Source organism: Cotesia glomerata, linkage group LG8 (genome assembly GCF_020080835.1).
Source record: "Cotesia glomerata isolate CgM1 linkage group LG8, MPM_Cglom_v2.3, whole genome shotgun sequence".
Lineage (NCBI taxonomy): Eukaryota > Metazoa > Arthropoda > Insecta > Hymenoptera > Braconidae > Cotesia > Cotesia glomerata.
This window is the reverse complement of record NC_058165.1, coordinates 11,153,297-11,225,191: the sequence shown is the minus strand read 5'-3', so window position 1 is coordinate 11,225,191 and position 71,895 is coordinate 11,153,297. Positions and strand designations below refer to the sequence as shown.

Here is a 71,895-nt window from a genome sequence, read left to right as displayed (position 1 = left end):
TTTAACCCATCGAGGACACATGGGGTCCAGTGGACCCCAGGCGAACTTTGAGGCAATTTTAAATTTAGAAGGAAATTTATAAATGAGTCTTAGTGTGCAATCTGTTATCGGTTGAAATTTACGCAATAAGTTGTGATACGTCACAAAGGTCTCCATGCTGTTAGCCTCATTTTAAGCGACTGACCGAAATTCGTAACTTTAAACTTCAGAATAAATATATTTCTTTCAAACTTCATCAAATGTTAATTTTTTTCTTCAAAATATATTGTTTTCCGAATAAAATGGCGTCGGTTTTTTTTTTCGATATCGTAAAAAGTTTAGTTTTTTTTTCTAAACGATTTTTTAGTATTTTTAAATTATTAGAAATTAAAAATAGCTAGTAGATATTTAGAGGGAATGTTATATTAAAGTTTGGTGCCAATTATAAGTCAATACATTACATAGGAAATGAATTAGAACTGATTTGCTGAGTGGGGTCTACTGGACCCCGTGTGTCCTCAACGTAATTTTTTCGATGTGTGTCCTTAACGGGTTAAAAACTGTTTCAAAATCATATTGTATACGTTTTTTGTTTCATAAAGTATTCTTATATCCATTCAAATCTCCGTGTCTCTATGAATTTCAGTTCATTTTCAAAAGGGTTGCGCTTGTTGATAATTTTCTTACTAGGTGACGCTATTGATGTTTTCTTTTTACTGGCAGTTTCCTTTTGCCGACATATATAGTTTGTTGATTCGTATCATAACCTCAGTAATTTCATCTATAACTGGAACCTCGATTCATAGTTAGTTGTGTGTGTTTATTTAGATTGAATAAAAATTATTTAAGTATGGCATCTAAATCAGGACTTTTTAAATACTGCAATCAATTAAACTTGGAAAATTATATTGCAAAAAAAGGATTAAGCTTGCTTCTGAGAGGCTTTGTGACAGTGATATGGATGCAAGTAATTACAATGCCGAAGATAACGAAGATAACAATAGTGTCACTACCGAAAATGATATTGTTGACGATAACAATATTGTGGCAGGTAATTCCGACACTAGAATTTAGAGCTGTCTGCCATCTGTGTATTCACTCATTATTCTCCTTCTTTAGGTTTGATTTTTTTCATGGAAGTTTTTGACCACTAATCTTAAACATACTAATCAGTTTTTTTAAGGTTTAAAGTTACTTTCAGGTAAAGAAATCACTCGTACCTTATCAGAGTTGAGTATCGATACTCAATTATCCGTAATCAATCAAGCTTTGCTTTTATTAAATATAACGCCGTTCCATCAATACGCAGTAATCGATTCATCTTATTTAAGTAGCAAATATAATAAAATTTTCGCTACTTTTGCGAAACTATTAAGTCTAGATAATGGATTTAACCACTAAGAGAATTCACTTAAGTATCAGAAAATTCTTGAAAATCTGAAAACTAAATTTGACGATAAAGCCACTACTCGAACTGAAAAATTACAAATTTTGACACTTTTACCTTTTGATTATAGCATCCAAATTATTTGTGATGTAATGGGTGCTACAAAACATATGGCAATTGTTTAAATCTCCCTCGCTTCCTCTCAGCCGTTGCATCGATTGCTCGCACAGCAGATCACTACAACATCGATCTTACCAACTAAAACCGCTTGAGGTTTTTTTGCCGCACCACGTGAAGGCAGGTCAGGCGCTGCAGCAGAGCTACAGATGCCCTCTGGCCAATATTTGGCGCGCTTTATTATTATTATTCTTACTCGCAGTATAACCTACACATCGCATCTTATTATCTATCTTATCTAATCTCATCCTAATTAATTAATCGTGCTCTAAATTATTCTAATAATAATTTAATCTGTTTCAGTTATTCTTTTAATTTATTTTTCAGTTATCAGTTTCAATATTCTGCGCTTTTTAGCTTGGTTGCAACAATTTCGGGATCTTGGCTTCTCGACCGCATGGCTTGCGCGTTCTTAATCAAGCTTTATTAAATTTCGACCGCGCTTTTGCTCATTAATTGTGATTCTAACCTCGAATAAATAAACTTAACTGACAAGGGGAGGATACGACCTTGGGGAAACGGATTTGGATAATCTTTGACGCAGTGATAGTACACCATGTGGGTATACTACCTCTGAAATACTAAAGTGCAATACTCAAAAATGGCTGAGAAAAACGCACTCAAAGTTTACTCAGCACTCTAATATATTAATAGGTAAATAATTGATACATTAAATTATTCTTTAATAAAATATTTTTTTATTTTCAACGACATTTGTATAAATTGTCTAAGGTGTATATCATGAGATATTTGTAATTCATGAATAATTCTTATAACTCTCATATTCATTATAAGTTTAACTGAAAAATATATACCTGCGCCAGACAATAAGAAGGGTCGAATATGGTATGAGGGTACAATAATTCTTGTCCTCGAGTTATTGTAAACTGTACAACGATTCGAGCTCTGTTGGCCCACCGGAAGAATAGTCATGTTGTTGTCCTTGAACCTATGTTAGTCCCACCACTTTTTCAGAAGCTTGACTATAGCAGTTAGTTTCTGAATTTCGACACGAACAGACGTATTTGTGCAGTGAAATTTACTTTAAAAATTGTTTTATAATTTATAAAATGTCATCAAGTGAAGCCAGTTCTTCTCATGGAGATGAAAACACTCCTGATACATCCTTACATAGTGATTTATCGAAGCAACAGCTAAAAGATGGAGTAGTGTATTATGAAGGTTTACTTTTTGAAAGTGATTTAATTGCAAAAACATCTTCTGACACTCTATCTGAAGATGCTATGTTGATTGGTAGAGAATTATATGATAATAATAATACGTTAGATATGTTAAATAAAAAGAAGTTCGTAAGCGATCAAGAATTGATTCATGCTCAAGAAGAATGCCCAGACGGAAATTTTAAAGCAGTAGAAGATAATTCAGTTGATGACTATGTTCCAGATGAAAAAAAAAAAAAAAACAAAAAATGATGGATTATATTCCTCTGGAATATAAAATTAAAGTTTTAAACATAGCAAAAGCACACCCTTCATGGAAACTAGAGACATTACAAAAAAATGGATGTAGTCATTTGAAGAGAATGGATCATTTGAAAGTATGGGAAAAAGATGTTGAACATGGTGGAACTAAATTTGATAAATATCATGTGATTGATTCTTGGACGTATGACCGCTTCGTCGAGGCAAGACAAAATTATCAACAAGTGACTACACGAAATTTGCAGCAATGGGCTTTAGCTGCAGCCAGCCAGTTTCCTAATCTTCAATTTACAGCGTCCGACCCATGGGTAAAAAATTTAAACAAAGACACAACATTCGTCAACGCAAAATTACAAAATTTGTAACAGACAAAGAAGTTCACACCATGCCAGAAATTATCGCCTCTGCAGAAATGTTTCGCATTCAAACAAAACAATTGATATCTAACTTCGATAGTGACTTCGTTATTAATACAGATCAAACAGGTATATAAATTTTCTAACGGTAAACTAATTATTTTTTATTCCATTATTAAATTTAATCGAAGTTAATCATTAGATTTTTAAAATTCATATTTTCAGGATGTCAATACCAATCAATGTTTAATAGGACACTGACGGAAAAAGGAAGCAAAACAGTGTTTGCAAAAGTACAAGACATGACCAAGGTGTCACACCCATATACTGCACAATATAGCATAACATTATCTGGAAAATTACTACCACATGTTTTTATTTGTTTGCAAGAGCCTACAGGTGATTTTGGGCCAAGAATAAAGAAAAACGTAGAAGAATATTTAAAAAAATACAAAAATGTTATTGTCACATCATCAAAATCAGGAAAACTGACAACTACTCTCTATAAAAATTTTCTAGAGAAATGTTTAATGCCATATGTTCAAAAAAATAAATTTCTTTTAATTATTGACTCGTGGACAGGACAAGTGAAGCCAGAATTATATGATGAAATATTTCAGGATGATAAAAAATGCCTACATGCACATTTAAAGTTATACCTCCAAAATGTACTCCGTTAGTTCAACCATGTGATGTCTATTTCTATAGACAAGTGAAAAATTTTATCAAACGATTGCAAAGTACCGCTGAACTTCTAGACAAGAATTATGAAATTCATTCCCGAGAGGATTGCATAAAAATTCATTCGATTATTCATCACCAATTGTCAGCGCCAATATTTCGAGACATGATGGAATATGCCTGGTTCGCCAGCGGGCTTTGTGACACAAGAAATTTTTTTACTAATGTCAATGATGGGTGTTTCTCATTAGACCGTTTAAAAATACCGTGTCACTGTAAAAAAGCAGCATTTATTTGTTGTTCTTGGTATAGAAAAACTTTTTGTTTTGAATGTTTTTATCATAAGTATCACTCAGGATCATGTAATAATATCTCATAATACGTAATTATAAAATATTGCTTTAATTAATTAAAAAAATGTATAATTTTCCATTTAATTTTATCGACTTATTATTCGTTTGTACCACCGCAGATAATTTATAGAAATGAAGTTTAAAATTGAAAAATTTCTTATTAAAGAATAATTTAATGTATCAATTATTTACCTATTAATATATTATAGTGCTGGGTAAACTTTGAGTGCGTTTTTCTCAGCCATTTTTGAGTATTGCACTTTAGTATTTCAGAGGTAGTATACCCACATAGTGTACTACCACTACGTCAAAGATTATCAAAATCGGTTTCCCCAAGGTCGTATCCTCCCCTTGTGAGATAAATAATTATGTGAATTTAAAGTTAATGATTTTTACAATTGTTAATGAATATAAATAATAACAACGAAGTTATTAAATAATTTGAACTCCAGAAACTATCCAAGTCCCCGCATTTTTATCGTTTTCAGCATCAAATTTTAAATAGCAATAGTATCAAAACCACTAAGGGAAAATGAAGAAATTTTGTCGATGCCCGAGAGAATAAAAGATAAAGTATTTAAGTATTCCATCACATCATATTTTTTCTGTCTATCATTAAATTGCGTTTAAAATACTTTGTGTTTCTTTTAGGACAACCCTTATCGAACGAAATCATGGCCAAGGTTATAGAATTTTATCAAAGTGACGATATCAGTGTAAATTGACATGGCAAGAAAGATTTTGTATCTGTTAGAAGAGATTAAGGTGAAAGAGAGCATGTACAGAAAAAACTTATCTTATGTAATTTAAAAAAATTTTATCAAACTTTCAAAGAACAATATCCAAATGAACTGATAGAATTTTCTAGTTTTACATCATTAAGACCTATGCATTGTGTTCTTGCCAGATCTGGTGGTACCCATACTGTTTGCGTATGTGCTATCCATCAAAATGTCAAACTCATGATGTTATGTAAACATAACTGAAATTATACTTTCAAATTCTGCGATTTATAGTATATTACACTATTAGGGCAGAAAGTTTGAGATTTCCGCACTGCGCACCATGATGTCCGAGGCGTAGCCGAAGGCATCACGGTGCGCAGTTCAGAGCTCTCAAACTTCTGCCCGTGTAGTGTATACTATTTTTCTTTATAGCCGGTCGAAAGTACGTAAAATATTTAATGCACTGCATCGAAAAAAAATTGATGCCTGCCCCCCACATTTGCGGCACGAGCAAAGCGAGTGCTGCTGTTCGGGGGACAGGCATCAAATAAAAATAAATTAATGTAAAATCAAATAAAAAATAATTAACAAATATTTTTTTTGAAAAATTTCTAGATTAAATAAAACTGAAATTCCTTGAATTCAACAAACATCATAAAGGTTATTCTCGGTTAAAAATAAAAAAAAAAATGAGCATATTATCTGAAAATTAACAATAATTAATAAAAATCGAATTGAATAGTTGTTACTGCGTACATTTTTCTAAATAATTCATTAATTAAATGAAGTTGATCCATTTTACACACGTCACTGTCAAACTGAATCTTAGTACAGTACGACCTGGTTATAAGTTACATCGGATGATTTACTCACTCTTACGGCAGTTATATCTTTATCTATATCTCCATTTATACATAAAATATTTCATGTAAGTAGAAGAAATAAAGAAATATAACCAAGTTGTATAGTACCATCAATCGTAAATGATCAGCGTAAACAAAACATAGTTAGTAACAAATGACTAATGTCAGTCGCGGTAACAAAAGCATTTTATGCTCCCGCTGTTATAGAGAGTGAATGTGTAGCTTTACCAATGCATGAATCTTTAACTTTCTGCATCGAAATAGGTGCAGAAGATGCGTAATTTCGACCGAGGTATAAAGAAAAATGATTGATTATTATTTCTTAAGTTGAAAATAATATTACGTTAATTATTAACAAATCTATACTAATAAATGTATAGCCTGTTTTTTTGTCCGGTTATACTGCGAAAACTACTGAACCGATCGGAATAATACTTATGCCATAAGATGCAGTAAATTGCATCTTAAAGCTCTTTAAATAAGCTTCAATATAAGTATCATATCATATGTGTCTTGAAATTATGTCCCATTGCGCTATGCCAATTATAAAATTTTTAGTAGATTTCATAGAAATCTAACTATTGCATTGGTTCTCATGACGGAACTTTTAAAAAATATTGCTACATTTCGACTATACGCGTCGAGCTGAGTTGGAAAATGCATATGGTTTAAAAGTTTATACATGTATGTATATATATATATATATATATATATATATATATATGCTGCTATATATATATATATATATATATATATATATATATATATATTAGGGTGTGCCAAAAAAAGACGATATTTTTTTTTTTTTCACTCTTAGCCCAAAATATGATAGGATATGTCTAAACAAAAATTCTGTCAAAAGGCCATCTCTTAATTTCAATTTTAAGAGCTCCTTCATCGAACTTTAAGTTTTCCCATATAAATAACATGGAAAGTACGGTCTTAAACAGTATTTTACCCTGCAAGCTGTGAAGAAAATTTTTTTGATAAAATGAATGATTGGACCTTTTAAGCATTAAATTTCTGAGAAAAAATTTCATTGAGTCATAAATCAATCGTCATCATTATTTAAGTTTTACGGATCTTTGAAATTTGAATTTTTGAAAATTTTACTTTTTTTGCATTTAACAGCCAAACTATTGGAGATAGAAAAAAAAAAAAAATTAAATGGCAATTTTGTAGTTCGTTTGATGCTCTATAACAAAGTTCTTAACAATTTTTGTATAATCAATAACAAAAAGCTACAGACCTACAAAGTTTTGTTTTTATTATTTTTCACTTTTTTCAATTGAACTATCGATGATATAGAACAAAAAATTTAGTATAAATTTTTTAGTATATCAAATTTGCAACAAAATTGTATAGGTGAGATTTTTCGTATTATTGATGGTTAAAAGTTACAGGCTCAACAAATTCTATTTTATGATTTTTCATCTATATCATGTAGTATATCAATAATATATATAAAAATTAATAATAAATATAAAGTACATTCAATTTTTTACAAATTTATGCTTGGTAAACTTTATATACTGTCTGCAGTTCAATATCGTTACAATATTATTGTTACTTCAGTAATGTTTTGCGTTAAAGAAATATTCAATGAATACAAATTGAGTGATTATCGAGACAAATGGTTAATTTTTTTAATCAGCAAGATTGAGATTCCTAGATCAAAAATTGTTTACTAAATTCCAGTAAGAATCAGAAAAACTACAATAAGAATTTGTGAAATAGAACCCTCCTTCAAGTTGATTACTATGACTAGATTATTATAATTTTGGTTCATGATACAATTTACACGATTAGATTAAATAATGATGATAATAAATTTATAATCACTTAATAAAAATAACAGACAAAAACGATTATCATAGTTTCAATCGTGTAGTTAAATTTTTTTTTATTTCTTTGAATAAGTAGCTACAATTTTATTTTTGGTAACGTAAGGAAATTTTTTTCTGTGTTCTTCGACAACTTGCAATAAATATTGTTTTTGTTCTTCATTTCTCGTTAAGCAGTTGTTGTAGTCCTGGATTAATGCAACACCTCTTTCAGCGAGATCGTTGACAACTTTAAGTCTGAAAACACAGATTTGCAATGTAGATAATCTTGATCAAATGCCCAGAGCTCTGGATCCTTGTCCATAAATTGATACGGTAATTGATACTGCTCAAACAAAAATAGAGATTGCTTGCTAGCAAAATCTTCGATGTTTTTCGATAATAATAAGCTTACGTCTTTGACGATAAATTTTTTTGAATTCGAAGCATTACTTTCTCGCGTTTTTATTGCAGTTACGGTTTGTCTCTTAGCATGTAAGGAAACTCTGTCATCAAACAAAAGCTAACCCGACCAACTCTTCTGACAAGTACCATAAGTGTCTTGAAAATGTCACCGTTGCTGCTTCAGACATTTTTTTATGGACAGAACGGAATTCATAAAGATTTTTGATCAGATTCAAATCTTGATAGGATGACTTTTTCGCAGAAGGTGCATTAAACCATGAAACCGTGTAGAAATTAACTAGAAATAAGCAGACATATCTCAGTCCATTTACTTCAGTTGCATTGACTTTAAACTGTTTTTTAAAAATGAAGATTTTTAAAGCATATAGAGCCTTAGCCATCCATCTTGCATGATGATTTGGTCCTGGAGCTCTAAATTTGATCCCGTTTTTCGGAGTACCACCTAAGAATATTAACACTAATTCCAAAAAGCTCTTTATAATCATCTCTGTCATGCTTTTTCTGGAATATAAAAATGTTCATTAAGTTTTAGAAAATTATTTCAAAAATTACGATCAAATTATACATTACAACGAATAGTCATTTGTTATCGGAAAAACCACTATGATCTAGTATTAAATCTCATGTCAGTTTTCAGTATTAGTTAAATTCGACTACTAGTCAAAAGTCTAAAGGAGCAAATGAATTTTTTTAATTTTTTAGTGATATTTGAAAGGCGGTACTTTCATCAATAACTGCTTGAACGAGAGACAAAAAATAGTATTTTGAAATGTTGAGTTTTTAAACGGAGATTCTAAAATTTTTTAGGAGGAAAAACGATCGGGAAATTCATTAATAATGGTCTGAGCTGCATTCTGACCGAAAAATATCATTTTTAGTTTTATTTCGATCCGCACGACGTTTGGTGGTCAAATCGTTGATAATTAAATTAAAATCAATACACTGATAAGAAAATTGACTTGAATCGAGAATAAAATCTTGAACTATTAAAACTATTTTGAAGAAAATGATTTTTTTTGATTCAAGAGAAAAAATTATTGACCAAAGAAAATTTCTTGGCTTAAGAATTTTTTCTCTAGACTCAAGAAAATCAGTTTTTTCAAAATAGTTTTCATGGTTCAAGATTTTTTCTATTGAGTCAAAAGTTCACTTTTTTATCAGTATAGTTTTGTATTCTATTACAAGTATCTTAACAATAAATTATTGAGAAAAAAAATTAAAAGTTAAAAATATCCGTATGAGGAACTGGAAACTTGAAAATACCTTATTGATTCTTATGGGTAAAACTATTTTTTATTTAAATATACTCGTTCAAATTCAATTGAAATATTCAAAAAATTCATATATTTCTTAAATTTTCTTATTTGTATAGTGCTCTCAAACTATGACTTAAGAGTATACTTTTTAAAGTAAATTTGCGAACATTAATTAATAGAAATGATCATTATAATTTAAATTAACTACCTGCAGTTCAGTTACGATGAAACTAATTATTTCGTCTTTTTTACCGTGAACTTCTTTATTTATAATGGAATCTTGAATACCAGTCTCATACTTTGTTTGGTCTATGTTCTTCCAAGAGTTTTGGAACCGTACAAAAATCGGTACATTAGGAGAATTTGATCCTGGCCAAACAACTTCAACAACGCTTCTCAAAATCAACTCATATATGTGATGTCGACATGCCGAATATAGTAATGGCTTTTTTAGCATTTGTTCTAAGCGACTGCATGTTCCTTTATCAGATCCTACAATAAAAATGATTCGAAAATTAAATAAAATTCGATACCAATTGATACTTTCGAGAATATCAAAAAAATTTAAGAATTTCGTACACTAAAGTATTGAAAATAAGTCATACACCGTGTACGTGAAAGACATGGACCGGAAAATTTTTTCTTAGTATAATAAATAGGGTGTGCCAAAATTCAATCCCCATGAGAAACCTTTTAAAATTGGAATTTTGAGTTCTGCTTTTAACAGGAGCTGTGTTTGGGCATTTCCTAAGATATTCTGGATTGAGACAATTTACATGATTTTCATAGAACTTTTAACAGGAGCTTTGTTTGCTCATTTCCGCTGAAATTTCCGCATTTGAGCCGGAAATGCCCAAACAAAGCTCCTGTTAAGAATTCTATGAAATTCAAATAAATTGTCTCAACTCAAAATATCTCAGAAAATTCCCAAACTCAACTCCTGTTAAAAGCAGAACTCAAAATTGAATTTGAAAGGTTTCTCACAGAAATTGAACTTTGGCACACCCTAATAATAAAGTAATAAACTAATTAATTCAATTTCTAGTTTTAATCAAAGTGTATAGAGTAGAAAATCATCGAAAAAAAATTTTCCAAATATTTGCTGATCTTTGAGACGGTCTATAGACTTCAATCATTTTTTTTAAAACGTCATCATAAGACTCTTCTAGAGAATTTCTTTCTCGTCTTTTTGACTTTATTTAAAACTCTGTTCGATTATTTGGTGCTAAGTTATCGTCGGTGAGAGTAAAAAAGTCTTTTTTGAGTTTAACAATCGATTTCTCAGAAAATAATGATCTCCGTAAGAGTAAAAAGAGGGTCTTGAAAACTACAAAATATTCTGTACAAGCGGTCAACGGATGTTAATAAAAGAATTTTTTCGAAATCAAAATTTCGTCTAAAAAAAATTTGGATGCGTATGTATATTCAGATTACTTAGTATCAATTAAGATGTAATGAATAATTGGAGGATATTTTCTGTAGTGTTATGTCCTAGACATTTTTTTAATTTTCATTATTTTTTATATTTTCTTGTTTTATTTTTATCTCTCAGTTATTTCCGTTTAAATATTATTACAGTAAAATTTATTTTCCTTATGACTCAACATGAGTATTTAGGTAGTTCAAAACGTGTTTGAAACTACGGTCGGCGCAATGCAAACAATGATTTTAGACAACAGTCGCCTGCATGAGCCACGTTGAATGGAATTATAAAGAATTTTTGAGTATCACATAAAATAATTTTAGAGAATATCAACTAGAAATATTAATAGTACAACGAATAATTTAAGAAATATTTAATACGACTGTTTAATTCAGAATAATTGAAAGTCTTTAAAAATATGAGAGTTAACAATAAACTCAACAAATATAGTTATTAAATACTGAAGGTAAAATAAAGTAATAAGGGAGATTTAAGATATATTATATAAGAATAAAAGGATTTAAGCTAAAAGATGAATTATTTTTTTTTTTTATAAAGTGAAGATGTTTGAAAAATCAACGTACTGAATAAATTTAGGAAATAATGTAACAAAATAGTTTCAAATAGAACATAAAATATTGTGCGCATAAGAATAAATGTGTTTGTGTGTGTATTGATGTGCCTATACATGGACAGATGTATATACCACTAACTTTAGGAATATACCTATACCCTTGTAAGAGATAACACACAAGATAGTCGATGCACAGCTAGTTTCCCGGAACATTTAGAGAGAGGGTGGAAGTCCCAAACTAGAGAGCTAATTGGATACATTGTCCCCCTACTGTTTCAATTATCGGACCCACCTAAACTCTCAGCCCCGGAAAACTGTCGTCGTATCGCTCTCTCGTGTCTAGGACATCCTAGTGTTAACATCGTCCTAAGAATATTCAAATTAAATACAAAAAAAATAAAATCAATAATTACACCAATCTATAAATATTAAAATCGTAAATCAAGAATAAAGTGTTATTTAAAATCAGTTGTAGTGAAAATTATAAAATTAATTGAAAGCGACAAACCAGGTATAATTTTAAAACATTACTTATTGTGTTAAACGGATTCAAAACTAAACATTGTATATAAACTGTAATTTTTAAGCGATAATTTGATTCTTAAACAATATATGTATTAAATTTAAACTACAAATCTAATCATTAAAACAAAACCTATCTTTCTCAATAAATTAAGTCTCAAGAGTTCCCGGTCTATAGGTCTTAATCGACTTGGGCCGAATACTAAATTATTTACAAAAAAAAAGTCCAAATTCCGGACGTAACAGTAGTTTTTGAATTTTAAAATGCCCTAAAAAAACTCTGAACGTTTTAAAGCGCTGGGATTTTTTCTCATAAGTACCCGTCAAAAATCAATTAGATCTTTTTAAATTATAAAGATATCTTTCTCAATTTGTATGCTCTTTTGAAGATTAAGTTATCCTTACGAAGCAACATTTTCTCTTTCAACAAATGTCAATTGTTGTAGAGAACACAAAAGGTACAAATTTTTCGAAAAAGAAAACTTGAGAAAAGAAATTTTCTTTAATTTTAACAGAATATGAGCAAATTCTTGGAAGTTTTTTTTGTCATTTTCTTATGATTTATATTACCTCAACACTGTTCACGCTCAAAAATTTTAAAGTTCAGATTTAAAAACAATACTGTATGATTATTTTCCTTCAAATTAGAGGCTTTTTAAAATCACCAAAAAATTTTAAATTTTTGTTTATTTACCTTAATTTTTGTAATAAGTATATTTACCTGTGTTTGTAGGACAAGTATCAAAACACATTGCTTTAATACGATCCAAGATGTTCACGTAATAATTACCGTAACTCCTATTCTTTCCCGCTTCACAGCATTATTTATATTTGTAAAAATGCTTACCGTAAGATGGACGGTGTGGCTTAATGTATATAGAATAAGCGAAAGGAAATTTAGTATAGACCGGATAGCTCAAATGGTAGAGTAGCCGACATGTCTTCGGAAGGTTCTGGGTTCGAATCCCAGTCCGAGCTATCTAATAATTTTTTCTCGCATATTCTATAAACTCACATTAAGATGATCCTCTTCACATTCCTTTCTCAATCCTTTCCTACCAATATCCTGTTACGTGAATGTGGAACGCTTCACGTAATAATTACCGTAACTCCTATTCTTTCCCGCTTCACAGCATTATTTATATTTGTCCATTCATTTATAATTTCCTTGATAGCGATAGCTTGATTTAACCCAGTCCCACGATCAAGCTTAGGTACTCCTAATAATTGCTGAGTATTAACACCTGATAAGATTATTGGAAGTCTTTCAACTTTGTCCCGGCCAGTTATATCAGGCAGTAACTTCCCATCCCAATGGATAACAACGCATTGAGCAATTCTCAAGTCAGTTTTAAATCTTTGGCAATTTCCTTTCTTAATTCTATCCGATTTCGATGAACCGTACGGTGACTTATAGAGACATCATTTAAATTATGTCCCAAAGCCGATGCAATAGCGAAAATAAGATGTGTCGCTTGTCTACTGGTAACGTTAGCTCTATCCATTGCTGAAACAACTTCCGGTGTCATTAATTTGATTTTTTTTAGTTTTGGTTCTAGAGGTAGTTCATTAGAAAAGTCAGAAGTAGTAGAACTATTTGATTGAGTTGATGCAGTAGAAGCAGTAGAATGTTGTGAAAGAGGCAACATAGAGTCTATAAATGGAAATTTTTAAGAGTACAAATTAAGGAAAATTGAGAAAAGAGTTCAATTTCATCAGCTCATGAAAGAGATCACTAAGAAAAAAAAATTGATTCTGAAAGGAATAGGCATTGTTGTGACAAAAATAGACTTATTGAAAATTTTCATAACTTTATTTCTTAGCTGAAGAAATCCCAATTATTATCATAGCAACTTTCTCGTTGAAATTAATTTTATTTGATTCGGAAAAAAAAAACAATCTTAGAAAGACAACTTGCGAATTCACATCCAAAATTGTTTTTTCCCAAATCTAGAAAACTTTTTTGAACAAGAAAGTTACTGTTAATAAAATTTTAATTTCTTCAGCTAAGAAATGAAATTGATGAAAAGTTTTATCAAATTAACTTTTTATTGCAACATTAATATCGTAAAACAATAAATGCTTAGAGGGCGTTAAATGCGAATTCCTTAGGATAATTTGAATTTAAATTTGAATATTGGCAGCAATAACAACTTCATTTTTATAGAAAACACATAGTTCAATGCAAATATTAATATTTATAGAAACATAAACATAAAATATTGAGAATTTATTTTTGTGTAATAATTTTTCTGGGTTAAATTGCGATTAATTGATATTGAAAAGGAAACATATTTCTTTAGAGTCTAAATATATAATCAAAACTATAAAAAACTTTTTTATCTGTTTTATTTGCAAAGTAATTATAAATTTATTATCATCATTATTTAATCTAATCGTGTATATTTCATCATAAACTATAATTATAATAATCTAGTCATAGTAAACAACTTGAAGGAGGGTTCTATTTCACAAATTCTTATTGTAGTTCTTCTGATTCTTACTGGATTTTAGTAAACAATTTTTGATCTAGGAACTGCAGACAGTATATAAAGTTTACCAAGCATAAATTTGTAAAAAATTGAATGTACTTTATATTTATTATTAATTTTTTATATATATTATTGATATACTACATGATATAGATGAAAAATCATAAAAATAGAATTTGTTGAGCGTGTAACTTTTAACCATCAATAATACGAAAAATCTCACCTATACAATTTTGTTGCAAATTTGATATACTAAAAAATTTACACTAAATTTTTTGTTCTATATCATCGATAGTTCAATTGAAAAAAGTGAAAAATAATAAAAACAAAACTTTGTAGGTCTGTAGCTTTTTTGTTATTGATTATACAAAAAAATTGTTAAGAACTTCAAACGAACTACAAAATTGCCATTTAATTTTTTTTTCTATCTCCAATAGTTTGGCTGTTAAATGCAAAAAACGTAAAATTTTCAAAAAATTCAAATTTCAAAGATCCGTAAAAACTTAAATAATGACGATTGATTTATGACTCAATGAAATTTTTTCTCAGAAATTTAATGCTTAAAAAGGTCCAATCATTCATTTTATCAAAAAAAATTTTCTTCACAGCTTGCAGGGTAAAATACTGTTTAAAACCGTACTTTCCATGTTATTTATATGGGAAAACTTAAAGTTCGATGAAGGAGCTCTTAAAATTGAAATTAAGAGCTGGCCTTTTGACATAATTTTTGTTTAGACATATCCTATCATATTTTGGGCTAAGAGTGAAAAAAAAAAATATCGTCTTTTTTTGGCACACCCTAATATATATATATATACGTAAGATGGACGGTGTGGCTTAATGTATATAGAATAAGCGAAAGGAAATTTAGTATAGACCGGATAGCTCAAATGGTAGAGTAGCCGACATGTCTTCGGAAGGTTCTGGGTTCGAATTCCAGTCCAAGCTATCTAATAATTGTTTCTCGCATATTCTATAAACTCACATTAAGATGATCCTCTCCACATTCCTTTCTCAATCCTTTCCTACCAATATCCTGTTACGTGAATGTGGAACACTTCACGTAATAATTACCGTAACTCCTATTCTTTCCCGCTTCACAGCATTATTTATATTTGTATAGAAATATCGGAGGACACCCTGGGGCTAAATTAGTGATCAGACTCACCTTGCGACAGCAGTGAACCCCTCGGGTCGGTACTCGTCCAGATAGCTGACTCTCAACGAAGTTGGCGGGATAGCAGGCGGAATAGCGTCAATGTCTCGGCGATGGCGTCTCCCACGTGCACGTAATAATACTAATGAATCAGCACTCGGCAATAATCCACACAGTGGTCGTGAATAATAGCTTCGACAAGGTACAATCGTAAAATAAATCTTAACAATGTGCATTATTTAACTCAATAATGTTTGTTAATTGCGTTGTAAAATATTTTAATGCTTATAGCGGAATTTGTGCGACTAACAGGCACGGCGTCCAGATCAGAATCAATTTATTTATGGCTGCCTCCTCGGCAACATGTGTTCTCTAGTTTTCCGTTAGTTCAAAAAACTCGCATCCAATCAGCTCACGGCTTCTTCTAGCCAGCCGTTGTATTACGGGGTGCGTCCAGTACTCCGTTGCGATCGATGATTGGTCGATATGTCGCTCGGTTCGGCTTACGGCATCCAGATGGTGCCTCGCTCGACTTAAGTTGCTCAAACGCCGTCGTCATTCGTCGGTTTCAAATTTTGCTTCGCTCCCGCCGTGGTCCTCCTCCAGATGTCACGCTGGTCGTTGATGGCTCTGTGTAAATTTGCGGGTTCGTCTGATTGCTTAAACTTAATTTCGCTCTCACTCTCACATACGATCCACAATAGTCACACTCATTCCTGCATACTTTTCAAATTCAGCGCGGTTTCGGGTATGAGCCTTACCTCGAGCTTCACACTCTGATCAGGAGGCCGCTTGGGGCGATACAGTCGCATCGAATCTCCGCATTCCTTCAGCTGAGCCAAAATAATTAATAATGATAACGAAAATTAAAATAAAACAACTAGCCAAACTAGTGTTTTGACATAAGAAATTTTCCCTATGTCACAATATATATATATATATATTGTAACAGGGTAATTTACCCTGTATCGGTAAAACCGATCACGCATGATAATTATTCGACGCAGCACTGGCGCGTCTCGGTCTTCGGGACCCATTAGCGTTAAGTGGGGGTAAGTCTGAGGTTTCTTGGCTGATCGCGTAGCTGCGGTGAGTTAGAAGTAGTGCAGTGCTCAGTTCAACAACATCAGCAGCCAAAAAGTCCAAGAAGGAAGCCAGTTTTGAACAAAGAGTTTCCTCAGCACAAATTTAACCAGGTATTGAGACTTTCACATTTTTGATGAGCCAAGGGGGTCGTATACCCGGCTCATCAATTTTACTACTTCTCATTATTAATTAAATTTTGATAATTCAATTGTTTATAATGATTTGCTCAATAATAATTAATTATTTTAATTGATTTGATTCGTTAGCATTGTGAGCATTCCTCTTGGGGGATTTTATACCCGAGGAATGTTCTAGACCTCTTGGGTTTATGAGTCGTGAGAAATTAAATTATTGATTCGGCCGATTAATAATTATTAACATCCTAGATTGGCTTAAATAAATTCATTTTTATTAATAAAATATTAATTAATTTCTGAACACCGAGAATAATTCCAATCAGCAGCTCACAATCGGGCAAGCGCCGCTCGTATACCCGAGGTCAAAGCTTGCTACGCAGTAACGTACACCGGCGTCCATTTTGAGCGCGCAAATTCCTTTGTGAATTACACTACGCAGTAAATTGTAAAATTAACAACTGGACCATTATTATAAATTATAACAATTGAATTATCATTATTTATTGATTTATAATGTTGTTTATTGGGAATTTATTTTATTTATTGAGAAATCGCGACGCAATTCCAGATTGAAATACCCATGGATAATTTTTCGGAATTTAATTTTACATTGAGGTAATTTATAATTGTTCATTAATTATCTAGTCGAAAATTTCACGCGGTTAATTATTATATTGAAATTAAGGCCTGGGAAATAAATATATAAATTTTAATCTGTAAAATCCGGAAAATTTATTTAATGTTGAGTATTAAACTCGTGGATAATTTGGAATAAATTCAAGCATCGGTTTTTAGTGTAGATTTTTTTGAGAATTAACTTATTAGTTGTGAAAATGGTTTACGATTTATTTGCGAGCTAATGACTGAAAATTTTAGTAAAAATTAATGTTGTAATTTTTGGAGTTTAATTTTATAAGTCAAAAATAAAACTTAAGTAGAGCCAGTGTGTGTGTGTGTGAGTGGATTATGTGTGTGAAGATCGTGCGGGATATGTGTGTGTGAGTGTGTACATTCTCTACTTGTTGATGTTTTGCCGAGTAGAGTAGTTCGTACAGTCTAAGAGCGTGAGGGTCCGGTGGACAGCGCGACTTAGTTAGAAACTGCGGTATAGACGCTCCATAAGAGGGTACCGTCAGGATTAAGAATTTTGATAGAGCGTGAGGGTCTGGTGGACAGCGCGACGTAGCTAGAAACTGCAGTAAAGCGCTCCTTATGAGGGTACTGTAGGATTAAGAATTTTTGTTAGTTATAACGAATTTACACATCGCCCTCGTATACGATAGCCTCTGTACGAGGTGCTTTGCTGGCTAGTAATAAGTCGTAGTGTTAAGTCAGTCTTAAGTGAGTCAGTGTACGTGCGAGTGAACAAGTTGTTATTTTATTTTGTAGTTAATAAATTTTTGGTACCGTTGTTAAGTAAAAATTTATTCATTTCAGATCACCTTCCTCCACTCTCTCTCCCTGTAGTTAAGCTCAGCTCTGGCTCCGGTTCCAGGAACCGCGATTAAAAATCCTTGTGGCGCCCTTTTATTAATTAATTTAGATTCATTTGTTGGTTTTATTATTACAATTAATTTAATTTAAGGTGCCAATTGAGCGAAATAAACACCCGTTACATTGGCGCCCAACCTTGAAAAACCCCAGAGAGAGAAGGAAGAGTGGAAATAATAATTTTTTAGTTAATAAAATTTTAATTAAAAATTCAGTCACTAGCAATTGATTTTTTTTTTTTAATTTTTTTACTTTGGTAAATTTTAGTCGAGTGTAGAAAATACGTGAAATTAATTTTACTAAAATTTTAATTTAAGTAAAATTTTAATTAATTAAAAAAATTTTTCTTATATAATATAAAGTTTGAGAAATTAAAATAATATTATTAAACCGGAAGTGATAGCATACCCAATAGCTTGTAGTAGATTTTTCTACGAGTCACAGCTATTCAGGGGATTAAAAATAATCATAAGAATAAACAGCATACCCAGTAGCTTGTGGTAGAATTTTTCTACGAGTCACAGCTACTCAGGGGATTACAGATAATAATCATAATTACCAAATAAAACTCGGTGACACTAAACACCTTGTAATAGATAATTTTCTACGCAGTAAATTCGAGAATTTACTCGAACAAAATTTTACACAAGGCTACCGAGGCTAGTGACGCACTCTCCTTTGTCTAGTTCGGAGAAATTTTTTTTTGGCATTGTTTTCGCGCGCTTGGTAACAACGGGTTAGTGAAGCATTCTTTACTTATTATAAAATTTAATCCGCTTACTAAAATTTTTCTTTCTTTTAAAATAAAATAATACAATAATTTTCCTTATTTTAATCTTTTGAGTATTTCGGTGAATTAAAATTAAATTTTCTAGTTATTATCTAAATACAATTGCAATAGTTTAATTTGATTATTGAAATAATTATTTATAATTATTATTAACTTAAATTTCTCCTGGATAACATTCATTTCTTTTTTTCTCGAGATTTATCTTTAGAAATTTTTATTTTGAAATTTAATTCCAAAATTGTTCGAAATTTAATTAGAAAATTATTTTTGAAGATTTCTTTTTGGGATTTATTTTTTCCTAAATTAGTTTTTTTAGAAAATTATTTTTCAAAATTTTATTTTAACAAATTAAAAATTTAAATGCTTTTAGGATTCCATTTTGAATTTTTTTTGATAGATTATATTTTTCAAATTTTATATTTTTTTTCAATAATTATTATTCAAAAAGATTTCAGAGTTTTTTCAGAAGTTTTGCTTTCGAAATTTAATTACAAATTCTATTTTGAAAATTATTTGGAATATTATTTAGATTTTAATTTTTTCCTGAAAATTTAATCTTGAAATTAAATTGATAAATTATTTTCAATATTATGTAGAAATTTAATTTTTGTAATTTTTTTTTTGAAATTCATTTGAATTTTTTTTGTAGATTTGAATTAAAAATTTTTTTTGTAAATTCTATTTTACAGAAATCTTATTCGATAATTTACAAATTCTAAAAAATTTTTTTTACTTAATGTAGTTATTCTTGGACAATTTATTTTCGAAATTTAATTGGAAATTTAATTTTTTTTTTAATTTTATTTTTTTTTGAAATTTATTTAGTAACTTAAATTGCTTCAAAATTTATTTTGGATATTTACTTTTTTGAAATTAAATTAAAGAAATAGAATATTTTGTAATTTATTTATTTTTCGGAATTTAATTTAGAAATCTATAATTGAAATTTATTAGAAATTTAATTTTTTGAAATTTATTTTTGAAACCTGTTTAAAAATTTAATTTATTTTAAGAAAATTGTATTTGAAATTTATTCAGGAATTTTTTGAAATTTATTTTTCTGAAATCTATTATATTGATTAATTTTGGATTTATTTTGAAATTCTTTTGGAATTTAGTTTAGATTATATTTTGGAACTTTTACCGAACTATTATTTCGATAAATCAATTACCAGGTACTCAAATTAAAATTTGTTTTTTTTTTTTTCTCTTTTAAAAATTATTTTTATTTTAAAATCTGTTTTATTCAGCAAATTTATTTTTCTTAAAATTTACTATTTTCAAATTCAAATAACTTATTGACAATTTACATATTTTTTTGGGAGATTATTTTCAATTCTTTTTTTGCTTAATTAAATTATATTACCAAGTTTAAAAAAACTTTTTACGGACGAAACAAATAATATTTTACAATGTTACCTCCAAGTGGACCGAGAACTAGGTCTCAAAGACTCGTTGAAGAGCCAGAAAGTGACTCTCGTCGAGTTTCTTTAGGAAGAGGCCGAGGTAGAATATCACCATCTACCACAGTGAACCCCGGAACCAATGTTGGACAAAGACCCTTGGGGGAGCGAACTCAAATACCCAGGTCAAGCGTAATGCCTGCACCTATGGGGGAGTCAACACAGTTAAACCCGGGTCTCAATCAACAAAGATCCGCGGGAAACAGACAACAGGTCCGTAACAACCGACGAGTATCCGTCGGCACAACTCCTGGTAGTAGTGGTACGGCATCTGCTCCTGTTAATACTCGCACAGCTAGGTTCAGTGATATATTCACGAGGAACACACTTACACCAACTCCAGCTGGTTCCTCGGATTCTTCGTTGCATTTTGGAGAATTCGCAGACCAAATGAACGGTATCATAGAAGATATGGACCAAAATCTGTCTTAGCTACAACATAGACTTCGAGGAGACCCTGAAGCAACTCAGAGGCCTCCTGCAGAACTCATCGGTGTCGAGGAAGCAATAAGACAAAGAGAAGCACGGGAACAAGAGCTACGTGACCAGCTGCGACGTGAACAAACTCAACGAGAACGTCTTGAACGAGTACAACAACAACAGGAGCAGGAAATACGCCAACTGCGTGAACGTGAACAACTAGCACGTGAGGTTTATACAGGAACAGGCTACACTGGAATTAATTCCAGTTCACCAATTTTCCAAGACGGAATTAATCAGTATACTCGTCCAGTAGACACAACAACACGTCCACTAACCAATACAAACATCAACCAAAGAAATGATTTCCAAGATATTGACCAACAAGATCGTTACCGGGGATTTATATCCAGTAACACTTACATAAATATACCACAGGCCAATTGTCCAGGTAATTTTCCCGATAATTATCAATCAAGAGAGCCTGGAGGGGTCTATACGAGAATGAACACCATAAATCGTTCAAGCCAAGTTGCCTACAACCGTTGGAGGGAAATTAAGGACAGTATCCAGACGTCAGGCATCTGTTTCCCTCAACCAGGAGTCACTGCTAACGACTTTGTAAATTCGTTGGAAGCAAGAGCCAGACGAGAACAATGAAACGAGGCAGAGCTTTTGAAGGTGATCACTCTCACATTAAAAGGGACACCAGCTCGTTGGGTTGATGCAAATTACAGTAGATGGGTAAATTTCGCCCAGTTCAAGAGGGAATTTCTAAAAACTTTTGGAAGTGCTACGACTGACCATCAAATGATTCTGGATATTAGTCAGATGAGGATGAAACCTGAGGATAGTCCCACAGAATTCGTACTCAATGTCCAGCAGAAGTATCGAGCAATGGAAATCCCTCCACTAATCCAAGAGCAGGTGAATTGCATTAGAAACAACCTAACAGATGAGCTGAGAATCATGGTATTTGCGAGACAAGTCTCAACGTATGAGGACCTTCTAAATGTGCTACAAGAGGCAGCCAGGTGTACAAAGAATACGAGCAGCAAAACACAGGCTGTGAATCAACCTAAGAACCCGGAGAAACCTCGCTTGGGGGCGATTCAACAGCCAAATGAAGAGATGGAAATTTTGGAAGAATATATCGAACTTCCTGAATTTAATGCCATGCAATTAAACTCAGGGGAGTACGATAATCGCTATGGAGTATTCAGACGTGCTAACAACCAGTTTCCAACGAATAGACAATATGTCCGTAGAGGGTTTTATCCGAGACAACAGCTTGCTGCTCAACTTGGTACCCAACAAACACCTGCATAAAATACACAACCTGGAACTTCTAATACTATACCACCAGGATAATTTGCTGCTCCTCAGCAGCATCAAAAAACAGCAGCACATCCTTTGAATGTACCAATACAGAATGTGGGCCAATTTTACAGCTTGAGCTATTTACGTGGACCTAGACCATGTTTCAACTGTGGCGTAATTGGTCATACATTTGATGTTTGTCCAGGTCCTAGGAGAGAAGTTTGCAATGTGTCCTACAAGATAGGACATACTAGAAAAAATTGTCCTCTGTTTGTCCCGGTAAATAATCAACCTACATCAGGACCAGTTATTACTGAAATCCTGGATGAAGATGTAGATCAACAAATTCAAAAAAACGCGTAGAGGTAGCGCGGAAGTTTCCCACGTGCTCACCAGAACATGTTGATAGTCAGGAAAACAAATTTCACAAATCTGAAAATGATACCCGTCTGGATTCATCCCCTAGAAGAGATGAGAGGTTTATACCAGTCTCTTCTTGTGGGCCAGAAAGGGCCAAAACAAATAATACGTTTGTTTCTGGCTCTGAAGACTCAAGGTGTGTGAGCAGGTTATGGGTGTGAAGATCGTGCGGGATATGTGTGTGTGAGTGTGTACATTCTCTACTTGTTGATGTTTTGCCGAGTAGAGTAGTTCGTACAGTCTAAGAGCGTGAGGGTCCGGTGGACAGCGCGACTTAGTTAGAAACTGCGGTATAGACGCTCCATAAGAGGGTACCGTCAGGATTAAGAATTTTGATAGAGCGTGAGGGTCCGGTGGACAGCGCGACGTAGCTAGAAACTGCAGTAAAGCGCTCCTTGTGAGGGTACTGAAGGATTAAGAATTTTTGTAACGATCTCTACTTGTTGATGTTTTGCCGAGTAGAGTAATTAACATACCTTAGAAGCCGTTGTATAGATGCCAAGTTGGGGTACAGCGGTAGTAAACTAGAAACTGCAGTAAAGTGCTTCTCATCAGGGTACTGTAGAATTAAGAATTTTTGTTAGTTATAAGGAATTTACACATAGCCCTCGTATACGATAGCCTCTGTACGAGGTGCTTTGCTGGCTGCTTAGGTTAAGTTGAGGCGTCGGTTTTAGCCCAGAATTCTCGGTAGTAATAAGTCGTAGTGTTAAGTCAGTCTTAAGTGAGTCAGTGTACGTGCGAGTGAACAAGTTGTTATTTTATTTTGTTGTTAATAAATTTTTGGTACCGTTGTTAAATAAAAATTTATTCATTTCAGATCACCTTCCTCCACTCTCTCTCCCTGTAGATAAGCTCAGCTTTGGCTCCGGTTCCAGGAACCGCGATTAAAAATTCTGGTGGCGCCCTTTTATTAATTAATTTAGATTCATTTGTTGGTTTTATTATTTCAATTAATTAATTTAAGGCGCCAATTGAACGGAATAAAACACCCGTTACAATATATATATATATATATATGTATATATATATATATATATATATATATATATATATATATATATATATATATATTGTGACATAGGGAAAATTTCCCATGTCAAAAGACTAAGACTAGTTTGGCTAGTTGTTTATTTGATTTTTCTTTATCATTATTAATTATTTTGGATAAGCTGAAGAAATGCGGAGATTCGACGCGTCTTTGTCACCCCAAGCGGCCTCCTGATCAGAGTGTGAAGATCGAGGTAAGACTTATAACAGAAAACGCGCCGATTTGCAAAGTATGCATGAATGAGTGTGAATATTGTAGAGAGTATGTTAGAGTGAGAGCGAAAATAAGTTTAAGCGATCAGACGAACCTGCGAATCTTCACGGAGCCATCAACGACCAGCGTGACATCTGGAGGAGAACTACGGCGAGAACGAGGCAAATTTAAAACCGACGAATGACGACGGCGTTTGAGCAACTTAAGTCGAGCGAGACACCATCTGGATGCCGTAAGCCAAACCGAGCGACATATCGACCAATCATCGATCGCAACAGAGTACTGGACGCATCCCGTAATACAACGGCCGGCTAGAAGAAGCCGTGAGCTGATTGGATGCGAGGTTTTTGAACTAACGAAAAATTAGAAACACATGGTGCCGAGGAAGCGGCCATTGTTATATTGATTCTGATCTGGACGCCGTACCTGTTGGTTCACCGAATTTCGATACGCGCATAAAATAATTTTGAAACGCAATTACGATCCGTTACTGGGTTAAATTTTACCATTCGTTAATTTGTTGTCTTGTTGGAGATATTTTGACGATCTTTTATTGAAAAATCGCCGAGTGACGATTAACTTTCATTATTACGTGCACGTGGGAGACGCCATCGCCGATACATCGACGCTATCCCGCCTGCTATCCCGCCAACTTCGTTGAAAGTCAGCTACCTGGACGAGTACCGACCCGAGGGGTTCACTGCTGCCGCAGGGTGAGTCTGATCGCTAATCTAGCCCCAGGGTGTCCTCACCGCGATATCGCGATCAATTTTGGTAAATTTCACCAGTTTGATTTTTGGTGTAATTTTTTTTATCATGAATTTTTTTACGAAAGTAATTATTGAATTCCTTTCGGATTATTGAGACGTGTGTGACGACACTCAGAGGCACGGTACCATCGGGGTGTATTTGTGTGTGTGTTCGTACATTAAAACGTAGATTCAAAGTCGAGCGTTCGATTCTTATTATTCATTTTGTTTATTATTTTTTTTTGTGTTCGAGACGCGGTCATTGAACCAACTGTTTGACATTATTATTACTATTGTTAATGGTCTTATTGGTTGGGACATTAATATATGCCGACAATTGAACGTGATTTTTTTTTGTTGTTGTTATTAAACGTAACGCCCGAGAAATTTGAAGCTGTGTAAGACAGCTAGCCCGACCGACTCGCCATCTCCGAGCGTGAGTTCAAACATCTCGAGCTTCAACTACCCAGCAAGCTTAGTCGATTTACCGACCGTAATTAGTTATCCGCCGCGAGCCCGCCAAATTGTTGAATTTTTGAATTATTCGAATTATTATTTTGCGAATCATCGTCGCATTAAAGCTACATGGTGTTTAATTTGCTATTGCAAATTAATTAGGGAATTTGCGGGCCACCGACGGACCGAATTTAATTTTTTTTATTTATTTTTTTTATTTAATTAATTTATGAGATAAATTAATTGTTCATTTCATCGTATGATTAATTATAAATTAATTTGGAATTTGTGCGAGCCGTTGACGGACTGAATTTAGTTCTTTATTTGATTATTAATTAATTTTAGAACAATTAATTGTTTATTACATTGTATTATTAATTATAAATTAATTTGGGAATTTTGCGAGCCATTGACGGACCGACATTAAGATTTTATTTAATTATTAATTAATTTGAGAAAAATTAATTTTTTATTAATTGTATTATTAATTATAAGTTAAATTGGGAATTTTGCGCGCCATTGACGGACCTAATTTAATTTTTGATTATGATTAATTAATTTGAAGATCAATTAATTGCTTACGTCATCGTAGTATTAATTATAAGTTATTTAAATTATTATCTGCGAGCCACCGACGTATCAATGTTATGTTTGTTTCTTTTGGTTATTATTGTTCATTCAATCGGCAAAGAATTAACTGTTATTATAGTAATTTTTGGAAAATTATTAATAATTCTGACGACTGTTAAAGTAAATTGTTGACTGGACATCCGGCGATTACTGTTTTTGTTTTTTTTTCTTTTCCCGAGCTTACGTGGATTTAAGCATTTTACGTTTCGCCGTTCATTCGAATTTTAAATCTCTTCGTCATCGACCCATCGCTTGACGACAAACGACAATGACTTCGAATCGTGGAACGGTAAGTTCCTGGCACCCAACTACCTTCGAAACCCAAGTAAGCCATTTTAGGTGGTGCTCTCCGGCCCTGTCGACGCCAATGCCGGTGAAAAAAACCATTATAATATATATATATATATATATATATATATATATATATTAAGATAGCAGACCCGGTCACGCGTTGCTGTGGCTAAAGTCATTGTTATATTACATTGTAGTATACAATTTAAGAGGAACGGTAGGAGAACATCAGTCATGGGGACCACCATGCTTTATACATAGATGGTATTTGTAAAAAAATATGGTGACCTCCATGACAGATTTTCTACGACTATAACCCTTTAGTACAATGAAATTATTTACGAACCAAGACGGAAATGTTGAAGTTGGTACACAAATTCACGGAATTGGGATTTAAAGGGGAAGGACGTTGAACACGATTGATTAAAAATTTTTTACAGTTTATATTAAGCAGAAATCAATACAAAAGAATTAATTTTTAAATTTATTATTTACATTTAATTTTGTAACGAATGAACATATTACAAAGTTGTTAGTGAATAACATATGACATTGAAACTTATGAATGAGGTAGATAAGGCAGATAGTCTTAAATCTTTAACAGTAATATTTATTATTTTAAATTATAAATACTTTCAATTTCAATTTAATTTAGCACTAATCGGTGCACAATATTTTTGGTTAACCTGTCTTTAGCTAATACAAATAGATTCGACGGTTTCCCAACATGTGAACATGCAACATATAGTTGCCCATGAGAAAAACACGGATTTTCCAAATCTAAACCACAAATGGACATTGTTTGGCCTCGAGACTTATTTATTGACATGGCAAAAGCTAAACGAATTGGAAACTGTAGCCGTTTGAAAGTTATGGTAGAATCTGACGGTATCATTGGAATACGTGGCAACAGGACCACTTTTCCTTTAAACTTCCTAGTTAAAATGGTTACTTCAAGAATGTTTCCGGTGATCTTTTTGATGATTTAACGTGTACCGTTGCATAATTGAGGTGGATTCAAATTACGTAGGAGAATAATCGGGGAACCAATCTTTAATTGATGATTGTGGGGTGGCATTCCAGGTATATCTAGTGAATTCAAAAATTCAGTTGGAAAATTTACACTTTAATTTTCATCAACAACAGTATCGATTGATTTAAAAGACATCAGATCGCCTGGTAACAACTGTTGTATCTGGAAGTTAATTTCGTCAACATCAACATTTTTGGCTGCCAAAATCACCCGATGACTCAGCCTGTTATGATTCAAGTAATTATTCTGTATATCCGGAAAAATACTCTGAATCAATTCATTTTTATCTTGAAGAACAGTACAAAAATTGTCTGGCAGTTTGATGCACTGCGTATTTGGTTGCAGTTCTATTTTACCGTTCCCAATATCTAGTAATTGCTCGGAAAATATTTGTGCTGATGGATCATTTTGCAACTGTACCCGCATGTTTATGGTCAATCGAAGTGTTTCAACACTTCGCCATAAGAATGATGGCATTCAAACATGCATTAATCTCATCCGCGAAAGTTGAGCGAGGTATAACCGGTAAGGTCTGACGGAAATCACCAGACAAAAGTAAGATAGTACCACCAAAAAGTTTATTATTGCTGTTTAAATCCTGCATAGTTCTATGCAATGCTTCAAGTGAATATTTGTGCACCATTGTGCACTCATCCCAAATTGTTATAGAACTATTCCGCAACACTGCAGCTATTCCATTATTCTTTTTGATGTAACACATTGCATCTGGTTTATGATGAATATCCAATGGCACCTTGAATAATGAATGTGCCGTTCGCCCACCATCCAGTAAAGTAGCCGCAATGCCTGACGATGCAACTACCAATGTGATTTTCTGTTGCGATCGTATTTTGGCAAGAATCAGCGATATTAAAAATGTCTTACCGGTTCCACCTGGTGCGTCCAAGAAAAAAATACCGCCTTGTTCAGCAGCAACAGCCAGCATAATCCGATCAGAAATAATTTTTTGTTCTGCTGTTAGTAATGGCTCACTGTTCGTGATAATCGTGGCTAAATTTCCATGGTCATATTGTTGTTCTCGTTGTAAATCGGTATTGACTAAGTCAGAAGCTGGGCGATTAGGTGATGGCATACAATAATGATTAAGTGGTAAATTTGAAATTAGAACACAATGCTTCATTATACATCTCTGGCGTATAATCTATGTTTTGGCATTGATCTGTTTGTCTAATTCGGTGCAATATGTCTTCTGTCATGCAATTTTTATATTTTTTCCACAAAGTTTGTGCTTGCGATGGATAACACGTCGTCAAAATAATTGCAAACAGCTGACGAACGTTATTGGGCATTGATGTCAACGCAGCATCAGCAAGCGCTAAGTCCCAATGGTTATCGTCTTCTAGCAATTGCAGTTCACGACATGCATCTTGGTTTGTATTGAAAACTCGACCATTAACTGTTCGCAGAAATTCAAAAGACGTTGGTCCAGGCACATTCACCAATAACAAACGTAAATAGAAGCACTCACGTTGCTTTGGATGTACTGTGTAAAGTCGCCCCAATGTCTTAGCTTTGAATATACCTGGAATGGAAGGATGTCGTTTTCCTTGTTTTCGTGGTTCCCATTTTTTACTGGATTTGCTCCATGTGAAATAACGCGGAACATCACCATATAGCAATGTCTTTGCGAATCGGCCAAAAATATCAAATCTTTGACACAATGTAAAAAATTTAGTTAGTGTCGTTTTTGGGGCCTCGAACGCTCTTTGGAGAAGATCTTCTTCAGTGAAGTATACACGTTGACCGTTTTCAAGATGTATTGCTAGATGCTGGACAGAAGGATCTCTTTCGTGTATGGGAAAGCTGAGAATATGCCAAATAGCTTCGTTGCTGCTAATGTATCTACCCATTTGGTATCGTGCTATTTCGTCATTTTTATTTGTATTTTGTACTTCAAATATGGCCAAATCACTGCCTTTGTTTACATATTCACAAATGTACTTAATTGATTTTACAGAACTGCAAAGCTCAACGTTGATATGAGCTTTATAAGTTTTTGAAAGTAATGGTGAATATGGTACCACCCACTGATTATCAAATTCTGCTTGATTTGGATAATTCGGCAGTCGCATTGTAAATGTGTGGCCACCATTCTTAGTATTTCTGCGGGGATATATAGGATAACCATCAATATCCATGATAGTGTCATTCGTATGCGGCTTTGGGAAATTTTTCTTACATTTTCCATTTTCCATGCATGGTGACGTGATGTTAAAAGCACTGCATGGCCCATGGATCATGTGTTTAGTGACAACATCAAATAATTCTGGATCAATTAATGGGTCTGGAATTTCAGCTGAAATTATTTGATCAATTTCTTCTGGACGGATTTTATCTTCAATCCAAATCAAAATGTGGACATGAGGCAAACCTCGCGTTTGCCACTCATTCGTATACAGCCAACAACGTGTGATACCGAAAATTGAATATTTAACAATAAAATCAATTAAGGATTTCAATTTTTGTTTAAACACGCGTGCAGTTATATCATGACGATGAATTGCTTGTTGTCCTGATAATAATAAAGTTTGTATCTCTTCCCAATTCGGATTACATGTAAATGTAATAAACAAATCCGGTCGGCCGTAATGACGTACGTAAGTCATCGCGTCTTGCATGTATTCCTGCATGTTCCGTGGACTGCCGATGTAGCTTGAAGGTAAAATGAAAGCATTACCGATGTCATTAGGATTTAAATTTCCGTCGATGTTTCCAGCAACAGCATCTCGTAAGTGAATATATTCTTCCGATCGTAATTTAGCCTGGTTGAATCGAATGAATCGCAAGCGTTCGCTTTCAACCTTAGCATACATATCAACAATGTATTGATGGAATAGCTGACGATATCGAAGGATATAGTTGTCCTGATTTAGTCTAATCATTATTCGGTGTGCGTAGTAGTTCATTGAGCTCACTTTTTTATTTCCATAATCACCTAAAAAAAATAAAAAATAAAATACAATACGAAATTAACATTTATACATACAGTAAGAAAATAAATAGGTAATTGTCAAATTTACCGGTATTAGGATCACACTGTTTGATGTTAAGGTGATATTCATCCTGTCTTTGCCAAAATATCAATAGATATTGTAGTGCATCATATGAACGGTGTAGATCCGAAATCGTACTGATAGTGTTGTCACGCCGTGTAATTTTTATAGATATTTTGTCAACTGGATGACCAACCATGATAACAGCAACCTCATCAACAGTTGGAGTGTTGAATCTACCGGCATGTTTACCTAATGGTACTTTATCGGCTTTTATGACGATTTGATAGTTGTCATTTTGCAATCGTGGCGAAACTCTTTTGATTAATTGAAGTAGTTGATTCTGATCTTCTAAAAAATTTTCCAGTAATATCACAATTGCTCTTTCCTCTGCTTGTTCAATGAAATTATACTGGCACCGAGTAGTTACGCGCTCTTCACAATTGCCCATAAAATAAATTTGAAGAAATTTCGGATTATCATCAAGCATTGGCATCAATGATCCAATTTTGTGGTACACCTGGCCTTGTATTTTGAATGTAGTTTCAAAATTACGTCCATCGGATGCAAGATCGCAAATTTTAGTTGCCCCAAATGACGTCATTTGGAAGCAAGAATTAAATTTGCGTATCTTACGCAAAAATAATTTTGAATCATCTGAATTCCCAGCAAGAAGGGATAATAAAGGTTCTGGCGGAGCGGGTAGAGGTGACAGCACGACTTTTCCTGCTGCGCAGCACATACCGGCAGCTTCATTTCGAAATTTCAACGCCTGACAATATTGAAATACTTTATCCATTCCACCGATAGCAATTGTTGAATGCGCAGAGTAGTTAATATCTGGTGCATATTCAAAAGCAAGACGAACGAATGATGTACGTATTAATGAGCGGCTGATCCGTTGCCTTTTTCGTTCTTGTGCTCGTACTGTAGCTATGTTACGTTCTCGTGCCGCTCTTGTTTTCGTAATATTCTGTTGCAGACGTTCGCTACACTGTTCTTGAGATTCTTGTGCACGACCTTCTGCTGTCCTAATTCTTTGAGCTGTATTTCTTGTATCGACTTGTTCTGGCAACTGATGAGCTCTTTCAACACGTTTGCGTCGTGCCTCTCTGCTGCTCACGTTGTTGAGATTAGATTTTTTCGGTGGCATTTTACTGAAAATAATAATTTAATCGTTTAAATATTGGAAAAAAAAACTAAAAAACATGCTATTATAGCACATTGAAATTGAAATAATAAGTGCAAAATAATTTTTAATAGAGGTTAAATAAAAACAATAAAAGAAAAATCATTATACAATTATTGAAAAAGTGTGGGGAGCTTTGAATCATTTTTTCATTGTTATATTAATTAACTTGTATAACTATGTGATAATACTTACATGTATATATTGAAATTGTCCTTCCTGTACTCGTACTGTAACTATGTTTTGTTCTTGTGCCGCTCTTGTTCCCGTAATATTTTGTTGCAGACGTGTATCAGGCTGTTCTTGTGCACGACCTTCTGCTGTCTTGATTCTTTGAGCTGTATTTCCTGTTTCGATTTGTTCTGCTAACTGATGAGCTCTTTAAACACGTTTGCGTCGTGCCTCTCTGGTGCTTGCGTTGTTGAGGTTAGATTTTTTCGGTGGCATTTGACTGAAAATATTAATTTAATCGTTTAAATATTAGAAAAAAAAACTGAAAAGCATGTTATTAAAGCACATTGAAATAATAAATGCAAAATAATTTTTAATAGAGGTTAAATAAAAACAATAAAAAAAAAAATATTTGTAAAATTATTGAAAAAGTGTGGGGAGCTTTGTACCATTTTCTCATTAATATATTAATTAATTATTATAATTATGTGATAATACTTACATGTATATATTTTATAATTATAGAATTTTGAATAATGAAGCACAAATAAGTAAAAAGCAGGAATAATTTCACTGTATTATCGTCACTATAATTTGAACTTGATTTACACCGGTCTAAGTAACACGTGGTTGGCTATGCTAACACCAAAAATTAAAAAAGTAGAAATAATTGAATTTCACGGTATTTCGTTTACTACAAAATAAATTTAATTTATACTTTAGCCTCAATAGCACGTGGTAATCATGATATTGAATTGTAGCTTATATGACACGTTTGTCGGTTTACCATAGCAGTGCCATCTATTGATTACTTATTCAATCCAGTCGAAAAGTATCGACATCCGTTAGAATCTTTTGGAGTTAACAGATAATTGTGACTGTCAATTAATTATAGACAAATAATTTGCAATGAAATAAAATTGCGACTATAATTAAAGATATAAGCTATCCTATCTCTTAAGTTGGACCAGACTGCTCACGGTGTGCCAATTTAATTCAAAATCGGTTGAGTAGTTTAGGAGTCCATCGTGGACAAACATCGTGACAGGAGATCTATATATATTAAGATATATATATATGTATGTACAAATTTTTTTTTTTTTCAGTTATGCAGTTTGAGATCCTGTGTCTGACTCGATGTCTGAAAGCTCTATGTCGGAAAAATCGTTGGTTTTGGATCTTCCTGAATCTAAGCCGAGTGACATGTCACAGTCGATGTCAAATTCTGCTTTAATCTTATTTCTTAGTTTAGTAAATTTTGATTTCATCCCTCGTGAGTTAAGGAGAGGGTAAAGAGAGGTCAACATATTTATTGCTAGTATTGGCTCGATTCTGAATTCCTCAAAAATGTTTTTGATTATTTTCTGGTTTTTGGTTCTGTCATAAAGATTTTGGAGTTGGTTAAAATTGCATAGATATTTGGTTAGATTTGTGTTCATTTCACGCTGTACTGACTCTGGTAATTTTAAGGGGTCAATAATTTTTTCTTCAACATCTTCTTTTTTCTTTTTGAGGGCCATTTTGTCTATGTGAACCGCTGCCAATTTGCTAGAGTCGGTTGTGACTGAAACTGTGGAAGGCAGAGAGTGGTCATGTTGTCTTTTGAAACTAGGGATCGTTGGAAATAAAAATTGTTTATCTACAAGGTTACGCGCATTAGGAGGTTGGGTGCTGCTATTGGGTTGTTGTGCTTGGGTAGCTAGGTTTGACTGTTTGTCTGTTTCGAAGTTTTCTATGGGGTTAATTGTTTTGTTTGTGGGACAATCTTTAGCCAAATGACCTTCTGTATGGCATATAAAGCAGGCTGGTGCGGTACACCTGTCTGCGGAAGCTCATGATGTGTGCAAAGCCCGGTTCATTGAGTCTAACACATAGAAAAGAGAAAGAGGACGTAGTTTCAATATTGAGTTTGTGTAATTCATCAAGAATGTAACTATGGGGGATTATCGGTGGTACATTTGAAAGTATGATACGTTTGTGTTGGTTTACGACTGGTCTGATATTTAATGTATTTAATCCGATCTGTACGGTTTTGTGTACAACAAATTCTTTGACTAGGTCTATCGTGGCAAAGTAGATACAAACTCGATTATTTGAAATTTTTGATGCAAACCTGATGTTTTCTGGAGCAGTTTTTTGTGCAATGGCCTTGATGTAGTCCTTGACTGAATAATCGGAGATTGATTCGATCAGGATGGCGTTTTCCTTAGTGGGGAAAATCTCGCTTTTCATAGCTTGAGAGTAACCGGTAGGTTGGTATCCCATTTTTGGACGCTCTCTGTAGTCAGAGAGAGCAGCTTCCAGGTGGCAAGAATTGGTTCCTGACGATGAAGACACCACCAGTGGATTTTCACTGTTTTATTATCTTATAATTATTATTTTTTTTTTTTTTATTTAACCCCGCTTTACAGACTTCTGTTTCGATGGGGGTCCGGCCGAGGCCGGAGGGGGACTCCAGGCTGATCGGTAAATTAAGTTTGGCAGAATAAGTTTGGCGGTATTACATACTTTTTCAGCCTGGAGAGTAATGCGGCGATGGACCGACTTTGGGGAAACTGCACGCATTTGCCTGTGTCCCACCGGTAGCACAGGGCTTGGGAAAACTATCGAAAAACCCAAACCTGTACAGCACGGCGTAAGTTACGAGCACCGATGTTCACTGAAATTAAATTTCAGCTCACACCGGGATTCAAACCCACGCCTCACCAGTCCCAAGCAAGCATGACAAGCGTTGTACCGCTTAGCAATGGGACTGGCTTATCTTATAATTATGTTATAACTAAATAAGTAATTAGATTGATTACACTTGCACTGTATACATACTCGACTATACTCGTAACCGAAGCATGCCACCTGTACGACATCTAGACTACGACTGTGAATATAAATATTAATGATTTGAAACCATAAGAATATTATTTGCCAAATCCATTCAACTTTGATTGTAATTTAAATATAATTTGAAATATAGCCTATGATAACAAGTATTTAGAACGTAGACTGATGCAGATATACAAAATATTCTTGTAAACACAACATTATGCTATGCGACCTATGTGTTTCAAACGCTTTCACCGTAAACTATATTGTTTTATACTAAATAAAAAATGAACTATGATTGGTATTCAACTTAAAGTTCCATAAGAAATCACCAATCAAAAATTATTCTGCTGCTTAGGGAGCGTCCATAAACTACGTGGTCATATTTTAGCCCTTCTCAGACCCCTCCCACCCCTCATGTAGCCTAACGTAGCTTTTCTCGTGACCCCCCCCCCTCCCCGCCCCGATGGAACGTGGTTTTTTTACACAATATTTTCTGAACGAAAAAAAAAAATATTATTAAAATGACTATCCAACGTATCCTCAAATGACGTATCCTTAAAATAACGATCCGGTTTTCTAATTTAAGGATTTATTTGTTTCAATTAAGCGTACAGAGAATAGCTCTTGTAAATATATGTAGTTTCGTCAAAACAGGCAACTGTTTTGTCAACATGAGGATCTGTATAGTTGAATCAACTTAATTGAAGGCCTAAAATGATGATACGGATCGTCAATTTAATGATCCGCTGTATAGCTGAATTGGCTTTACAACGTATCTCTAAAAAAAATTAGAAAAACGGTTGACCCTGAAGGACATCCCTGCAACTTCCTGCTAATTCCATACCTAGGCGCTTAAAATTGCACTTATGACGTTTTCAAGCTCAAAAGTATTATCAAAATTCAATGAAACACGATTTTTCTAATTTTCAAACTGCTGTAACTTTTTAATAACTCAACGAGAGGTTTACACACACACACACATACACACACACACACACACATACACACACACACACACACACACACACACACACACACACGCACGCACGCACACACGCCCACACACACACAGACGTACGGACATCATTGTGAAAATAGTCAGGAAAGCTTCCTAGGACCTCGAAACGTTGAGATCCGATGAAAACTCGATTTTCGAAAAACGGGGTAAAACCAATAACTTCCCGATTTTTGAAAATTTTCGATTTTTTTAGCGGGAAGTTAAAAATGACTATACGGTGCATAGTCAGAATAACGATACGTATCCTGATTCTAACGATATTTTTCTCTCCATGTGCTTTCTACTTTACATTGATTAAAAAAAAGTTTATTGTGAAGGAATTAATAATAATTTTTGCTTAATGTATTAGGCTTTTTTTTTGCTTAGTATATTAAGCCATCCAGCCACGTCCAAGGCACCCAAGTTAATGCAATATCATAAAAAAATTGCGTTAATATATAAAATTTTCCGAAAATTAAAAATAAATAAATGCATTGATCAAATAATTTATTAATATTTTATACAACTTTATTAAGCCTTTTTGATGAATGATTGTTTAAAATATCATAGGATTTAATAACATTTAATAAATGATTTATTAAATACAATTTATGAACGTTTAATGAATAGTTGTTAACTATTTCTAGAGATCATTTAGCTGTTAATAAATGTACTTATCTTAAAAAAATGATTTTATTAACAGTTCATTCTTTTTGCAAACATTTTATTCATAATTCCTTAGAAAAAATTAGCATCCATATTTCAAATAAAATTATTAAACAGTTATAAATTTATTTCACAAAATAGTTCTCATTTGAAAAAAACTACGTAGCTTTGCTTTTACCTCCCCCCCCTCCCCGTTACGTTGCTCAGCGTAGTATTTAAACTTATCCCCCCTCTCGACAAGGCTACGTGGTTTATGGACGCTCCCTTAATTGCTTGTTGGTAATGACAGCAGTGGCAGTCAAGAAAGAACTAGTGAGTATACTAGCGTGAATTTTGAGGAACGATCGGATACGTATCCAAAAAAAGTCCTAGTTCATGAAACTATGCAGATCCGGAACTACTCACCTCTAATTTTCACACTCAAGTCATCTGACTCTCAGCACTTATCCCCTTCTCCCACTTTTCGTACTTACTCTAACATCTCTCAAAAATCATACCTACGTACCTTCGTACATACTCTCGCTCTTACTTTTTCTCTCTTGCACTTATACACTCCAGACATCGCATCTTACAGCTAGACTTAAATACTACCTGATGACCTACGCTTTTGGCGTATACGCTTTTTATTTTCGATATTACACTGTTATAAGTTATAAGTTATAAGCGATTCACATACTTACACACATACATACATACAGACATAGTGACAACATCGCGGGGGTAGTCAGGGAAGCTTCCTGTGACCTTAAAACGTCGAGATCTGATGAAAACTCGATTTTTGCAAAACGGGGTGAAAACAATGATTTCCCGATTTTTGAAAATCTCCAATTTTCTTAGCGGGAAGTTAAAAATTCTGTGTTAAGAAATAAATATACATTTTTAATTAATTGAATAATTACCCATTTTGTAAGATATTTTATACAAAATAAATCAATTCAAATTAAATTATTTTATTATGAATACTTTATGACAGAAATATAAACCAATGAAACTTTTTTAGAAAAATAATTATTTTTTATTAAAAAAAAAAAAAAAAAAAAAAAAAAAAAAAAAATTAATAGCTTACCTTTTCCATGGAAATTTATTTCATTGATTTATTTTAACATAATTTACAATATCTATTATTAAAATAAAAATTGGATATTTAAATTATAATTACCTCCTTTTGTTCACCAATCACAGTATACATTCTACCAATCACATCATAATTCCACAGGGTGCGTTCCACTAAGAACACATAACAATCATACTCACGTTTATTTAGAATGATGAAGCGGTGTGTTCCGCTCTCTTGGTCACCCCTAATATTTATTTAGGGCGCCACTGGATTTTTCACAGCGTATCCAGAAACTGGATCAGAACATGGAGTGATGACACAGGGTCGTGAGAGATTATTAGGAAGGATACAGAAATTATTCAAAGAAATTCATTTTCATAATTTATTTTATTTAACCAACCCTTAATACACAAATAAAACCCCTTACAAAATAATCAAATAGGCTTATTCCCGACGATACCCTCTTATGGAGTGTCTATATCGCGGTTTCTATCATAGTTCCTATTCTTGACAGTACCCTCATATGGTGCGTCTATACCGCGGTTTCTAGCTTACTACCGTTGTACCCCAAATTCGGCGTCTATAAAACGGTTTCTAAGTGCGCCCAGGAAGCAGAGGAGGATACCATGAATCCCTAGGCAACACTGTAATGTTTATTCTACCCACCCACACTATTAACTAAATTTCCAAACATACTAAAGATTTCCCCAGATTTTACAGATTAAAATTTATAAATTTAATTTCCAAAATTACTATTCCATTCATACCAGCTTAATTATAAATCCTAATCCAAATTCCAGTTTCGATTTAAAATTCTCAACTAATTTATTGCCGTGGTCTTAATAATACAACAAATAAATATTTAATTGCAAGAGGTCTTTGTATCTTGTATTAATAGATTAAAATCTATTGACAGAGGTCTTAATAATCTGCCAACAATGTATTTGTTACTTCCGAGATTTTACAAATTTATTATTACTGAATTCACTTAATTTATTTTATAAATTGATTCGTTAAATTAATTTACTTTGTCTAATTTATTTTATCAAAATTTATTAAGTATTTCATTCGATTGTTGTTAATTTAGTCCGAATTATTTTATCAGAATTTATGAGTTATTTTATTTAATTAATAACTTAATTTTTATTAACTAAGGATCCGTCAGTTGATTTTGTTCCATTTATTTTTACTAAACTATTTTACTTGTCCTTGAATAACCAAGTTTTATTTTACCCTAATTATTTCATTTTACTTTCTATTGTGTTTGCTTGAAAAACTTAGCATTTATTTTATTTTAACAGAGGATTATATTCTGCCTAGCAACGCAGTAAGATTTTAGTCTCGACCTTGCGTGTCCTTTACTCAGCGTTTTCGCGCGGGACAAGATGGCTGACTCTCTCGCTCGGTCTTGGGTCTCTATCGCACAACTCGCTAAGTTAATTTTTTGAACGAAATTTACAGATGTTTTATTTTCGATTTTCAATTAAATAATTTACATAAACAATTTTAGTAATTTTGACTGATTCTAATTTTATTACAAACAACCTTATTTTAAGCAATTAAACTTTTATTATAAATGATTTTGCTGACTTTAATTAATTTTACTTCAAATGATTTTACTAAAACTTTACCCCAAATATTTTACTGATTTTACTTTACGCACTTAATTAAATAAATTCACTCAACTCAATTACCAAAGACAATTTGTTTTACATGGCACCGAAGTCGTGAATTGACCAACTGAAACAATTCCTACTAGAATCAATCCAAACTCTGCCTACGTAATTAATTAATAAACCAAAATAATTCCTGGTTTTATTAATTAAATATTTAGTACTTTTAATCCTGACTTGTTCTAAAATTCATCCTTAATTTTAGTCTGATTTTTATTCTGGACTTTTCTCGATTGTTCTTAAATTTATTCCGAACATTATTTTAAATAAATTCTTAAACATTTTCTGAATAACATTCTAAATATTTCTGATAAATAAATTCTCTATAATGTTTTAAGTAAATTCTACGACTAAATTATTAAACTAGTGATTGTGACCGATCGCGAAATGGCGATGACCTTCAGCCGACTTGAGTGCCTGGCTGACGCCGCACCACCGAGAGATTATTTAGACATGATATTTGTACCTGGAGTTTTTATAATTTTAATGTGCACTCACTCGATGAGCCGCAAACTCCTCGTCTCGATGCTGGTACAAAAATCTCTCCTCGGCGAGGTACTTGATTTGGCGGTAAAGACGTTGGTCACCGCGTCGCGTCACGTACTCCCCGGCAAATATTTTACCTGTAACTGCAAATCGGCATTAGTACTTATTACAAATTAAATTAACTAACGCAAGTTGACAGAAAGGCCTAGCAAGCAATAATTAATAAAGTTTTTATCACTTCGTTCCACAGAGGTCGAGCGAAATAAAATAATTACCTTGGATGGATCTTAAGTGAATTTTGCGTGTTACACAGCTAGGCTGTTCGGTCACAATCAGCGGGTTGCCACTCAATGTTAATAGATAGAACCCTTATTCGACATACTTATACCACAATATTACCAACTGAATTGAGTAGAAAATAATAAAATATTTAATCTAGGGACATGATCCTCTAAAAGCGCGACCTACCGGCAAAAATAACTTACAAATAATTTCACCAGAGTTTATAAGTAAAATAAACACACAATTCTTCGTATATGCCTTATTGGTAAGTAGGATAAGTGTTATGACTCGCGATTGGTTTACCGCAAGTATATAAATTTTACGTATAAAATTAAAGCTTATATTTTATACCAAGTAAATGAGTTACTCAAATAAATTGTGAATAAAACGTTTAGTTCACAATTAATAAATGCAAGACTAATAATAGATGTTGCACTAAGTAAAAACCATGAGGTTGAGTTTAACTTTAATTTATTTAAAGTAAAGAAATGCGACTGTGCGCTACAAAGTATGTAAGAATAACTGACTTAGAGAAAATACAAAAATTATTACAAGGAGAGTAAAAACTAGGCGTTACAATTACAAGTAGAATAAATGAGGAGTAGGAATATTTGGCAACGAATAGTTGACCAGGAAATAATTTGGAGGCGGGATAATTGCCAGCTATGCAGTTTGGAAAAATAAGCAGGAAAGGGAATACGGATGCTAAGATTTTTACCTGGATGGGCGATACGTTTACAAAAATATTTCTAAACTTAGTTAGCAATAAAAAGATTAAAAATACGAAATTTACCAAAAGTAAAAACCCAAAGTAATATAACGCAGGTATCAATTTTATGACCATAAGCAGATTAAAAACTATTTAAGAAAATATCCCAAAAAATTATCATTAAAAATTCATTTTCTATTCTAAGGGTAGAAATAGCTTAAACATAAAAAGTAAAAATTGTCTAGACTGCTAATGCAATACATAGGCTGGGAATTTTATAGTCATAAATAATATCGAACAAATACATGAACCTTTTTCTAGGTACTATAAAGTAAAGTATTTTAGAACTATGGATTTAAATTCTACATTTAAAACTAAAATAATATTTTTCAAACATCGTAGCAACTTTCGCCTATGATAAAAAAATATAAAATTGTTTAAATTAATTTAGAATGTTATACTAGAAATATACTAGAAATATAAGTATACGACTGAACATGCCGCCCCCCTTGAACGATTCAGTTCAAGCTGAATTTAAGTGAAGTCGTTCCCTTCATCTATTGGGAGCAAGCAGAGTTTTTTCACGCAGCGATCGTATTGACCGGTTTTGGTTTTAAGGGTTACAACTCTAACTACGTTGTCCTTTCCGGGATGAACTGCAATGATTCTTCCTACTGCCCATTTGAGAGGAGGTAAATTCTCGTCTGAGATAAGCACTAAGTCGCCAATCTTGAGAGACGTTGATTGCCGTTGAGTTCCAGAGAATTTTATCAGCTGATGCAGGTACTCCTTGTGTCAACGCTTCCAGAAATGCTGTTTGAGCTGTTGAGCATGTTGCCATGCTGACAACCGATTCACTTGTGTATCTGTGAAGTCTACCTGTGGAAATGACGTCAATGGGCTGCCTATAAGGAAATGGGCAGGAGTTAAGGGTAGTAGGTCGTGGGGATCAGAGGACATCGGAGAAATAGGTCGGGAGTTTAATATTGCCTCTATTTCAATTATGCATGTTTCTAATTGTTCGAAAGTGAGTAACGTGTCACCCACTGTCCGAACCAAATGATGTTTAAAGGATTTAACTGCGGCCTCCCAAATCCCTCCAAAGTGAGGAGACCTGGGTGGGATAAAATACCATTCAATCCTCTCCTCATTATAAAAATTAGCTATCGCTGCTTGGTGTGATTTAGAGTTAAATAATTCGTATAACTCACTAAGCTCATTTTTAGCACCAACAAAATTTGTACCATTATCGGAATGGATTTCAACTGCCTTTCCCCTTCTTGAAAAGAGGCGTTTCAAACTAGCCAGGAAGGCTTCAGTGGTAAGGTCGCTGACAAGCTCTAAATGAATAGCCTTTGTGCACATGCATATATATACTGCGACATATGTCTTTATACGAGCGCGATTATGATGACGTTTTTCTTTTATATAAAAAGGGCCACAGTAATCCACTCCAACGTGCAAAAATGAGCGCGAAGATGTCACACGCTGTTTTGGAAGAATTCCCATTTGGTGATCAGCAAGGCGCGGCTTGGCACGAAAGCAAGGTATACACTTGCTAATAAGATTACGCGTAATGTTGCGACCGTTAATGGGCCAGTATACCTGACGAATCGAGTACAAGGTAGCTTGTGGACCAGCATGCTTTAGCCTGAGGTGCTCAGATAGGATAATTATCCTTGTCAAGAAGTGCTGAGCAGGTAGCAAAATTGGATGACGTTGGTCTTCAGCAATAGAAGCACAGGCAAGTCTACCTCCTACGCGCAAGATTCCGAATTCATCCAAGATTGGATTTAACGGAATCAATTTACTACTGGGAGGAAGTGGTTCTCCATTTTTAATCAGCTCAATCTCTGTTTTGAATGCTGATAACTGAACTATCCGAATTATCAAATGATGCGAGCGCTTTAACTCAGTAGCCTGTAAAGGGCCAAACGCACGCTTGGTTTTGGATAATTTGCAATTGCAAATGAAACGCAATATATATGCGATAATTCGCTGAAGTTTATTGAAAGAACTGTATTTTTCGAGGAGATTGAATTCTTTGATTTCAATTTTCATACAAAATGTGTTTGGAATTATAGGTTTCAATTCGGGAATAACTATTGGAGTCAGAACTCCTTTGGGCCATAAAGAAATATCCTTGGCTAACCATAAGGGTCCATCAAACCAAATGGAAGCTTCAACAAATTCTGATGGAAGCTGACCACGCGATATAAGATCGGCGGGATTGTCTTGAGACGAAACATGCCGCCAATGACAAGATGATGTCAGGGTCTGTATCTCTGATATACGGTTTGACACAAAAGTTTTTAGGCGATGAGCTGGAGTATCTATCCAGTGCAGCACGATAGTAGAATCTGACCATAAATATGACTCATGTGCATCCGAGAGAATAGCTGGTTTCACTGCACAATAGAGTCGAGCAAGTAATAATGCAGCGCAGAGTTCTAGTCGCGGCAGTGTGAGAGGCTTGACTGGGGCAACGCGTGATTTGGAGGATATCAAACGAATACACACCTGCCCCTTAGAGTCAAGTGAGCGCAAATATAGACACGCACCATAAGCATTTTCACTAGCATCACAAAATCCATGCAACTGTGATTTTGTTACGTTCGGTAACGTAATTCCACGAGGAAAGTGCAATTTTTCTATGAGTGGAAGCTGGCCTCGGAAATCAGACCAAGAAGAATGAATTTCGATGGGAACAGATTCATCCCATGCAGCACCAATCTTCCACAAAAGTTGCATGATAATTTTAGCGTGTACAATAATGGGACCTAGGAGTCCAATAGGATCGAAAAGCTTTGCAATTTGAGACAAGATGGTTCTTTTAGTAATATTACTCTGATTAGAAATATTTACGACATAGAAGAAATAATCGTCACGAGCATGCCATCGAATGCCTAACGTTTTCGTGGCTGAATCAGGATCTAACGACATGTGCGAGCTTTCCGGATGCTCTTGATCCTTGATAAGTAGCGCAGGGTGATTAGATGCCCATTTTCTTAAATTGAATCCACCCTTTTTTAGCATAGTAATGAGCTGATCGCGCAGAGTGATTGCCTCAGCAACAGTTTTTGCCCCTGACAGACAATCATCCACATAAAAATCTCTGCGTAATATTTTAGCTGCTAACGGAAGGTGTTCCTCCTCGTCATCAGCTAATTGAAATAATGTTTTGATAGCTAAATAAGAAGCTGGGGCTGTGCCATAAGTAGCTGTATTAAGTACATAAGTACGAATAGGCTCGGAAGTTTTTCGACGAAAAAGTATTTTTTGATATTGAGCATCTTCCGAGTTGACAATAACCTATCGATACATTTTTTCAGCATCTGCCGTAAAAACAATGATATGAAATCGAAAACGTATGAGAATAATAAATAAATCATCCTGTAATTTAGGACCAACCATAAGGGAGTCATTTAAGGATATTCCAGAGGAAGTTTTCGCTGAACCATCAAAAACGACACGTGTTTTTGTTGTTATGCTATCTTCTTTCAATACAGTATGATGGGGCAAAAAATAACCTGTGACTCTGGCATCCTGGTTGTCTGCAAGGGACATGTGGCCTAATGACAAATATTCATCTAAAAATTCAATATAATCACGCTGGATTTCAGGCCTTTGTTGAAATTTACGCTCCAAAGCATAAAAGCGTTTCAATGCTGTTGAATATGATTCACCTAATGCGGATTTTTTGCTATTAAATGGCAATCTAACTTCATATTTTCCGTCTGGATGTCTTCTCGTATGAAGAGCGTAATGCTCCTCACAAGCCTTCTCTTCCGAGGATAGCGTTGGACCAGAGGGAAGCTCCTCTATTTCCCAAAAACGGGTTAAATTTATATCAGGAGGATCAGAATGTATAGATACATGACAAGATACTCTGGAAGGTTGAGAAGACAGACTAACTTCGCCAGCCACTATCCAGCCTAGTTGAGTTTTTTGTAAAATAGCATTAGAATGATTTTTCAAAGAAATTTGTCCAATGCTAAGCAATTTGTAAAATAATTTAACACCAATTAGAGCATCAACCTTCGAAGGCTTGAAAAACTCTGGATCTGCTAATTTGATGTTCTTAGGTATGCCAAGCTCTATATGATTAATTACAATAGTTGGCATTGCATGACTAATCTGAGGAACGATTAGGAATCCAGCAGATTTTTCATATTTGCTAGCTCTGGATCGCAATATCGCTTGAGTAGAAAATTTAACATTAGTCGATGTATTGTCGATTCCAGTAACATATATGTTAGCTGGTTTTTTAATGAGATTTAAGAAGCTAGCAATCTCTTCAGTTATGAAATGTGCTTGCGAACCTGCATCTAAAAATATACGACAGGTTCTACTTTTGCCTTGATGGTTAACAATGTCAACTAAGGCAGTGGCTAATAAGGCTTGAGAAGATGTTTGAGCTTGCATATTAGTGCAATTTGCTGCAAAATGCGATGAAACCTGAGTTTTGGGTGTTTCAGAAGCAAAATTATTTGATTTGTCGAAATGTAACAAGGTATGATGCTTTTGTTTGCAGTTGCAGCATGCTTGAGAGGTACATTTCGAAGAACGATATCCTTTTTTCAGGCAATTAGTACACCAGCCACCATTCCTTGATGCTTCGAAACGAGCATAAGGCGTTAAGGCTGCAAATTGATTGCAGCTATAAACTTGATGACCAGTTTCATTACAAAATACACAAGAGGCTTCATAGGTCGAAGCTGCAAACGCTTGTTGCGAATGCTTATTGAATCTTGAAGTATGTTTTTCCTGAGCAGGCTTAGAAGCTGAAAACTGAGCTCTACTGCCCTCTACCTGAGTGCGTCTTTTGAGAAAATCAATGAAATTTTTTATAGTAGGCCGAACTACGCCACTACTGCAATCTTCCCACCTCTCACGAGCAGATGAGTTAAGTTTTTCTCGAAGCAATACAATTAATATGGAATCCCATGATTCAGTGGGTTCTTCCAACGCGGCAAGAGCACGCAAGTGCAATCTAGAAAGGCTCGGAATGAAAACTTTTTAGAAATATTTGGGATATCAACAATAGCTTTTATATGACAATCACGTATGTACTTACGATCATCATATCTTTCTTTCAAAAGTTCCCAAGCTACTTTATAATTACCATCGGAAGAGCCGATGGCCGAGATAACTTCAGATGCTTCACCTTTCAGACAACTTTTTAAATAGAATAATTTTCTAATCGGCGGAATTTTATCATCATTATGAACAAAAGAACGAAATAAGTCGTGAAAACCTAACCAATCATCAAAGTTCCCGCTAAAAGTTGGCAAGGAAATAGTTGGTAAGCTCGAAGAATGCAAATTATCAAATGCGTTTTGCGATAGCTGAGACAATAATAATTGCTGGTTTACAGCATCTAAACTTTGCTGATTCATAGCTATTGGCTGCGTAGTATTTGGAAAAGTAAATTGATCAGGAGATTGCGAAGCAGTAGACATTGTATCAGATTGCTGATTAGTTGGAGGAATTAAATTACTAGTACCAGAAGTAGGACCAGTTTGACCAATATTGGGCGTTTGCACCGTTATAGCAGGCGCCAAGGCATAATTTTTAGAAAATTTAGATAAAAGATTTTCGGCATTAGTAATAGCATCAAAATAAGCATCGTCAAAATTGACGCGATAGTCAAGAAGTTCATCAGACTCTTCCAGCAACCCTTCAAGCTCATCTTGATATGCTATGAATTTTTTACGCACTTCCTGGATATCATGAAACCGCTTTTCAAGATTAGGAACATCAGACTCAGAATTAAATTTGGACAAAAAATTAATAAATGCAGTCAAGGATTTCTTGGTACCCGCACGTTTAGTAATTAAAGCTTTTACCTGAGCTTCAGCCATGATAAATAGTGTAAACTGAATGAATTAAATGTATCAAAACAAATAATACAAAAATACAGGCAATTTATATCGGTAAAGAATTAATTATGTCAGAAGTATAGACAGTTATTGACAATATTACCAACTGGAAGACTACCACGAATCCTGATGACGAATACTGGATGCTGGGATGCTCAGGAATACTGCATACAGTTTTTCTTGCTGGGCAATGATGATTGATCGTGAACAGATGATGAAAATTCTTCGCTGGGTAACATACACGGGAAATGAGCCAACGTGAACAGTGTGACAATAACGTTTCAAAAATTTACTTAATTCTCACTGAGTACGCACTGACTCAAAATTGATAATTCTTCCGCAATTACAAGAAAAATAACTATAATGCTAGATGCTATGTATTCTTAAGCAATCCGGCTCGAGGGACCAATGTTTTGACTCGCGATTGGTTTACCGCAAGTATATAAATTTTACGTATAAAATTAAAGCTTATATTTTATACCAAGTAAATGAGTTACTCAAATAAATTGTGAATAAAACGTTTAGTTCACAATTAATAAATGCAAGACTAATAATAGATGTTGCACTAAGTAAAAACCATGAGGTTGAGTTTAACTTTAATTTATTTAAAGTAAAGAAATGCGACTGTGCGCTACAAAGTATGTAAGAATAACTGACTTAGAGAAAATACAAAAATTATTACAAGGAGAGTAAAAACTAGGCGTTACAATTACAAGTAGAATAAATGAGGAGTAGGAATATTTGGCAACGAATAGTTGACCAGGAAATAATTTGGAGGCGGGATAATTGCCAGCTATGCAGTTTGGAAAAATAAGCAGGAAAGGGAATACGGATGCTAAGATTTTTACCTGGATGGGCGATACGTTTACAAAAATATTTCTAAACTTAGTTAGCAATAAAAAGATTAAAAATACGAAATTTACCAAAAGTAAAAACCCAAAGTAATATAACGCAGGTATCAATTTTATGACCATAAGCAGATTAAAAACTATTTAAGAAAATATCCCAAAAAATTATCATTAAAAATTCATTTTCTATTCTAAGGGTAGAAATAGCTTAAACATAAAAAGTAAAAATTGTCTAGACTGCTAATGCAATACATAGGCTGGGAATTTTATAGTCATAAATAATATCGAACAAATACATGAACCTTTTTCTAGGTACTACAAAGTAAAGTATTTTAGAACTATGGATTTAAATTCTACATTTAAAACTAAAATAATATTTTTCAAACATCGTAGCAACTTTCGCCTATGATAAAAAAATATAAAATTGTTTAAATTAATTTAGAATGTTATACTAGAAATATACTAGAAATATAAGTATACGACTGAACAATAAGTTATGAACTCGTACGCAAAATATTTAGGTTCAAATCATGCCGACAGCTAAATTTTTTTTTTTTTCTTGAACAATGAAGGTAATTATTATTTATATTGATAAACATAAAAAAAGAGGAGATAATTTATCACCAACAAATGCGCATAATAATAGATTAGCAATATCTAAAATTTTTTTTAATAACTCATTTAAAAGATTGTTTAGTCATTTATAAAATCGACTAGAATGATTATTTTTGTATCTCTAATAGTTTAAAAGTTATGTTAGTTTTTTATTAGTCAAACGAAGCAGCCGCTGTAACTTTTGTAGCACATGTTTTTTAAAAGTACAATAAAAAATTGAAAAAAAATTTTTTCTATACTTTGTTATATATGGTTATTTTTGTTAATTTTAGAAGTTTTAGAAAAAAAAATATAAAAATGTTAAAAATTTGTTTATAACAAATCCGTAAGTTAATAAACAATAGAATTGTTAATAAAAAAAATTTTTTTTGTTACTTTATAGAGGACTGTCAATTATGATTTTTAGAAAAAAAATAATTACTTAACTAAATATTTAAACAATAGAAATATAAAAAAAACGATTATAAACAATTAAAAATTGTTATTAAGAAAAAATTTTTTTTTTTAAATCATAATATTTGTAATATAATAGTTGTGAAAAAAAATTGTTTTTTTTGCTCAACGGGCAGAAAGCGTCAACTTTCGGCCCACTGCGCTAAGCGAAGTTGCCGCTTCCTGCCTTCGTCGAGCAAAAAAATAGTTTAATTTAGCGTAGCGGGCGCAAAATTGACGCTTTCCACCCGGAGGGAAGAAAAATAAATTTTTCCCGCCATTTGTTGATAAATTTTTTATAAACAAATTGATTATTTCAATATTTAATAGTATATTACACTCCACGGGAAGTAAATAAGAAAGCCTCAGATCACATGTTTGTTGACCACGGCTTTGCCTCGGCCAACAATTACATGTAATCTGAGACATTTCTTATTTTCCTGCTCTAGGTAAGAAATATACTATTGCAAATCAATTAATATCTTGTATTAATAAAAAAACGATAATATGATGATTAAGAAAAAAAAAATTTTTTAACAACATTACTTGGATTTTTTAGTTTTTGTTCAAGTAAAAAAATTATTATAAACAAAGTATAAATATTTTTTAACTTTTATGGCGCGATCTTGTTAACTATGTATGTAAGAAAGGCTCTACGAAGCGAAAATTTTTTACAATTATTTAAACATTTTTTTTCACTTACAATTAAAACGGAAGTTCAAGAAAATTTTGTTAGTTAACAATTGTTTAACTTGTTGAAAAATTAACTTTAAGTAAAATTTCCAACAGGAATAATTACACCGGCACACAAAAAAAAAAGTTGTTATAGTACTTTTGACAGGATCCATGTATCCTTATGTATTTCGACCCGCTAAATCCGAATTTGAGGTCAGTTTGACCCGTACACCATCAAATTTTCGAGAAAACTTTAAAAAACCGTAAAAAATGACGAAAATCGGTAGTTTAGGCGATTTTAAATGATTTAAAAATTTTTTTTGACCTAAACTAAGCATGATTTTTATGTACTTTGACCCGCTTACCCGAGAAAAAATGATCAGATCTGATCAGATATGAACAGGCATGAGTCTTCAGGTCTGATCAGATATGAAAAATGACCGGGTCTGATCAGACCTGGCCAGGCATGTTCATGTCTGATCAGACCTGTTCATGTCTGACTCGATCAAGTCGATAAAAAAAAAAAAAATTGGTGCCGACGGGGATTCGAACCATGTACGTTGCGCTCCAGACTGATACTTTACCTGTTGAACTAATGACTCATCTTATCTCTAATGTACCTTTCAAACTACTTTAAGTAATTTAAATTTTATACATGACTTATCCTTATAGTTAACGGAGTTCTATACTTAATTTATTAATTATTAATAATTAATTATACACAGTAAAAAATTTCGCGTCATTGCGTCAAAAAATTTCGTGATAAAAATTTTTATGTTGAATATTTAACACTTTTTTGTGTTAATTTAACAAAATAAATGTTAAATTTAAACATAAAAGTGTTAAATATTTAACACAAAAATTTTTAACACAAAATTTTTTGACGCAATGACGCAAAATTTTTTACTGTGTATATTAGAGTGATTTATTTGGGACGGCTATGTATTTTTTTCGATCCATTAACATATGGTTCTCTGTAAAGTAAAAAAAAAATTTCTTCAAGGTTTATTCCGCAATTATAATTTTATTGTTTTCTTTTAAAATTGAAGTTTTTTTTAATTAAAACGTATAGAAAATGAAAAATTATTTGTGTGTTCTACAATTTAGCAGCTTTTGACACTACTGCAATGGACCAAGGCGGTAGCTTAAAATAATAACAGACACCTTGAAAGGACTTATCGCCTATCGATATCAACTGATATATTTTGGTATTTTCACGCTATCAAACTCAAACTTTTAATAAATAATCTTATTTTTCGCGTATTCAATAGAACACAGTAAAAAATTTTATGTCACTGCGTCAAAATTCATCGTTAAAAATCATCGTTTTGGCATGGAAAATTAAAAAGTTCATGCTTATATAAGCCGAAATTTAAGATGAAAGTTGTACATTTAAAATTTATAAGGGGATAGAAACTGATACGTCACATGGAACAAATTAATTTTAAAAATAGAACTGCAGTCTATAGTTCGATAAAATTTTTCTTCCAGACTTAAAATATCATTTCAGAGGGCAAATCATGCATGAACAGTTCTTGTCAGCTGATATATGGAGTTTTAATCCTTATCTATTTCAGGCTAGATCAGACATGATTAGACATGGACAGGTCTGATCAGGTCTGAGCGTATTTAACGCTTTAGACATGAACAGGCATGGACAGGTCTGATCAGGTCTGAGCATATTTAATACTTCAGACATGAACAGGCTTTATCAGATCTGATAAGGTCTGAGCGTATTTAATGCTTCAGACATGAACAGGCATGAACAGACATGAGCAGGCATGAACAGGCTTGATCAGGTCTGATCAGGTCTGAGCGTATTTAACACTCCAGACATGAACAGGCATGGACAGGTCTGATCAGATCTGATCAGGTCTGAGCGTATTAAATGCTTCAGACATGAACAGGCATGAACAGACATAAGCAGGCATGATCGGGTCTGATCAGGTCTGAGCGTATTTAACATTTCAGACATGAACAGGCATGGACAGGTCTGATCAGGTCTGAGCATATTTAACGGTTCAGACATGAACAGGCACGGACAGGTCTGATCAGGCCTAATTTCAGGCCTGATCATACATGAACAGGCCTGATCAGGTCGGATTTCAGGCCTGATCAGATATGAACAGGTCTGATCAGTCCTGATCATTTTTTCCCGGGTAGTACTTATCTGAAGTTTATTTAGACCATAAGCCATTAAAAGTTTAAGTAAATTCCAAAAAACCCTGAAAAATTGCAGAAAAAGCAAAAAATAGCACAAAAAAGCAAAAAATTCCAGATATTGTGTTAAAAAAAATTTTTTTAAATTAGATCAATCATGATTCTCATGTATTTCGATCCGCCGAATATAAATCTCGAATTTATATGGCTCAGACATCTCTAAAAATCTAAATAAATGGCAAAAAACTACTGAAAATTAAAATAAATCAAGTCCGTTATGATAAAAATCAATTTTTAAATAAAAATAAAAAATCTTTAACATATTATCCGATCTGTGGAATATAAATTTTAAATTTTTTGACCTAAATCCTTAAAAAATTTTAGTTCATTCTACTTTTTTTGATATCGTTTTTATTACACTGGTGTCTTTGTGGAATCCTCCGCCTTACTCGTCACTGTAATCGTCAAGATTTTCAGGAAAGTGCAGCAAGTAAGAATGTAAAATGTGCAATTCAAGATTTATCAAGCAACCCTAAGTTGTAATTGAAATAAAGTTCGAATTTGAGGTTCTGTTCGGGGACCAAAAATTCCTTCTTCTTATTTGGCATCGTTAACATAGTGATTTGTTCGATCTCAACTATCCCACAAACATAAATAGCAGAATATTTTGTGAACCCTGATTGTTGGTCGAACAGTGCTGTTGCAAATTTTATATCACCACAAACTTTCCATTGATGTTCCGAATACTTTATTTGATCTAATACGATTTGCAAATTGTAAATCAGTGCCAATATGTTTCCATTATGAAGAAGCACAGAATTCAAACTTATCTTAGATGAACCAATACAACCTTTCACATCTGGTCAGTACACTGATGAATTTTCGGAACTCCTTCTTTTCATCGAAATTTTAATCATTCCTGATTTCTTGATTGAATGCTTATGCCTGTAACCAGGGCACCTCCACATGGTGACGGCGGACAACAGAACCGTCTGGCAGAGTCCCTGGGTTAACGGCTTGCATGCCGTCATGGCAGATACTTTATTTTTATTTAAAAATTGATTTTTATCATAACGGACTTGATTTATTTTGATTTTTAGTGGTTTTTTGCCATTTATTTTGATTTTTAGAGATGTCTGAGCCATATAAATTCGAGATTTATATTCGGCGAATCGAAATACATGAGAATCATGATTGATCTAATTTTATAAAATTTTTTTTAACACAATATCTGGAATTTTTTGCTTTTCTTTTCTTTTTTTTGCTATTTTTTGCTTTTGTTGCAATTTTTTAGGGTTTTTTTTTTTGGAATTTACTTAAACTTTTAGCGGCTTATGGCCTAAATAAACTTCAGATAAGTATTAAGCGGGTCGTAATTCATATAAATCATGCTTAGTTTAGGTCAAAAAAAATTTTTAAATCATTTTAAATCGCCTAAACTGCCGATTTTCGTCATTATTTTCAGTTTTTCAAAGTTTTCTCGAAAATTTGACGGTGTACGGGTCAAACTGACCTCAAATTCGGATTCAGTGGGTCGAAATACATAAAGATATATGGGTCCCGTCAAAAGTACTGACAACTTTTTTCTTTTCGTGTGCCGGTGTTATTTATAGTGTTCAGAACAAATGTCGCGCGCAGACCTATTTTCAGCGTTAAATTAAAATTGGATGTGGCTAAAGGTACGGAAAAAGATAGATACGGCTCCGTACACATACGGCTCCGTATGCGTACGGAGCGCCACAGGCCGCCGGGAAATTCAAATTTTATTTAAAAATCGTCGCACGTATACGGAGCCGTGTACATGCGGAGTCGTACGCATACGGATCCGTAAACTTACGGTCTTAAATGAAAGTAGCGGGGAATTCATATTTTGAATTTGAAAAAGGCGCACGTTTGCGGAGCTGCACATGTACAGAGTCGTACACATACTGAGCCGTATATATACGACTAAATAAATTTTTTAAGGCTTTGAAGAGGGATAATCGATAAGCACTTCTTACTTGCTAAGGTAATTATTGTATTATTTATTATTCCAATAACTTTAATTTTAAATAATTCATCTCTTCATTATAGCAATAATTTAGCAATAATTTATCATCCTATTTTAAATATTGACCATACTAATGATACTATTTGTAAAACTTAATCGCACTAATCTTCTTATCTAGAATTATTTGTTTGTACCTTTTTCTTATAAGTGAAGTATATTGATTATTTTTAGAATATATATTAGTAGTAACTGAATAAATACTCATGATTCTGTTTCGTTTCTTTAGTAACTTCTATTATTTCTAAATTTCATTATAAAAAAAATTTTAAAAACGTTTATATAAATATATATTAATTATTTAAGTAGATGGAAAAAAATCATATAAAATATCAATACTATTCACTATTAAGTACTATCAATAAGTTAAGTTAGATAAGATTGAAGCAGTTTATCGTCGCACAGGGTGGTTTTAAGTCTTTTGTCTCCATGGAGTGGAACAAAATGTGGGCGGTAAACAAGAACGTAATCGATCCGATTGCGCATCGTTTCACAGCTTTGGAGTCCGATGACCTGGTACAATTTAACGTTCTTGATGCATTAGATGACCAGCTTCTTGATGTATAAAACCATCCCAAATCTCCGGAGTTAGATACGAAGAAAGTACTGATTAGTAAGAAGATTTTAATTGAAAGGAATGACGCTAATACACTGGAATATAGGAAGAAAGCAACATTTATTTCCTGGGGAAATTTTATGGTTAAGAATATTAAGAAGACTGACGGGAAGATCACAGAGATTGACGTGAGATTAAAGCTGGATGATAAGGATTATAATAATACGGTGATGCTTACCTGGCTAGCGGAAAAAGAAAACAAAGATAATTATAAAAAAGAATATGATATGATTCCTTGTGTTGCTGTTTACTTTAAATGTATTACTAGCAAGGACTTTCGGCAAAGATGACGATTTAAAAGACTTTAATGCTATAGATACTAAAGTAAGTTATTGTAAATTATTAATTTAAACAAAAATAATTTTTTAATTCTTCAAATATTAATACGTCAATTTTCTACTAAAGCAAAAATAATTTATTTAATTTTTTTTATAGAAAGAAGTGAAAATGTTTGGAGAGTTTGAATTAAAGAACGTAAAACAGGGAGAGATAATCAACCTGCAGAAGAAAGGATTCTTTCGATATGAAGTTCCATACAGACCAATGAGTGATTTGACAAGCTGCGAAAGACCGATAATTTTATTTTCCATACCTGATGGACAGACAAGTAGTCTCTCGATAGTATCAGTATCCAAAAAAATTAATAATAAAGACAGCACTGAAAGTAATTCTGTCACATCAGTAAGTACTCACTGCATAACTTATTTGCTCTTTGTTAATAATAGATTCCTACTAGTACAATAATGGAGAAAAAATGATTAATTTTCACTAGTAGCTTATTTTTCATACTCGTACTAAAATTTAACTGATTATCTGCTTCTATTGATGAATCAAAAAAATGAAGATGCAATCAGAAAACTTTTAAAAAGTTTTATCGTATTATATACATATATAAATATTAATACGAGAGGTTACTACATAAGAAGTATGAAAGTCCATACTACTAAATTTAAAATTTTGCTAGCCACATCGGCGAAAAGCGTAAATTTACATTGAATAATACTCAAAAATTTTCTCTAGAAATTACTGTTTGTTTACGACAATTTGCAGACTATAGTTTAATATTACCGATTCCTTTTGCACAAATAAATATTATATTTTCTCTTCTTCTACGTGCTTATCTGTTTTCTTGTAAGTGCACAGTATTCTATTTTGTTAACGAGTTTTTATTTGATTGTCATGTCAAACTATTAAAAAACTAGGGTTTATTAATATTGAATCAGAAAACTATGAAATTTTTTTTATCGAAAAATAAATATATTAATAATTCACCACCAAAATTTCAGATCAATTTACCTCACCGTTTTTGAGTAATTAATTTTCGAAATTACATCTTTTACACGTAGAGATATAGAGAGATGATAAAGTTAGTATAAAATCTTCCGTACCACTCGAGTGATGTAAATAGATTTCATACTAACTTTACCATCTCTCTATACCTCTACATGTAAAAGATTCAATTTGGAAAATTAATTACTCGAAAACGATGTGGTGAATTGATTTGAAATTTTGGTGGTGAATTATTAATATATTTATCTTTCGATAAAAAAAATTTCATGATTTTCTGACGCTATACCTTAACCACGACAACTGCCTTAATAAATTTCAATTTTTTTTTAATTATTTTAACTTTCTGTATTCTCTTTGTAATGGAAAAAAGTTATAACAATATTTGTTACATTTTCACAATTATATTTATAATTAATTTATTCATCATTCGAATACAGGACTTATACCTACATAAACGTTTTCATTCTGGAGAAGAAATCGATGCAGCTATAAAATCCTATGAAGCTAGAACAGGCTACAAATTTTGTAAGTATTCAACCGGCTATTTGGATGATAAGCCTGAAAAAAAAACAACTGAACTGGAGTTGATATTCAACCAAATTCAGTACAAATGTCGATATTACAAAGGGCCAAAGCCATTATCTGAAAATAGAAAACGAAGACGAGAGTAAGTAAAAATAAATTGAAATCAAAATATCTAGTTTCTCACGTATGTGTAATTAATAAAAAATGAAGTTGTGACTTCGATAAAATCGATAATTTGTTGAGTTTTCGACAATTTTCAATTTTCATAATCAGAAGTTCAAAAAACTTAATTTTTGAAGCAGACAGTTAGAGAAACATATGCAATTTTGTCTGATGTATGCCTTTTTGGCTTTAAACAATTTTTTTTATAAAAGCAAAAGACAGTATAATTAGAGGTTCGTTCTTTTGACATTAATAATACGATTTATTGCAACGATGAAAAATATACTTCACTATTAAAAAAGACCATTCGGCAGCCGATATGGAAGTAGATTTCAAAGGCAGAAAGTAAACAGGCGATTCAAACACTTTAATACACAAAGCATTTATTTGATTAGTTACTTTACTACCTTATTGTCTGATAAGTGATAAAAAAAAAATACCAATGCACTAGCAAATTTCACAATAGTACGCAAATTAAAGCTTAATGAAAGAGTTTTCAATTGCAATTTACAGACATTCGATAAGTTATCGCATTTAAAAGTTATTCAAATAAGAAAATGAAAAAATGTGAAATTTTACGATTTTGGATGTAAAATGGATAAGTGGTAAGGATGTAGTTATCGTCGCACGTACGGAATTTCGAAAATTTTAATTTTTAAAAAAATGGCGACTGATTGAAAATTTTCTCACTATTCTTACTGTTTTTTTTTTTGTTTTAACCCGGCTAAAAAAATCTTTAAAATAAAAAGTTTTCAAATTCCGTACGTGCACGATAACTACATCCTTACTGATTAAAAAGCAATTTGGGTTTTTACTTTCAGATGATCTGTTTTTGAGTTATCGAACCGACCGTGGAGGGGGGGAATTTTCTCCAGTGTTCGACGAGATTGTTAATAACTTTGTAAAAATTAAATATTTTTTAATTAAAATTTAGGGTAATAATCTTTGATGTACCCTTAATAAAATAAAAAAAAATCCGATTCCCAAATTCCTTTATTTTTCCTGTCAAAAAAATTCCCCAAAAACTACTCCTTTTTTCGATCGTCACAGTGGTGTTTGGGCATACAAAATTTTTCTATCATTGATGTTTACATGTTTTTATTGTCTAATATTATATTAATGTATCGTCAATTTTTCTATATAGCTATGTGCCAGGAACTAAGTGTCCAGCGAGATTCACAGTTAATTTGATCAGTAATGGTTTAGAGATTGATATTTGGAATGATAATCATAACTGCCAAGACAGAGAGGTAATATTATTTTATTTAACAATTTCAATTTTGTTCTTTTAAGGAAAAACTTCAAGATATATTTTTTATAATTCAATAGCTATCTTCCGTTGTAAATATAAAGGCTCACGAGTCAAAAATTGATGATAAAAATTCGAGAATACTCAATTTATCATTTGATAGCTACCAGTCACTAGAAACATTCGTAACAAACTTTCAAAAGGAGGAAAAAGAAGTCTACGTTAGGCGAGACAGTCGGTATTTGAAAGATTGTAATATCAGAAAACCGTACAATGAAAATTTAGTATATATATACGTCAAGTTTGTTTGTAAATTTGGTAAGTTAACTCACACTTCTAAAGAAAACAAGCAACGAAAGACAAGGTAAATATAAAATTTTAAATGAATTAATTGCGTACCTAATAAGTAACCGAGAATTTCACGCTAAATCACTAAGTTTTTCTGCAAGACTCTCTAGAATTTGGCGAAAAATTTTTTTGATCTTTTTTCATTTCATTAAATATGTTTCTTAAGAAATATTTAAAATTTTATTACTCTACAAAAAAAAAATTATAAATTTTTTTGACCAAACTCGTAAGCTCTCGAATTTAAAAAATTGGCTCATTAAAGATAGTATGCATTGGATGTCTTTTTTAAAATAAAAAGATGAATTCTTAAAAGTTACTATTATCAGAAAATAAAAAGGGCATTTTTTTGAAAAATACATAACTTTTTTTTTTGTTTGGTTTTGAATGTAGTTTCAAAAATAAAAAAGCAATGCATGAACGTAATTAAAATTCATTTTTTTGCACACTTTCAAAATAAATCAAAATTATTTCAATTATTACTTGCTTCATGTAATATTTTTTTTTTCTTTTTAATTTTGCTAACATTCGAGTATTTCCTATATCCTAAAGTATTTCAAAAGTGATATTTTGTGAAATAAGCTTAGATAGAAATAAATATTTATATTGTTTTACATTGGAATATCTACATAATAAATCAGTCAGACATCAACAAAAAGTTGATTTTTTTGCAAAAAAGTAAAAAATTTAGTAGGTCTTAACATTTGGAATTTTTTTCGTATTTTTTCCGAAGCATACAATAAAAAACGAAAAGATTAATAGAAAAAACGTCTCAATATGTCAATTTTTTAAAAAATTACGGTTATTAAAAAAAAATGGATAATTTCTTAAGAAAAGTTTTTAATAGATCAGGAAAAAATAGAAAATTTTCTTACAAAATGAAAAATAATTGCGTAAAAAACTCGGTGAAATGGCATGGAACGTCCCATATAGTCTCTGAATTAAGCTTTATAAGTTTTTTCTTGTAATTTAATTGAATCGATGTTAATTATTTTTATTCAGCATATACAAAATGGGGTGTGAAGCTTTCATTTACGCAAACTTGACACAGGATCACGGTTCACTAAAAATTACCAATGTTAATTTGGAACATAGCAATCATGAAAATAGTAAGGTAACTATCATATATTTATATTCCACAAAAAATAAAACTATTTTATGGCTTGCTAAATTTTGCGTCAAATGAATATTTTTAATTCGCGAAATTTTTACTTGGGAGCTTGTATAATGCATATCACAAAAAAAAAAATACATTCACTATTAAAAAGTTAACTTGATTCAAGAGAAAAAAATCTTAATCCAAGAATACCATTTTGAACAGAATGATTTAACTTGATTCTAGAAAAAAAATCTTGAACCAAGAATAATTTATTGACTCGAGAATTTTTCCTTTTGACTCAAGAGAATCAATTTCTTCAAAATGGTATTCTTAGTTCAAGTTTAATTTTTTATTATTGTGGACAAAACATTCTAAAGTCTTACTTAATGAAAAAAAAAAAAATTCTATTCATTGTTAAAAATAATTAAGCAAAGTTTTTAGACTGCGTTCAATTTCTCTTAAAAAGAGAAAAAAAAAACTTTCTTAAATAACTTTTATGCTACTTTATCGATTCCTTTTAATACCTTTAAATCTAATAAGTTCTAAGCCTCTAGAAATAATGTCAATTGTTGTGAAACGCATAAAAATTTGTAAAAGAATGTGTTTTACCAACAAAATTATTCTCGAGTTCAATAGTTTGTGTTACTAAACAACATATAAATAATAAAAAACGTTTTTTTAGGACATTCTTTTCTCTCTAACATATATTTACTATTTTGTTGATAAAAAAAAAAGTAAACAATTTCAACAAATTTCAACAATTCAACAAATTAAAAATCATTAACTCAATGCACATGTGCATATGCATGTGCATACTGCAGTGTGTATATATAGATACATTAAGTCATTTCTTTTCTGTTTATTCGAATTTTAGTTTTTACTTTTTTCTTTATAAATGATCAGATTCATGATAGAAAATTTTGATAAATAATTTTAAGATTTTTCTTTTTCATTTTAGGCCTTTATTGATGATGTGCCTGAAAACAGAAGATTGTCGCCAGGAACTTATCAAATGGCAGTGGATGCTTTGAATTTAAAATGTTCGAAACAACATTTGCGTAATAAAATTGTAAATGAAAAGAATGTCAAAGTTCGAGTAAAGGATTTATCAAATATACAAACTAAAATAAAAGATCTACAAACTAACGATTTATCCGTTGTAGAAAAATTACTAAAATCTAAAGGTAACAACAATTTCATTATTTCGTGAGATAGTTAAATGATATGATTGCATATTTATGGTATTTTACTACACTTAAAAAAAATTTACTTGAATTAAAAGAAAAATTCTTGAACCAAGAAAATAATTTTGAAGAATTTCATTTTCTTGAATCAAGACGAAAAATTCTTGAATTAAGTAAAATTTACTTGAACCAAGAAAAATTTCTTACAATTAGTTTAAGAATTTTTCTACTCAAATCAAGAAGATGAAATTCTTCAAAATTATTTACTTGATTCAAGTAAATTTTATTTTTTATGTAATAATTCACACAAAATTTAGTTTACTTATTCGCTTATATACAATGTTCCGTTAATTCTATTAAATATCGTATATTATTCAATTACAGGCGCCAATGTTCATCTTCTCCATAAGAATAAAGAGTACCAAGGTCTTTATTTTTCTACTGCTGATATGAGATCTTCTTTTCGGTCGTGGCCAGAAGTTGTGTTCTTAGATGGAACTTATAAATTGTTTAATACTAATTTATCATTTATGATATTGCTTGTGGAAGACTCCAATGGATTAAGTGAACTAGCTGGTGCAGCTATACTAGCTCATGAAGTTTATGCATCCATGAAGTGGTTTCTTGAAACTTTTAAAAATGAAAACGCAGATGCTTGTAATAAAATAAGATGCTTCATGACCGACAAGGACTTAACAGAGAGAAAAGTTTTGAAAGAATTGTTTCCTAACGTTTCTACACAGATCTGTCGATTTCATGTCTTAAAAATATGTTCTAATTATATTACAACAAAAGCAATGAATATAATAATTGATGAAAGAAACCTTTGTTTATTATTACTTCAAAAGATTGTTTATAGTGAATCTCCTGAAGAATACGATGATTATTATGTTCAACTTGTTGATAAAGCGCCTATTCAAGTTGTTGATTATTTTAATACAAACTGGCATGAAAATAGAGAAGAATGGTGCAGTTATTATATTATTGGCAATTTGGGAAACCAGACAAACAATAGATTGGAATCTCTTAATGGTAAAATGAAAGAAGAAATAGATCGAAATAACTATTTAAGTTCTTTTGCAATTGCTTTCTTTCAATGGCTATCTGGTTTCAACAGAGAAAATAATTTTAAAGCTTCTAAAAATTTTATTAAAAAGCCGCACTTTGCAATTAATTGTACTGAGTGGGAAAAACAATATTCCAATTATTTGACAATTGCAGCTTTTAAATACGTTAAAATCGAGCTTGACCATCACAAGCATATTACTTTCTGGGATAAAAATAATATCGAAAATCAAGTAGATAAGCTAAACATTAATGAAAACTATTTTATGAAATGTAAATCTCTTGAGATAACTACAACGTACAAAAGTTGCGAATGTCGTCATTGGTTATCATTCTACTTACCTTGTCGTCATATATTTGCGGTCAGACGACATTACGATTTATCTTTGTTTTCTGAAGAATTATGCGCAGTAAGGTGGTCTAAAAATTACTATAAATTAACGCAAAGAGCTTTCCGAAAAACCAACGATGGCATTGATGTTAAAGAAACAATTGTTTCACAAGTTTGTTGCGAAAAAAAGTTTAATCTATTTGAATCCCAAAAACAATTAAATTACATTTTAAATGATTTAATTCATACGGTGAGTTTATCATGTGGTGAATATTTTACCAAGAAAATTAAAGTGCTTGAGGATGTAAATAAATGTTTCAAAAGTGGATTTGATATTGATATCAAAGAAGTTGATTCACGCATTAAAGCTGATTATCTTCAGCTTCCTAATGTATCTACTGGTTATAAAATCAAGACAGTTTTTGAAAAGAGAAAAGTAATTAAAATTTTAACAGATAATATTTATCAATCATCGACTCTCTGGTTACCCGAAAATTGGAATTTTAAATTAGAATCTTTAAAAAAAATTGATTTTTTTTGGAGAAAACTTTCTGAAGTAATTGTTACTCAAAGTAGTGTTGTATTGATGAAGCCAGCCAGAAAAAATGTAAATGATTCGGAACAATTGATTAAGCTAGATTCTAATTGTAAAATTGCTGAAGTTAATTCACCGGCAAAAGTAAGCGCCCGTGGTCGTCCAAAAGGGGCATCATTGACCGTCATAGGTCTTCCAAAAGCGAGCTTCAAGTTAATTCCATTTACCCAAAAAAATACGTGTCTACAAGTTGTGGATATATTAAATTGGTTAAAATTACCTCAAACAGTAGTCAACACTGTATTAAGACGTGAATATGTAATTAAAGCTAAGGATATTTCTCAAATTTGTAAGCCCAAACAGCTTGAGGATTTCCTTATAAATGGATTTATCGATTTAGGAATCTTAAAAGAGTATCTTGATGAAGAGAGTTTGCAAATCTTATCACAAGCCATAAAACTAAAAAAAAAATAGTAATATAGGCTTATGCAAAAGTTGTAATGGCACTTTTCTCTTAAATATTAGTAAAAAAATAATAAGTTGTGATAATTGCTTAAAGACTTACCATTATCATTGCGTATCGATAAAACAAAAATCTCAACCAACTTGGTTTTGCTCTGAATGTGTGGAAAAATAAAAAAAAAAAGTGATAAATTATTATTAGCTCCTTTGTATGATTGAAATTTAAGTGAAATTAGTTAATCCATTTAATTCCTTTTATGTAGTTGACAAAACACATTTTTTTAATTATATTTGCATCACAACACAATACTCTTGTTATATTATTTAATGATCGGAAATATATATGTAATTGACAGATATTAATAATTATAAGTGCGAGAATTTGTATACTTTAATAAATATGAATTAAAAAATAAAAGCGTGTTAAGAACTGAACTGATCTATTCATCTACATCAATTATCAGTAATACTGTACTGATAATTTCTTTAGTAATCATCTTACCAAGCTGCATAAAAAATTTATTAACATGTTTTATTGAATTTAATTTGATTTGAAATATTTAATAATCATTGAAAATGTTAATATTTTTTTTGTGACACTTGGATTGTCTATTATACAAGATACAATTCAATTTAGTTAGAGGATCATACCTGAGCATGTCCAATATGTAAATATTCGCTAGCTTCAAATGAGAAAAATACAACAAAGTTTCCCATCTCATCTCCTGGTAATTCAACAAGATTTTGGTCTTGTTTCCTGTCAGCCAGCCACAGCTTATGTAACTAAAGCCTTTTTTAAAGAATTCAAGACTTTAGACGCATATTTCAAAGTGCTGATCTTTTCAAACCAACGAACCAACTCAGGATACTAAGGTTCTGGTATGTAATTAAGATTAATTAAGCTTGCAAACACGTAAGTATCTGCCAAAGTCATTTGCTCAGTCATCAACCAGTTCTTGGACAGACTGGTGTTCAGAAGCTCCTTTAAAGTAGTAAGATTATTAGAGTTCTTTAAAGGATCACAAATATAAGACAACCAATTGTCTACTTGACTGTTCTCTATAATTCCAGTTCCTCCTGCAATTAAGAGATAACTTAATACTGTATATAAAAAAAAATTATAACAACAATGAATTATAATATGATCAATTACCGTATAAACTGTCGTCCAAAGTCCTAGCTAAATAACGTCCTATATTGCCGTCATCATCAGAGACAACATGACCGTTGACCAACAATTGAACGTTAGAAGTCGCTTTCCATGGTTCCGGGTACTCGACTTTGATTTTGTTATTGCTACTTTTGCATGAAACAAATTCAGCGACAATCATTGCCCCTGCAAATGATAAAATGAAAGATGAAATTTAGTCCCACAATTTTGCAAAAATAGATTTAATGAAAAAAAAATTATGGTTTTAATGAAAAATAAATACTTACCGAATGAAGCTAATTGCTTATTAACAAACAATTTTGTAGTCATCTTTTTAGATATACATTTTCAATTTATATAACTTAATAAAAGTATATAGTAATTAAAGTTATTGATGATAATAGTAAATAATATTGATTCTTTATATGATTTTTTTCCATGTATACTTAAAGAATTAATATATATCATAAAATGTATATATTTACACATTTTTTTTATACATTTCCACTTATAAGGGAAAGATACAATTGAAGAAATTTGTCTAAGGCAAAGACGGAAGATCACACTGAAATATTAGACTTATAGATCATTAATTAGTTTTATTTATTTATTGAATAATATATATATTTTAAATAAAATATATTATTTTTAATAATATTATTCTAATAAAGTATTTTAATTAAAATAAGCGAATAATTTTTGGCAACTTCGGAACACTATATAAACTTACGTTTCGCTTTAAATTTATATTTTTTAGAATATCAGAGATCGAATCTCACTTACATATAAACGTAAATCTAAGTTAATCTACATAAAACCTCATTAATCTAATAACCAGATAAAAATAATAATTTTTTTTTTTTTATCTAAATAGATCTAAAAAATATCATATTTTCTTTGGATCATGAGATTTATTTGGTATTATTAAAATCAGATTATATTGATAATTATTTCGAATTATTTTAAATCGTTGTATCGGGTGTTGATGTAGTGAAATGGTTGTTTCTTATATCGTGAATTAACTCCTCCTGATCATCTTCAGTTTCTACTAGTAGGAAAGGAGGGTTTTCATTGAATATCATAGCACTTTCTTCTGAAATCACATAAGTCATTTCTGAATCAAATTCAAAATCATCATCTTGATTTTTTTCTGAAGACGACTTTGGTGACCCGAGTAACGATTGTGGTAAAGAATTTTCGTCTTCTAAGTCGTCTGACGAAGATCCAACAGTAGTTTTTGACGAAATAGGAGATAAAAAAGATCTTCGAACCTTTTTAATTCTAAAATAATGTAGCAATTTCTGTTCTCGCTAAGGATTCAAAAGAATAAAATATAATCAAGAAAGTTTAATACTAAGTTATACTTTTTAATCCTAAAATAATATTGTAATTCTTGTACTCTCGGAGGATTCGAGAGAATAAAAAAGGATTCAAAAAAGTTTTATCCTAACTAATTATTTTTAATTCGTAAATATTCTTGAGATTTTGTTCTCGCAGAAGATTCGAAAGAATGAAAAAGAATTTGAAAAAGTTTTATCCTAACTAATTCTTTTTAATTCTTAAATAATATTGAGATTATGTTCTCGCGGAAAATTCAAAAGAATAAAGGAGAGTTCAAAAAAGTTTTATCCTAACTAATTCTTTTTAATTCTTAAATATTCTTGAGATTTTGTTCTCGCAGAGGATTCGAAAGAATGAAAAAGAATTCAAAAAAGTTTTATCCTAACTAATTCTTTTTAATTCTTAAATAATATTGAGATTCTGTTCTCGCGGAGTATTCAAAAGAAAAAAAGAGAATTCAAAATAGTATTATCCTAACTAATTCTTTTTAATTCTTAAATAATATTGAGATTATGTTCTGGCGGAGAATTCAAAAGAATAAAAAAGAATTCAAAAAAGTTTTATCCTAACTAATTCTTTTTAATTCTTAAATATTTTTGAGATTCTGTTCTCGCGGAATATTCGAAAGAATAGAAAAGAATTCAAAAAAGTTTTATCCTAACTAATTCTTTTTAATTCATAAATAATATTGAGATTCTGTTCTCGCGGAGAATTCAAAAGAATAAAGGAGAATTTAAAATAGTTTTATCCTAACTAATTCTTTTTAATTCTTAAATAATATTGAGATTATTTTCTTGCGGAGAATTCAAGAGAATAAAAAAGAATTCAAAAAAGTTTTATCCTAACTAATTCTTTTTAATTCTCAAATATTCTTAAGATTCTGTTCTCGCGGAGGATTCGAAAGAATAAAAAAGAATTCAAAAAAGTTGTATCCTAACTAATCCTTTTTAATTCTTAAATAATATTGAGATTATGTTCTCGCGGAGAATTCAAAAGAATAAAGGAGAATTCAAAAAAGTTTTATCCTAACTAATTCTTTTTAATTCTTAAATATTTTTGAGATTATGGTCTCGCGGAGGATTCGAAAGAATAAAGGAGAATTTAAAATAGTTTTATCCTAACTAATTCTTTTTAATTCTTAAATAATATTGAGATTATGTTCTCGCGGAGAATACAAAAGAATAAAGGAGAATTTAAAAAAGTTTTATCCTAACTAATTATTTTTAATTCTTAAATATTCTTGAGATTTTGTTCTCGCAGAAGATTCGAAAGAATGAAAAAGAATTTGAAAAAGTTTTATCCTAACTAATTCTTTTTAATTCTTAAATAATATTGAGATTATGTTCTCGCGGAGAATTCAAAAGAATAAAGGAGAATTTAAAATAGTTTTATCCTAACTAATTCATTTTAATTCTTAAATAATATTGAGATTATGTTCTTGCGGAGAATTCAAGAGAATAAAAAAGAATTCAAAAAAGTTTTATCCTAACTAATTCTTTTTAATTCTCAAATATTCTTAAGATTCTGTTCTCGCGGAGGATTCGAAAGAATAAAAAAGAATTCAAAAAAGTTGTATCCTAACTAATCCTTTTTAATTCTTAAATAATATTGAGATTATGTTCTCGCGGAGAATTCAAAAGAATAAAGGAGAATTCAAAAAAGTTTTATCCTAACTAATTCTTTTTAATTCTTAAATATTTTTGAGATTATGGTCTCGCGGAGGATTCGAAAGAATAAAAAAGAATTCAAAAAAGTTTTATCCTAACTAATTCTTTTTAATTCTCAAATATTCTTAAGATTCTGTTCTCGCGGAGGATTCGAAAGAATAAAAAAGAATTCAAAAAAGTTTTATCCTAACTAATTCTTTCTGATTCTTAAATAATAATGAGATTCTGTTCTCGCTAGGAATTCAAAAGAATGAAAAAGAATTCAAAAAAGTTGTATCCTAACTAATTCTTTTTAATTCTTAAATAAAATTGAGATTATGTTCTCGCGGAGAATTCAAAAGAATAAAGGAGAATTCAAAAAAGTTTTATCCTAACTAATTCTTTTTAATTCTTAAATAATATTGAGATTATGTTCTCGCGGAGAATTCAAAAGAATAAAGGAGAATTCAAAAAAGTTTTATCCTAACGAATTCGTTTTAACTCTTAAATAATATTGAGATTATGTTCTTGCGGAGAATTCAAAAGAATAAAAAAGAATTCAAAAAAGTTGTATCCTAACGAATTCTTTTTAATTCTTAAATAATATTGAGATTATGCTCTCGCGGAGGATTCAAAAGAATAAAGGAGAATTCAAAAAAGTTTTATCCTAACTAATTCTTTTTAATTCTTAAATAATATTGAGATTATATTCTCGCGGAGAATTCAAAAGAATAAAGGAGAATTCAAAAAAGTTTTATCCTAACGAATTCGTTTTAACTCTTAAATAATATTGAGATTATGTTCTTGCGGAGAATTCAAAAGAATAAAAAAGAATTCAAAAAAGTTGTATCCTAACTAATTCTTTTTAATTCTTAAATAATATTGAGATTATGCTCTCGCGGAGAATTCAAAAGAATAAAGGAGAATTCAAAAAAGTTTTATCCTAACGAATTCGTTTTAATTCTTAAATAATATTGAGATTATGTTCTTGCGGAGAATTCAAAAGAATAAAAAAGAATTCAAAAAAGTTTATCCTAACTAATTCATTTTAATTCTTGAATATTTTTGAGATTCTGTTCTCGCGAAGGATTCGAAAGAATAAAAAAGAATTCAAAAAAGTTTTATCCTAACTAATTTTTTTTTAATTCTTAAATAATATTGAGATTCTGTTCTCACGAAGAATTCAAAAGAATGAAAAAGAATTCAAAAAAGTTGTATTCTAACTAATTCTTTTTAATTCTTAAATAATATTGAGATTATGTTCTCGCGGAAAATTCAAAAGAATAAAGGAGAATTCAAAAAAGTTTTATCCTAACTAATTCTTTTTAATTCTTAAATAATATTGAGATTATGTTCTTGCGGAGAATTCAAAAGAATGAAAAAGAATTCAAAAGAGTTTTATCGTAACTAATTCTTTTTAATTCTTAAATATTTTTGAGATTCTGTTCTCCCGGAGGATTCGAAAGAATAAAAAAGAATTCAAAAAAGTTTTATCCTAACTAATTCTTTTTAATTCTTAAATAATATTGAGATTCTGTTCTCACGGAGAATTCAAAAGAATAAAGGAAAATTCAAAAAAGTTTTATCCTAACTAATTCTTTTTAATTCTTAAATAATATTGAGATTATGTTCTCGCGGAGAATTCAAAAGAATAAAGGAGAATTCAAAAAAGTTTTATCCTAACAAATTCGTTTTAACTCTTAAATAATATTGAGATTATGTTCTTGCGGAGAATTCAAAAGAATAAAAAAGAATTCAAAAAAGTTGTATCCTAACTAATTCTTTTTAATTCTTAAATAATTTTGAGATTATGCTCTCGCGGAGAATTCAAAAGAATAAAGGAGAATTCAAAAAAGTTTTATCCTAACGAATTCGTTTTAATTCTTAAATAATATTGAGATTATGTTCTTGCGGAGAATTCAAAAGAATAAAAAAGAATTCAAAAAAGTTTATCCTAACTAATTCTTTTTAATTCTTAAATATTTTTGAGATTCTGTTCTCGCGAAGGATTCGAAAGAATAAAAAAGAATTCAAAAAAGTTTTATCCTAACTAATTTTTTTTTAATTCTTAGATAATATTGAGATTCTGTTCTCACGGAGAATTCAAAAGAATGAAAAAGAATTCAAAAAAGTTGTATTCTAACTAATTCTTTTTAATTCTTAAATAATATTGAGATTATGTTCTCGCGGAAAATTCAAAAGAATAAAGGAGAATTCAAAAAAGTTTTATCCTAACTAATTCTTTTTAATTCTTAAATAATATTGAGATTATGTTCTTGCGGAGAATTCAAAAGAATAAAAAAGAATTCAAAAAAGTTTTATCCTAACTAATTCTTTTTAATTCTTAAATATTTTTGAGATTCTTTTCTCCCGGAGGATTCGAAAGAATAAAAAAGAATTCAAAAAAGTTTTATCCTAACTAATTCTTTTTAATTCTTAAATAATATTGAGATTCTGTTCTCACGGAGAATTCAAAAGGATAAAAAATAATTCAAAAAAGTTTTATCCTAACTAATTCTTTTTAATTCTTAAATAATATTGAAATTATGTTCTGGCGGAGAATTCAAAAGAATAAAAAAGAATTCAAAAAAGTTTTATCCTAACTAATTCTTTTTAATTCTTAAAAAATATTGAGATTCTGTTCTCGCGGAGTATTCAAAAGAATAAAAGAGAATTCAAAATAGTATTATCCTAACTAATTCTTTTTAATTCTTAAATAATATTGAGATTATGTTCTGGCGGAGAATTCAAAAGAATAAAAAAGAATTCAAAAAAGTTTTATCCTAACTAATTTTTTTTAATTCTTAAATATTTTTGAGATTCTGTTCTCGTGGAATATTCGAAAGAATAGAAAAGAATTCAAAAAATTTTTATCCTAACTAATTCTTTTTAATTCATAAATAATATTGAGATTCTGTTCTCGCGGAGAATTCAAAAGAATAAAGGAGAATTTAAAATAGTTTTATCCTAACTAATTCTTTTTAATTCTTAAATAATATTGAGATTATGTTCTCGCGGAGAATACAAAAGAATAAAGAAGAATTTAAAAAAGTTTTATCCTAACTAATTCTTTTTAATTTTTAAATAATATTGAGATTATGTTCTCGCGGAGAATTCAAAAGAATAAAGGAGAATTCAAAAAAGTTTTATCCTAACTAATTCTTTTTAATTCTTTAATATTCTTGAGATTTTGTTCTCGCGGAGGATTCGAAAGAATAAAAAAGAATTCAAAAAAGTTTTATCCTAACTAATTCTTTTTAATTCTTAAATAATATTGAGATTATGTCTTCGCGGAGAATTCAAAAGAATAAAGGAGAATTCAAAAAAGTTTTATCCTAACTAATTCTTTTTAATTCTTAAATAATATTGAGATTATGCTCTCGCGGAGAATTCAAAAGAATAAAGGAGAATTCAAAAAAGTTTTATCCTAACGAATTCGTTTTAATTCTTAAATAATATTGAGATTATGTTCTTGCGGAGAATTCAAAAGAATAAAAAAGAATTCAAAAAAGTTTATCCTAACTAATTCATTTTAATTCTTGAATATTTTTGAGATTCTGTTCTCGCGAAGGATTCGAAAGAATAAAAAAGAATTCAAAAAAGTTTTATCCTAACTAATTTTTTTTTAATTCTTAAATAATATTGAGATTCTGTTCTCACGGAGAATTCAAAAGAATGAAAAAGAATTCAAAAAAGTTGTATTCTAACTAATTCTTTTTAATTCTTAAATAATATTGAGATTATGTTCTCGCGGAAAATTCAAAAGAATAAAGGAGAATTCAAAAAAGTTTTATCCTAACTAATTCTTTTTAATTCTTAAATAATATTGAGATTATGTTCTTGCGGAGAATTCAAAAGAATTCAAAAGAGTTTTATCCTAACTAATTCTTTTTAATTCTTAAATATTTTTGAGATTCTGTTCTCCCGGAGGATTCGAAAGAATAAAAAAGAATTCAAAAAAGTTTTATCCTAACTAATTCTTTTTAATTCTTAAATAATATTGAGATTCTGTTCTCACGGAGAATTCAAAAGAATAAAGGAAAATTCAAAAAAGTTTTATCCTAACTAATTCTTTTTAATTCTTAAATAATATTGAGATTATGTTCTCGCGGAGAATTCAAAAGAATAATGGAGAATTCAAAAAAGTTTTATCCTAACAAATTCGTTTTAACTCTTAAATAATATTGAGATTATGTTCTTGCGGAGAATTCAAAAGAATAAAAAAGAATTCAAAAAAGTTGTATCCTAACTAATTCTTTTTAATTCTTAAATAATTTTGAGATTATGCTCTCGCGGAGAATTCAAAAGAATAAAGGAGAATTCAAAAAAGTTTTATCCTAACGAATTCGTTTTAATTCTTAAATAATATTGAGATTATGTTCTTGCGGAGAATTCAAAAGAATAAAAAAGAATTCAAAAAAGTTTATCCTAACTAATTCTTTTTAATTCTTAAATATTTTTGAGATTCTGTTCTCGCGAAGGATTCGAAAGAATAAAAAAGAATTCAAAAAAGTTTTATCCTTACTAATTTTTTTTTAATTCTTAGATAATATTGAGATTCTGTTCTCACGGAGAATTCAAAAGAATAAAGGAGAATTCAAAAAAGTTTTATCCTAACGAATTCGTTTTAATTCTTAAATAATATTGAGATTATGTTCTTGCGGAGAATTCAAAAGAATAAAAAAGAATTCAAAAAAGTTTTATCCTAACTAATTCTTTTTAATTCTTAAATATTTTTGAGATTCTGTTCTCCCGGAGGATTCGAAAGAATAAAAAAGAATTCAAAAAAGTTTTATCCTAACTAATTCTTTTTAATTCTTAAATAATATTGAGATTCTGTTCTCACGGAGAATTCAAAAGAATAAAAAAGAATTCAAAAAAGTTTTATCCTAACTAATTCTTTTTAATTTTTAAATAATATTGAAATTATGTTCTCGCGGAGTATTCAAAAGAATAAAAGAGAATTCAAAATAGTATTATCCTAACTAATTCTTTTTAATTCTTAAATAATATTGAGATTATGTTCTGGCGGAGAATTCAAAAGAATAAAAAAGAATTCAAAAAAGTTTTATCCTAACTAATTTTTTTTAATTCTTAAATATTTTTGAGATTCTGTTCTCGTGGAATATTCGAAAGAATAAAAAGGATTCAAAAAAGTTTTATCCTAACTAATTCTTTTTAATTCTTAAATATTTTTGAGATTATGGTCTTGCGGAGGATTCGAAAGAATAAAAAAGAATTCAAAAAAGTTTTATCCTAACTAATTCTTTTTAATTCTCAAATATTCTTAAGATTCTGTTCTCGCGGAGGATTCGAAAGAATAAAAAAGAATTCAAAAAAGTTTTATCCTAACTAATTCTTTCTGATTCTTAAATAATAATGAGATTCTGTTCTCGCTAGGAATTCAAAAGAATGAAAAAGAATTCAAAAAAGTTGTATCCTAACTAATTCTTTTTGATTCTTAAATAAAATTGAGATTATGTTCTCGCGGAGAATTCAAAAGAATAAAGGAGAATTCAAAAAAGTTTTATCCTAACTAATTCTTTTTAATTCTTAAATAATATTGAGATTATGTTCTTGCGGAGAATTCAAAAGAATAAAAAAGAATTCAAAAAAGTTTATCCTAACTAATTCATTTTAATTCTTGAATATTTTTGAGATTCTGTTCTCGCGAAGGATTCGAAAGAATAAAAAAGAATTCAAAAAAGTTTTATCCTAACTAATTTTTTTTTAATTCTTAAATAATATTGAGATTCTGTTCTCACGGAGAATTCAAAAGAATGAAAAAGAATTCAAAAAAGTTGTATTCTAACTAATTCTTTTCAATTCTTAAATAATATTGAGATTATGTTCTCGCGGAAAATTCAAAAGAATAAAGGAGAATTCAAAAAAGTTTTATCCTAACTAATTCTTTTTAATTCTTAAATAATATTGAGATTATGTTCTCGCGGAGAATTCAAAAGAATAAAGGAAAATTCAAAAAA

The 71,895-nt window shown here is 31.3% G+C and overlaps 7 protein-coding genes across 7 annotated transcripts; 2 read left to right on the top strand and 5 right to left on the bottom strand.

The window, feature by feature from the left end:
* The first annotated feature begins 3,301 nt into the window (after positions 1-3,301).
* On the top strand, positions 3,302-4,289 carry LOC123270436. The gene is made up of 2 exons (XM_044736466.1): positions 3,302-3,470; positions 3,567-4,289. Exons 1-2 carry the CDS (start codon positions 3,371-3,373, stop codon positions 4,019-4,021), a joined length of 555 nt encoding a protein of 184 aa, XP_044592401.1. The 5' UTR covers positions 3,302-3,370; the 3' UTR covers positions 4,022-4,289.
* Positions 4,290-8,623: 4,334 nt separating this feature from the next.
* Positions 8,624-12,758, bottom strand: LOC123270072. The gene is made up of 3 exons (XM_044736007.1): positions 12,709-12,758; positions 9,677-9,960; positions 8,624-8,713 (listed from the first exon to the last, which is right to left on the bottom strand). Exons 1-3 carry the CDS (start codon positions 12,737-12,739, stop codon positions 8,624-8,626), a joined length of 405 nt encoding a protein of 134 aa, XP_044591942.1. The 5' UTR covers positions 12,740-12,758.
* Positions 12,759-27,633: 14,875 nt separating this feature from the next.
* LOC123270070 (ATP-dependent DNA helicase PIF1-like) lies at positions 27,634-28,278 on the bottom strand. The gene has a single exon (XM_044736006.1). The coding sequence runs from the start codon at positions 28,276-28,278 to the stop codon at positions 27,634-27,636; it is 645 nt and encodes a 214-aa protein (XP_044591941.1).
* A 10-nt stretch (positions 28,279-28,288) lies between these two features.
* Positions 28,289-31,352, bottom strand: LOC123270069. Its single transcript, XM_044736005.1, has 2 exons — positions 30,227-31,352; positions 28,289-30,141 (listed from the first exon to the last, which is right to left on the bottom strand). Exons 1-2 carry the CDS (start codon positions 31,350-31,352, stop codon positions 28,289-28,291), a joined length of 2,979 nt encoding a protein of 992 aa, XP_044591940.1.
* Positions 31,353-40,880: 9,528 nt separating this feature from the next.
* LOC123270068 lies at positions 40,881-46,116 on the bottom strand. The gene is made up of 5 exons (XM_044736004.1): positions 45,515-46,116; positions 45,330-45,430; positions 43,664-45,267; positions 41,385-43,564; positions 40,881-41,157 (listed from the first exon to the last, which is right to left on the bottom strand). The coding sequence occupies exons 1-5, from the start codon at positions 46,114-46,116 to the stop codon at positions 40,881-40,883; spliced, it is 4,764 nt and encodes a 1,587-aa protein (XP_044591939.1).
* A 7,180-nt stretch (positions 46,117-53,296) lies between these two features.
* On the top strand, positions 53,297-62,103 carry LOC123270706 (protein FAR1-RELATED SEQUENCE 5-like). The gene is made up of 9 exons (XM_044736865.1): positions 53,297-53,851; positions 53,963-54,208; positions 55,255-55,484; positions 56,649-56,754; positions 56,834-57,117; positions 58,101-58,212; positions 59,156-59,381; positions 59,766-61,456; positions 61,525-62,103. Exons 2-9 carry the CDS (start codon positions 53,975-53,977, stop codon positions 61,624-61,626), a joined length of 2,985 nt encoding a protein of 994 aa, XP_044592800.1. The 5' UTR covers positions 53,297-53,851; positions 53,963-53,974; the 3' UTR covers positions 61,627-62,103.
* On the bottom strand, positions 55,251-63,267 carry LOC123270707 (bifunctional glutamate/proline--tRNA ligase-like). Its single transcript, XM_044736866.1, has 5 exons — positions 63,212-63,267; positions 62,928-63,110; positions 62,426-62,851; positions 57,974-58,161; positions 55,251-55,459 (listed from the first exon to the last, which is right to left on the bottom strand). The coding sequence occupies exons 1-3, from the start codon at positions 63,252-63,254 to the stop codon at positions 62,643-62,645; spliced, it is 435 nt and encodes a 144-aa protein (XP_044592801.1). The 5' UTR covers positions 63,255-63,267; the 3' UTR covers positions 55,251-55,459; positions 57,974-58,161; positions 62,426-62,642.
* Between the last annotated feature and the right edge of the window lie 8,628 nt (positions 63,268-71,895).

Excerpts from the sequence above, each read along its gene's own strand:
- LOC123270436 (XM_044736466.1), top strand. The coding sequence starts at position 3,371 with ATGCCAGAAATTATCGCCTCTGCAGAAATGTTTCGCATTCAAACAAAA. Across the intron at positions 3,471-3,566 it reads TATTAATACAGATCAAACAG|GATGTCAATACCAATCAATG; the intron begins GTATATAAATTT and ends TCATATTTTCAG.
- LOC123270072 (XM_044736007.1), bottom strand. The coding sequence starts at position 12,739 with ATGTGTTTTGATACTTGTCCTACAAACACAG. Across the intron at positions 9,961-12,708 it reads TACTTGTCCTACAAACACAG|GATCTGATAAAGGAACATGC; the intron begins GTAAATATACTT and ends TTTTTATTGTAG. Across the intron at positions 8,714-9,676 it reads TCATCGTAACTGAACTGCAG|AAAAAGCATGACAGAGATGA; the intron begins GTAGTTAATTTA and ends TTTATATTCCAG.
- LOC123270070 (XM_044736006.1), bottom strand. The coding sequence starts at position 28,278 with ATGCCATCACCTAATCGCCCAGCTTCTGACTTAGTCAATACCGATTTA.
- LOC123270069 (XM_044736005.1), bottom strand. The coding sequence starts at position 31,352 with ATGCCACCGAAAAAATCTAATCTCAACAACGTGAGCAGCAGAGAGGCA. Across the intron at positions 30,142-30,226 it reads ACAGTGTGATCCTAATACCG|GTGATTATGGAAATAAAAAA; the intron begins GTAAATTTGACA and ends TATTTTTTTTAG.
- LOC123270068 (XM_044736004.1), bottom strand. The coding sequence starts at position 46,116 with ATGGCTGAAGCTCAGGTAAAAGCTTTAATTACTAAACGTGCGGGTACC. Across the intron at positions 45,268-45,329 it reads GAAAGAAAGATATGATGATC|TTTTCATTCCGAGCCTTTCT; the intron begins GTAAGTACATAC and ends ATTTCTAAAAAG. Across the intron at positions 43,565-43,663 it reads CCTTAAATGACTCCCTTATG|GTTATTGTCAACTCGGAAGA; the intron begins GTTGGTCCTAAA and ends ATGTATCGATAG.
- LOC123270706 (XM_044736865.1), top strand. The coding sequence starts at position 53,975 with ATGTTTGGAGAGTTTGAATTAAAGAACGTAAAACAGGGAGAGATAATC. Across the intron at positions 58,213-59,155 it reads GCAATCATGAAAATAGTAAG|GCCTTTATTGATGATGTGCC; the intron begins GTAACTATCATA and ends TTTTCATTTTAG. Across the intron at positions 59,382-59,765 it reads AAAATTACTAAAATCTAAAG|GCGCCAATGTTCATCTTCTC; the intron begins GTAACAACAATT and ends ATTCAATTACAG.
- LOC123270707 (XM_044736866.1), bottom strand. The coding sequence starts at position 63,254 with ATGACTACAAAATTGTTTGTTAATAAGCAATTAGCTTCATTCG. Across the intron at positions 63,111-63,211 it reads TAAGCAATTAGCTTCATTCG|GGGCAATGATTGTCGCTGAA; the intron begins GTAAGTATTTAT and ends TATCATTTGCAG. Across the intron at positions 62,852-62,927 it reads TTTGGACGACAGTTTATACG|GAGGAACTGGAATTATAGAG; the intron begins GTAATTGATCAT and ends TCTTAATTGCAG.